The sequence below is a fragment of the Macrotis lagotis genome, chromosome 5, assembly GCF_037893015.1.
Source record: "Macrotis lagotis isolate mMagLag1 chromosome 5, bilby.v1.9.chrom.fasta, whole genome shotgun sequence".
Lineage (NCBI taxonomy): Eukaryota > Metazoa > Chordata > Mammalia > Peramelemorphia > Peramelidae > Macrotis > Macrotis lagotis.
Window position 1 is genome coordinate 107,473,355 of NC_133662.1, and position 72,089 is coordinate 107,545,443.

Sequence of the window (72,089 nt, forward strand, 5' to 3'; positions counted from 1 at the left end):
AATGCGAATTGAATTGATGCCTGTGAAACATTCAACCTTTATTATAAAGCATCCAGCAGATTCCTGTTGTGAACTGCTCCCATTCTCATCAATACATACATAACTCACAGACACTGGGAAAACATCAGACAACCATGAAAACAATTCATTTGTTCTTAGATTTAGAAGGAAACTAAAAAGTTATCTGGTTCAACATCCTTATGTGGGGTTATCTCTTCAATATTGCCATTACTCCTACAGACTCTGTTCCCCACAAATGTTAGAGGGGCAGTAACTATCACCCCAATTCCATTTAGCATCAGGTAACTTTTACAAAGGAATATTTAACTCAAAAAAATTTATCCTTCCCAATTGCAACTTTTCCCATCAAGGTTTTGATATATTGCAAGTTGACATAAGGAATTAATGGGAAATTTGGGGGAGTTTTGCAGAAACTATAGATGATACACAGTGTCAAGATAGAAAAAGTTTAGAAAATCAGAAATGCATAAAATATATATCTAGTACCATATGATATCAACCCAAATTTTACAAAAAAGATATTGTAAACATTTCATAAAAGAAAAGGAAAAATCAGACTTCTCTGATACAAAGGGAAGGCCAAAAATTTTTACACAGATTTTCCAATTGCAGGGAATTTCTGCAATGTGGAAGGGAAAACTGTAGAGTAAAAACAAACAAATAGACATTTCCTTCACTATCCTGACATTTACTCTCCCAGAAGAAGAAATTAGACCCAGAAAGGTAAAGTGACTTGTCACACAGCTGGTGAGAGGTTGAGTCAACATTTGAATCTGGATCCTTTGACTATGAAGCCAATACATCTTCTACTGTACCAAGCACCAAATACCTCCAAGGCTGTTCCAGTAGTTTTTTCTGGGGAAAATGTGCCTCCAAACATGCTCCGTTGGAACCCCTCCAAATCTGTGTTGACTGAACAAGTGTGAGAAGGATTTTGCCCCCGGCTTTGGTAAATGATGACATCACCATTTAGCATTCCAGCTATTGAACTGTGAAACTTGCAAAACCTCCTGCTCTGTATTTTCCACCATCACACCGGGTTAAGGGAAATATCTATACAGATTTTCCAGTGTGAGTTAATTAAAAAATAAAAATCATGGCTGAACCATGAAACCTCAATATTTAGCTAAGAAAGCACAGAGTTCTGTCTCCCTTGGACTGGGTTTAGATTGACTTAAAGGAGATGGGTGGGTATCATTTACAGCCTCTCTTCCTTCATTCTTATTAAGAAGGAGGGAATGACTGCCATTCACACAAAACACTGCAATCCTACCATCCGTTTGGTGTCTGCTTTCTCTGTAGTTGAGGCTTTGCCTCACAACCTGGGAGAACCAGCCAGCTTTTGTCCTCTCAGCTGGAAAGGAGGCAGGCCCTGACATCAGACACCACAGACGGAGCTCGCTCCCCACCCCACCAAAAGGCACTGTTTCTGAATTTAATCCCACTTGTGTTACTTGCTGGGCGTGCAGCCTTGGTTAGCCACAACCTCTCCCGCACAGCTCAGTTTCCTCACCACCAGCAGAATAACAGACAATGCTTCTCCTTTCTTTATAAACTTAAGCCAAACAAGTTCCTGCATTCATACATTCATACATTCTCTCTCTCTCTCTCTCTCTCTCTCTCTCTCTCTCTCTCTCTCTCTCTCTCTCTCTCTCTCCCTGTCTCTCTCTGTCTCTCTCTGTCTCTCTCTCTCTCTCTGTCTCCCTCTCTCCCTCCCTCCCCCCCATGTCTTTTTCTCTTTCTGTCTGCTTTTGTCTGTCTTTGTCTCTGTCTCCCCACCACCACTTTTTGTCTCTGTCTGCTGTCTCTCTGTGTCTGTCTCCATGGTTGTCTCTGTCTGTCTACCTCTGTCTCTGTCTCTCTCTATTTCTTTCTTTCTCTATCTCTTCTTTTGTCTCTGTTTCTCTTTCTCTTTTTATTTATCTGTCTCTCTCTCTACTTCTATTTTTTCTCTAATCTCTATTTATATATATATAATATATGTTTATCACATGTTTATGTGCATATGCTTACTACACACATATATTTATGATTTCAAATAGAACAATTTCTATTTTGCCCTAGAAATAATAAGGTACTGGAGCAATCCTAAAGTTCCCAATGTGAATTGAGTTGATACTTGAAAAATGAAAAGAAGACTGATCAACACAATGACCAACTCCAATTCCAGAGGCATATATATATATATATATGTATATACATTATATATGCATGTATATTTATATTTATAAGCACATATATGTATACATATGCTTCAATCTGCCTTCCACCTCATTACTTTCTATCTAGAGATGGGCAGCATGTTTCATCATGAGTCTTCTGTAATTTGTAGTTCGTCATTGTATTGGTCAGTGTCCTTGCCATGTTTCATAAGCATTATAAGAGAACTTTATGACTTCTCCAACTGCCTAAAATTCAGCTATGCCTAAATCACTCTCCTACTCAAGAAGTGTTGATGCCTTTTTACTTCTAGGACAAAATGTAAACAATTCTGTTTGCCATTTTTAAATTCTTCACAATCTGGCTTCTTTCCCTTTCTCCAGAGTTATTTTACATTTCTCCCTTTAATATACTCTATGTTCTAGCCATTGCAACTAATTTGCTGTTCTTGTAAGTGACACTTTCCATTTCTTTGTTCAGGCTGTCCTGAATGTCTAGAATGTTCTACCTTCTCAAACTTTATTATTACCTTTCATTATTGTTTTTCTTGTTTGGTTGTTTCAGTCATGTTCAACTCTTCATGACCCTATGTGGGAATTTCTTGGAAAAGATATTGGAGTGGTTTTGCCATTTCCTTCTCTAGATCAGTTTACAGATGAGGAACTGAGGCAAACAAGGTTAAGTGACTTTCCAAGGGTCACACAGTTAGTGTCTGAGGCTAGATTTGAACTCAGGTCTTCCTAACTCTAGGCCTGGAGCACTATTCACTGTACCACTAGGTGCCTTATAATATCTACCTCCCTTGATCATTTAATTTATGTGCCAATTCACACAAGTATCCTTCTCTGATTTCCCTCTTTCTTAGAATATTCCTTCCATTTGAAATTATCTCACTTTTATTTTTTTAAATTTACTCATCTGTTTGCATATTGTTTTCCCTCAATATAATGTAGATTTCTTGAGTTCAGATAATCCTGTTTTTATCTTTGTTTTAGTGCCTAACATAGTGCCTGGCATAATAAAATTGGTTGTTGTTCTGCAGTCAATTTTCAATTGTTTCCAACACTTTATGACCCCTTTGGGAGTTTTCTTGGCAAGGATACTGGAGTAGTTTGCCATTTCCTTCTCCAGGTCATTTTACAGATGAAATTAAGGCAAACAGGGTTAAGTGACATGCTCGGAGTTACCTAGTTATTAAACATCTGAGGCTGGATGAACTCAAGTTTTCCTGACTTCAGACCCAGGAGGACTGTACCACCTAGCTGCCCCACATTGGGTGCCTAATAAAAGCTAATGAATTGAACGGTTTCATCTTGATCAAACTTGTTTGGATAGGTGGGGATGGACTTTTTAATGGACTGTGATCATAGTTTTTATATGTACTCCTAGGGGGTACTGTGACCAGTCAATGTCAGAGACAAGATTTGAGTTTGAATATTCCAAGTTTAAGTCCTCCATCAACCATGCTCTTCAAATGGGACAGTAAGGGTAGGGACTGAGGTTGGGGTAAAGAAGAAAGTCTATTCAGTTTCGATCTGTCATGAAACCATGACCTTCCTTCAGGAACAACCCAGGTTGGAGTTTTGCTAGCATAGGTACATGATACCTCTGGAAAGCTATGAATAAATTATAAGCTAGGTCAATTATTAAATTGACCTTGGAATGTGTACAATGTCTAACCAATGCCTTAACTCTTCAAATCTACAAAGCTACTTCCTGGTGCTGGCAAGAGAATGAAGGCAAAAAAAACAAAATTCTTTCACTAGTGAAATGCACCATTAGATACTTTAAAGGGAAAAAAATGCACCTGCTTGCTTAGACTCACATAAGTTAGCCATTGGTCAATGTTTTTTTACTCCTTGGTCTAAATTTCTGTTCCTAAGAGCAAGGGAGCATGACTGCACTTAAAGGATAACATCTGCCTCCCTGACTCATTGATTCAATTCTGAGTTTTGCTTCTGGTTCATTTATAATTAGAGTGGGTTGTCAGGGTTTTGTCCCAGACTCCCATCTCTCCCTCCCTGCTATCCCCCTTGTAATCTGGAGACCAAGACCCATACCCCCATGGAAGTTGGGATGGGGGAGGAAATCAGGTTCCAGGAGAGGGGGAGGAAGTTAAATCATATATTGACAGAGGATGGGAAATAATAATGAGAAGGAGGAAGAGGAGGAGGAGAATGGTGATGATGATTATATACAACTAGGTAGCACAGTAGATAGAGAGACAGAGGTCTAAAATCAGGAAGACTCATGTTGTTGAGTTCAGATCTAGCCTCATATACTTACTGTGTGACCTTGGGCAAATCACTTAACCCTGTTTGCCTCAGTTTCCTCATTTATAAAAATGAACAGAAGAAGGAAATGACAAATCATTCCAGCATCTTTGTCAAAAAAAACAACCAAAAAGGGGCGTTAAAGGGTCATGCATCACTGAAAATAACTGAATAAACAAACAACAATAATAACAACTAATATTTACATAGTACTTACCATCTACCAGATATTGTGCTAAAAAATATTTTCTTATTTGATCCTCACAAAATCCTGGGAAGAAGGTGCTGTTATTATCCCCATTTTACAGTTAAGGAAACAGAACCAAACCACTTAAGAGTAGGAAGAAGGAAATGAACTGACTCCTTTCTAGGCATGATTACATCCATGGTTGAAGTTGCACCAGCCTCTGTTTGGATTTCATTTCTTCCCCCAAAAATGAAATTTTTTTTTACCAGGTGAAAAATCCTTTGGCTATGGCCCTTCATATTCCAGTACTCTTTGGAGAGAAGGAAATGGAAAACTACTCAAGTATCTTTACCAAGAAAACCACTTGACCAGTATGGTCCACAGGATCATAAAGAATCAGATACAACTGAATGATTATGGGACTCATATCCATGTTCTTTCCCAGGTACACCACAGGGGATCAACCCAAAGTACTTCCTCATTCTTTTCCTGACATCACAAGAGATGTCCAATATAACATACAGGAAGAGAGAGAAGATGGGAACACACATTTTTGAAATGTGCCCACCTTGTTTCAGTCACATCTACATCTGCTTAAACCTCTGTCTTGCTGGGTGAGCATGCTTATGCATTTCTCTGATGTGCACACTTCTGTGTGGATCTACCTGATTGCCATTTGGGGATGGGAAATTAGATCATCTTTTGTCTCCATTCCTACTTAGTTGTTAGTCATTGAATGGGCATTGCCTCAGAAAAACTGAGGGCCTAGATTTAGAAACGCCAAAGTTATTTGTTATCCCAGGTCATTGCCAATCATCTTGACTCTTGTCTTGCCACTCAAGTTTGATGACTCTAGAGGAGAGAGCGAGGCTGATAATGTTGCCCAATTGTGTTCATTTAAATCCAATTCACTTGCAAGTCAAGATGTCACCTCATGATGTCATTGGTCCTCTTTGAAAATGAAAGACAAACAACTACTAAGTACTATACACACACACACACACACACATGAAGGATAGCCAGGTGGTGCAATGGATGGGCCACTGGGTTTGTAGTCAGGAAAATCTGAGTTGAAATCTAATCTCAGAACCTTTTGTCTCAGTTCCTCATCTGTAACATAGCTATATACTGGAGAAGGAAGTGGCAAACCACTCCAGTGTCTTTGCCAAGAAAACCCCATGGACAAAATTACCTGGTATCACACAGAGACAGATGTGACTGAATGACTGAACAATAACAATATTTCTCTCTCTCTCTCTCTCTCTCTCTCTCTCTCTCTCTCTCTCTATATATATATATATATATATATATATATATACATATTATACTATACTCTATACAGTTATCTTTTCTACTTCATGACCTTCCCCATGACTTTTTTAGGTTTTTACTAGGCAATGGAGTTAAGTGGCTTGCCCAAGGCCACACAGCTAGGTAATTATTAAGTGTCTGAGGTCAGATTTGAACTCAGGTACTCCTGACTCCAGGGCCAGTGCTCTATCCACTGCACCACCTAGCCGCCCCCCCCATGACATTTTGATAAATCATAGACATAAGAAATTAAATGGGAATTTGGGGGTAGTTATGAGAAACTACAGACAACATTCAAAGGCCAACAGAACTCATGACCAAATACCTATCCCAAATTTTACTATAAGGTACTATAAATACTCCATAAAAGAAAAAGAAAAAATTCAGACTTCTCTGGTGCAAAGAAAAGGCTAAAAATTTCTTATGCAGATTTTCCACATTATGGAGGGACCTCTAATCCCTGCAATGTGGAAGCAATAACTGTATATGTGATATACATGCTATTTGCAATCTATACTATGTATATAAACTAGAGATATACATAGTATATAAATGTGCATAAGTGTATATATATTATATATACAAATGTTATAGGCAGTAAGAAGCAGTAGAATTTATGGCATATAGTGATAGATGAGCTCTTTAAGTTGTCCATATAATTGCATGTCAATCTGGGCATTTGTCCTTTGTTTAGGTTTAACTCTGTTGAAAAGTCAAAGATCTCTTCTAGGAGCTTCTGAAATGTGATGACTGGCATGATGCCATTTGCAAGCAGGAGTAGATATCCCTAAGTCCTTCCCTTCCATAGGAAGAACTCTTCAGTTTGAATTTTGAGTTGGATCTCTTCCATTGTGGCAAAGATCACCCTTGATGAGAATATACCTCCTTGTTTTATGTCTTGCTTGATATTAATGATGAAAAGGTTGTTGAACAAGTTTGTCTCTGTAGTTATATCATTCAAGAGCTAACCTTGGGTGACTTTGACATCTAGATTGAATATGTTTTATTGAATGCGAGCTTGTAGGGCAGTTTTTCTTAGGGAGAAGGACAGAGCCAACTCTTGCTAACTGCCACAGCCTATATTTGCATCACATAGTCTAGAGGGAAGAGGCAGCATAGTTAAAGCTGAGCATTTTAAACCTTTTTTTTTTGGTCACAGACTTCTTTGACAGTGTGGTGAGGTCTATGGGCCTTTCTCAAAATGTTTTTAAATGCATAAAATAGAGTACCTAAGATTGCACATTTTTAAGTATCTTTTTATTTAGTTGGTTATATTAAAATAAACATTATATGACATCCATTATACACTAGCCACTGTGCTAAATATTTTTTATAAATACACACACACACACACATACACACACACACACACACACACACACACACACACACACACACACACACATGATAGCCAGGTGGTAGAATGGATGGGTCACTGGGCTTGTAGTCAGGAAAATCTGAGTTCAAATCTAACCTCAGACCCTTACTAGCCGGGCAAGTCACAATGCCTTTTGTCTCAGTTCCTCATCTGTAACATAGCTACATACTGGAGAAGGAAGTGGCTCACTTCAGTGTCTTTGCCAAGAACCCATGGATATAACCCATGATTATAACATTCATTTTACAGTTGAGGAAACTGAGGTACACAGAGGCTAAGATTCAGGCTTAGGGTCACACAGTCAGAATCTGAAGCCTCATTTGAAGTCAGGACTTCCTGACTCTAAACTGGGGCTGGAAAAGTCCCATCATGTAAGGCTGGCAAAATCATTTAGTCTGGTGCTACCATGGCATCTTCAAGCAGGACTCAAAATTCAATAAATCTTGGAGCTTATTAGGGGTGAATTAACTAAATGTTTGACCAAATATAGAAGACTAATTTTTGAGTTAATTATTTTGTATGACATTGAATAATGTTAAAAATATCCAAAAAGATTTCTCTCCCCCCCGCCCCTCTAGAGCCATTGCTCTAACCATTATACCACAAAAATCTACTACTCCTTTACTGACTACAGCATCATCAAGAGCCATCATGGTTTCTTAAATTGAGCCCTGGCCTAGAAGTCAGTATGATCACTTAATTACATTAAAATATACTTAACAAAAAAATAAGTGTTATAGACCCCTAATTAAGAGCCTGTGGTGTTAGGGATTGGGAGTGTGACCTTGAACAAGTTCCTTAGCTTCTCTGGGTCTCTGTTTCATCATCTGTATAATGTGGGGAATGGATGAAATGATCTTTTAGGTCTTTGTGGTTCTATAGCTCTTATCCTAATTTAGCATCTTGTCTTATTTTGCATTGTCTTCTAATGGATTCATGTGTGTAAGGTTTACTTTGTCACATAGATCATAAGTTCATTGAAGGTAGTTATTGTTGGGTTTTTTTGTCATGATATACCTAGCAAAATATGTTGTACATACTGGGCACTTCTTCACTTTGCAGAACAACCTGGAATTGTGCCCAAAGAGTTATTAAACCATCTCTCCCTTTGACCTAGTAATACCACTTCTTTATTTCCAAAGATAATTAAAGAAAAAGGAAAAGAACCTCTATTTTCTAAAATGTTTATAGCAGCTCTCTTTGTGGTGGCAAAGAACTGGAAATTACAGGGAAGCTCATCAATTGATGAATGACTGAACGTGTTGTGGTACATGAGTGTAAATAGAATACAACTGTGCTATAAAAATGATGAGTTCAGTGATCTTAGAAAAACATCAAAAGACTTGCATAAAATAATGAAGAGGGAAATAAGCAGAATCAAGAGAATGTATGCAGAAAAACAATATTGTTTTAAGAATGACTGAGCAAATAAGATATTTTGGTCATTATAGATATTCAAATTTATAAATATCCAAAAATAAGGGACATATGAAGAAAGATGCTATCTGCATCCAGAGAAGGAAGTGATAAATAGAAGTATACAGCAAATAATTTCACATTTATATGTGTGTGTGTGTGTGTGTGTGTGTGTGTGTATGAAATATGATAGATACCTGGTGGGAGTGGAAGAAAATTTTTTTAATTTAAATGATAATTTTGTTATAATTTGAAAGGAATAGTAAATTGTGCATGAATAGACTTATAGTTTCATGTGCAATCAACTTTTTTATTGTACTTTGTTATAGAAATACTTATTTTATTCCAGAAATTAAAAATAAAATTTAAAAAATAAAAATAAATAAATGCTTTCTAAATTAAATTGAATTGAATAGGCAGAGGGGAGAGAAGAAGCATTTAGTGTTATAACAGAAACATGAGCAATGATGCACAGGTGAGAGAGATATTTGTGTGCGTGTTTAACTGTGTGTGTAAATGTATGTGTGTGAAAAATATTCGTGGACAGGGAGGGCATTCACTGTAGAGAAAAACAAAAAATAAGATGGGAAAGACCAGGTGGGAGGGGGCCTTGAAAACTAGACTAGGATCTCATTATCATGGATTTAGAGCTAAAAAGGACCTCAGACATCATAACAATCTCCTCATTTTACAGATGAGAAAATGAGGTCCAAATAAATATGCTCAGAGTCAATAGCAATTAAGTGGCCTGAGTGAGATTTGAATTCATCACACTGTCTTCTGGGTCAGGACTCAGTCTTACACATCAAGATCCCTCTTGTTGATCTTGTAGGCAGTTAAAGAGCAGTAGGTTTTGTAGCACAGTGGTCATTAAAGCAGTGAACCCTGACTTTGAGATTTCAGACACTGTGTGATCCTAGGTCTATAGCTTCACCTCCATTTGCTTCAGTTTCCTCAACTGTAAAATGGATGCAATAATATCACCTACCACACAGGATTGTTGTGAGGATCAAATGAGATAATATTTATTTTAAAAAGCCACAAAAAAGGCACAAAAACATTTAGCAGAGTGCTTGGCATATAGTAGACTAGTACTATAGAAATGCTTTATACCCTTTTTCCTCCTCCCAAATCCAATTAATAAATCATATTCAAGATAAATTAGTTCAACAGATATCTGTAGATAAAATGGAAGACCTAGATCTAGAAATTCAGGGTGTGAGGTATGGAAAGGGAAAGGGAAAGAGGATGGAAAGGGAAAGAACTATTTACAAAATATATTGAAAAAAGAATGGGGGACAGCTAGGTGGCACAATGGATAGAGCATTGGCCCTGGAGTCAGGGGGACCTGAGTTCAAATCCAGTCTCAGACACTTAATAATTGTCTAGCTTTGTAACCTTGGGCAAGTCACTTAATCTCATTGCCTTAAATAAATAAAAAAAAGAAAAAGAATAGGGACATGGAGATTGAGACTTTAAGAAAATACGTATGTACACAAGTTCATGTGCACACAGACCCACGTGTCTTTATCCGGGACCCACAGCAGCTATATCAATGATTTTGTTGACCTAAAAGAACATGTGGCCAAAATTCTAGGTTAAAGTGGTTGCCATGGTATCTGGCTTTGTGAGGAGGACATAATAACCAAATATGAAACCAGTATCCCAGCTTTCCTTCCTCCATCTCTGCAGTTTGATGCTATTGAGATTAACAAAAATCTCACCCATTAGAAAAATGGATCTAATGAGAGGTTGGCAGATGCAGGTTTGACTGGAATTCTGGAATTAAGGACAAAAAAAGTGCCATCAGGAATATAAACAGCAAGTTCGTACACTCATATAAATCCTGGTTCATGAAAGACAGTGAAGAAATAACCCATATTACCTTCCTTCTCTTAAAGAGGTGGTAGATTTTGGGGACAGAATGAGGTATACACTGCCAGTCATGGACAATGTATTGATTTATTTTACTTCTTTGTTAAAATGGAAAATTCTATGGGAGTATAGATTTATGGGGGGTAATCATTGGAATATGATAGTTATGAAAAAATAAGCATCATTTAAAAAATAATCAACACTCACTAGTCATTCACATTGAAGAGAGAGAGAGGAAAGAGAGAAATATACCCTGTATGTTTGGCTAAGTAACTCAATATTCCCCAAGGTATTCTTGTAATGATAGTAAGAGCTTCCATTTATATGGAACATTATGGTTTATACAGATCTTTATATATTTTTGTGCTCAGTCCTCAAAATAATCCATGATACAAGTATGCAAACAGCATTATCTGTTTTATTTTTTTTTATTTCAGCCATATCAGGAAGTCCTGGTGAGGAATTCCCTTAATTAATAGATCCCTCAAACTTGAGAGCCAGTGTTCTCACACACTACCCTTTTCCCAGCTCTGATAAATGAGTTGGTTTTATTTTGCTTTATCTTACCCCTTCTAACCCTACTTCCTGGCTATCTCCATATCAGGTCTCTACTCAGGCCATCATTTCCCCATAAAAAACCTTAGATTTCACTCTAGATCCCTAGGCTCTGATACGTGATCTTATGTATTGATAGACAGAAGTCATCTCTTGCCCTATAACTGATATTCTCAGAGAATTTCCTGGGGTAACTAAGAAGTTGTCCAGGTCCCACAACCAGCACGTGAGATTTGAACTCAGGTCTTCTGATCTCTAAAGTTCGTTCTCTATCCCACACATATTCTATGTTTTACAGATAAAACTTACAACCATAGAAAGTTAAATAGGATTCTGAAAAGTTGAATGACTTGCCTAAGTCATATGGGCAATAAATGCCAGAGATAATACTTAAACTCAAATCTTCCAGGCTCTGAGGCAAGTTAGCAATTAATTATAGCATATTGCTCATTTAAAATAGCAGGGTTTTGATTCTAATGGGGACAGCATTGGTCAGGAAGCCCTTCAAATCACCTTTGTGACTTAATCACCAGGCATCCCAAGTCATAGTGCTACTACCAACTATATAAGCTATTAAAACTAACTATTAAACTATAAAAGTTTTAATGGCAGTAAGGCTTTTGGAACACCTTGTATATTCAGGCTTTTATCCAGGCAGAAGATAAAACTTTAGGGACAGAGTGAACCAGGAAATTGGTAACTGTAAGCTTTTTAAACCATTGCCTTCCAAGGGAGTTGGTTCCTTGTCAATATAGTTAAGCAATGAAACTACAACCTGTTTATCCACACAGAGTAATGAATTTCTTCTCTCCTACTTCCCTCTACCCTTGCCCTGCCCAACATAGACCCCCCCCCCAAATTTATGTACTTCAACAGAGACAGCACATACATCTGGATATCTCTGGGTATTAATTTAGAGATCATGAGGGACATATATTCAAGAGAACCCATAGTTTGTAACTGAGCTGGCTTGATTTGCCTCAACATCAGCTTCTAGGTGAGGAAGAAAGGAAAGACAAGTTTTCCCAGCTACACCCTCAAGAGAGAAAGGGACAATCAGAAATATATGAGCTATTGAACAATAAAAGATCATGTCGGACACAGAAGCATAGTCACCAACCTGGTGATAATAGAAAAAAGGAACCAATGGAACAGTGCCAAGTATAAATGTGTAGTATAGTAGAGTAAACCTGTGTGACCAGTTTGTCTCCAGACCTATAGCTCAGGGCCAGGACTAGATATTCTGGGTCTTTGGACCCCAGCTATGGGTGTGAATAATAAAGCCCTACTTGCCTAATCAACTTCAGAGGCCTTTGAGATTTTGACCCCAGATCTGCAAGATCTGGCTCCAAAGGAAGCAAGAGTAGATTTGGAAATGTATAGATGCCAGACCCAAGGAGTACTGACGGTGAAGAAATGAACTAGTGTGATAAGAATATAATTTGATTTGTGGAGAGAGAAAGGAGGTGAGAAAGAGAAAAAAAGAACAAAAAATTCAATGGAAGAGATTAAAGGAAAGAGAAGTACAAAGAAGGGAGAAAGAGGGAGCAGAAAGAGTAAGATTGAAGAGGCTAGATGAACATGAACCTGTTGGACAGACTGAAGAGACTTGGGGGGGGGTGACCAGATGGTCATGAACCCTGAGGCTCAATGGTATGGAATCAATAAGATGCATAAAGTGTGGTATATAAAAAAGGAAAACTACATATGAGTTTTTAATATAAAAAGTGAGAAGGGGCAGCTAGGTGGCGCAGTGGATAGAGTACCAGCCATGAAGTCAGGAGTACCTGAATTCAAATCCAGCCCCAGATACTTAATAATTGCCTAGTTGTGTGAACTTGGGAAAGTCAGTTAAGCCCATTGACTTAAACAAAAAAAAATTTTTAATATAAAAAAGGAGAGGGTAAGATAATGAGGAGCAAAAGACCCAGAAGGATGAGGACTAGGAAATAGAAGTGTAAAGACTGGGAAAGGATATCAGTAAAGACCTCAAGAGAAAGGAGAAGAATGGAGGAATAGAAAAAGTAAAGATGAATAGAGAGAAACTCGGGGGTTAGTAATATAAAAGAGGAAATTAGAATCAAAAAGAAAGTAACAAGAGAGAAATTAACGATGAAAAAGGAAGAAATGAGAGTTAAAGAAAGAAGTCTGAAAAACATCTAAAAGAGAGAGAGCTGAGATGGATGGATAGATATAGATAAATAAGAGAAAGAAGGAAAATGAAGGAGAGGGGAATAAGTGTTTATTATGTGCTATTATTTATCTCCAATTTACAGTTGAGGAAACTGAAATGGAGAGTGTCTTGTCCAGGGTTACTTAGCTAGTAAGTGTTTGAGACCAATGTGAATAATACAGGTCTTCCTAGGTAGAGTAGATAGGACAATAATTTATGTTGAGGTCTGGGGATAGATAGAATTAACATAAGCTCCCATAGTAGAGTCAGGGGACCCAGGGGAAATCCAAGATGTTTAAGAGAAAATGATAACCTGAATGGAGATGGCTAAGAAGTAGATTTGGGAATTACAAAATAATGCCAACCCCCCCCCCCCAAACACCCATTTATTAGAGCTGAGCAAAAAAAGCAGTGTGTGAGAATACTGGTTTCTCACATTTGGGGGAGGGGGTTCTGGGTTTAAATACCACTTTTGATACTTATTATTTGTATATGCAATTTAATTAATTGAATTAAATAATTATTTAATTAAGTAATTTAACCTTCCAGGGCTTCCGTTGCTCATCTGTAAAAATGAAAGTTTTGGACTAGGTGGCACTTCCAGATCTCTTCTAGCTCTAAATCTCTGGTTTCTATAATGTTGAAAAGGAAAAGAGAGTGGGAAGTGGTGGGGGAGGGGAGTGCAACATTAAACAGACCCAGACAAGACTTTTCTGGGTTGGTCTTCAAGATCTACAATCAGGGGGTTGGAACAATGACTTGTATCACTGACAGAATAGTTCCTGATTAGACAGAAATGTGTTATGACAGATAGTTTTGGATTGGCAAGTGGATCCCTGATGTCTGTTAGAAAAAGGTAAATGGAGAGGAGTTTCCTCCACTATTATGTTGAGAAGCCTTCAATCCTGTAATGATGTAAATGATTCCGATGGTGCCATACCAGTTTTCTTCTTTTCCCCTTTTTCCTCATCTCTTCAGGGTATAGACCCAGTAGTGGTATTGCTGGGTCAAAGGGTATGCACATTTTTGTTGCCCTTTGGGCATAGTTCCAAATAGCTCTCCAGAAGGGTTGGATGAGTTCACAGCTCCATCAACAGTGTAATAGTGTCCCAGATTTCCCACATCCCTTCCAACAATGATCATTATCCTTCCTGGTCATACTGGCCAATCTGAGAGGTGTGAGGTGGTACCTCAGTGAAGCTTTTATTTGCATTGCTCTAATAATTAATGATTTAGAGCATTTTTTCATATGGCTATGGATTGCTTTGATCTCCTCATCTGTAAATTGCCTTTGCATATCCTTTGACCATCTGTCAATTGGGGAATGGCCTTTTGTTTTAAAAATATGACTCAATTCTCTGTACATTTTAGAAATGAGTCCTTTGTCAGAATCATTAGTTGTAAAGATTGTTTCCCAATTTACTACTTTTCTTTTGATCTTGATTACATCGGTTTTATCTGTGCAAAAACTTTTTAATTTAATGTAATCGAAATCATCTAATTGGTTTTTAGTGATGTTCTCCAACTCTTCCTTAGTCATAAACTATTCCCCTTTCCATAGATCTGACAGGTAGACTAGTCCTTGATCTTCTAATTTGCTTATAGTATTGTTTTTTATGTCTATGTCCTGTAACCATTTGGATCTTATCTTGGTAAAGGGTGTGAGGTGTTGGTCTAATCTAAGTTTCTTCCATACTAACTTCCAATTATTCCAGCAGTTTTTTCCAATTATCCCAGCAGTTTTTTTTTCTTCTTTTCCAAGAATCCCAAACCACTTCCTCTACTTGATTTTTCCCTGCTAATGTCCTATGTTTCAGAAGTCCTGAAGCACAGGCCAGAACTCACTAACAGAAGGAACCACTCTTCTCCAGTTCCATACTTTCTTAGAAGGATCTCAAATAGCCAAAGGGCCATACTATCACTCAAGGGACACACTGGGAAGAGGAAATTATATAAGGATATATATTTTACTCTGTTGTCAAATGCATATGAGTGTTGAAATGTTTATACAATTTCAGTGAATGAAAACAACTGTATCTTTATTATATTTACACTTAGCAAATACCAGTGAAATGCTTTGTTCACTTGCTAAATATGTCTTGTGGATTGGGTTCAATGTGAGTTTAAGCCTAAGCAGTCTAAGGCAAGAAATCAGAAGTATTACACCTATCTGCTATATCTAGTATCATTCCCATCAAAATGAGCATCTGGCTCTAGTGGTAGAGAAGGCCCTCTTGAAGCCAAGACCACTACTATATTTGTGAATATTAGATTTCAAAAATCCCCCAAATTTTGTTCAGCTATACAAGGTTGAGTAAGTTTGTAAGAGTGATCCTAGTGGTTCTACATGGCCAACAGAAAAGAGAGCTGTGTAATGGAAGGACCTACAACATAAAATGTAGATTGAGAAACTCCTGTTTCTCCAGGGATTTTGAAGGGCCAGTGTCCCAAAGTCCTTCCTTAGAATCTGAACAGCATCACTAGTGATCCACTCCCTGGACAATTCATAGTTCATCACGACCAGCCAACTGCTGGTCAATGTATTTTATCATATGCTATAGCTTATCTTGATCATTCCCACAAATTTATTCTACCCTTATGATCTTCATGGAGAATCTAAAAGATAAGGATATAGTCTGGGCCAAATGGAATGGGACTGATTGGATCACATGGGAACCCTGGTGGTGCCTGCAGAAGAACAAGAATTGGTTCTGCTGCCACTGGGATTCCAAACCATTCCTGAAGCTTCAGTCAGCTAAACTGGAGCCTCTGCCAGACAGTTTTTTAATTTATAAACAATGGGAAGCCTTTACTCCTTGAATCATCATTTTGTTATTGATTACTGTGCTTGTGGTGCTGTGCTGTTTGTTCATAAAAAAGTATCGCCAGAGGAAGATAGAATTACAGAGCAGGTTGGATTTCTAAACCATTCTTTCTGTCCTAAAGATGATGGTAGGAGGGCAAAAACAGGGTGAGATTGTTTAGCCCTGGATTTGATCTGCTTTAGTAATATGGATTAAATGGGACTGGGGAACTGATTAGCCAGTTGAAAAAAATATTTAATAGATAGAATGTTGATTGGAGCAGGAAAGGAGCTTTTGCGGGGAGGGAGATCTAGACAAAAAAGGAAAGGAGACTAACCTGCTCAGTAACCATAGCAACTTCTATAAGGGTAAGGTAGACAAGCACCCTCAGCACTTTGTTGATTAGAGCAGTCAATCACCAGCCCAAATCATTGATGACAGAAATAAAACCATTGGGGATTTGGGAATTTGTGTTTCTCTGAGTAGTAGCAAAGGCAGACAGACTCTTGTCTCTGAGGTATCTCCCGAGAATAGGTTGGAAGTGGAGCCTGAGCAGGAGGGAAACACACCTATCCCAGAATGCCTCTGCCCAGAATAGAGCATATTAACAAATAAATCTATACTCTGAAATTCCCACAGCCTTTGGACATTTCCAACCCAAGGGAACTACTCAGGTCCAGAGAAAATGATCCTAAAGAGAAAGTCTGTCTAAATAAAACAGATCAAAACTCTGGACTCCTTCTTTGAATGTCTTTTGTTAAATCATTTTTTGTCATCCTAAAGAGTCAGAATTGTTCATTGTATCAAGGAAACTGTCCCAGATTACACAAAAGCAGCATTGTGTAACTGGATTTGGAATTGGAAAATCTGAATTCAAATTCTGATTGCTATTTTCTAGCAGCCTCTAAAAGTTTTTGTGGTAAAGTGTTACTTTCAATGAATTCCTTTTGTTGACTCTAAGTACTTATTGATTTCCCCCCCTCTGTGCAATGTGGGGAGCCAAATTTTCTCTTGACAAAGGGAAAGAGTGAAGCATTAATATGCTAAGTGCTTATGTAAACCTTAGGCAAGTAGCAAAGTCTTGTCACCTGTGTCAAACACTCATCACTGGGTCACACAGGTAGAACTGGCAACCTGTGCCAAAGGAGCTGCTCAGAGTCAACAAGGTAGGCTGGGTTGGATCCTCAGCTCTCATTTTTTTCCTCTGCCTTCTCTTGAGGAATGCAGTTATTGTTTAAGGAGGCTGCTCTCATCTCAATTAATTATCTTGAAATTTAGAAGATACTAGGAAGTATGGTGTTCTCAGACTGTTTAACCTCTGTTGAACTCTCTAAAAACCAGTTTTGAGAGAAAGCTGTTTCTACTTAAATCAAGGAAATCTTGTCTTTCTAATGGCAGTTTCTGTTTCACCACAATTAAGAGTAAACCTGTTTGAGTCTGGGAATAGGTGGGTGCCAGCAGGTAAGTGAGTTAGAAGCTTAGTTTCATTTCCAGAAAAGTAAAGACCTAACAAGTTCCTTCTGCATTTTGGAATGGATACTCCTACTGCTTTAGAAATTAGATTTAGAGTTGGAAGGGACTTAGAAGATATCTGTAGTTCAGCTGCCTCAAATTAGGGAACAGAAGGCACAGAAGGTGCCTCTAATTCTTAATTGTGTGACCACAGGCAAGTCACTTAATTTCCCAGATCCTCAGGAAACTTTTAAAAATTATCATTTTTGTCATTTGAAAAATTAAATTTCATTTTATTTTCAAATCCTCATTTTCTCCCACCATCTACCACACCTTCCACTGAAAAAGTAAGAAAAAGAAAACCTCTATAGGAAACTTGTATAATCAAACAAAACAAATTCCTATATTAGTCACATTATTTCAATCTATAAATTTCTATTTCTATTCATTGAAACAATTGGGGAATGGCTCTTATTCTTAAAAAGTTGTTCAAGGTTTTACATCTAGTATTTGCAGCTGCATTTGAACTCAGAACTTCCTGACTCCAGGTTCAGTATTCTATCCATAGCACCATCAAGCTACCTAGAATTTGCTCCATATTCTTCTAATTTGTTTATGATGTCACTGTCTCTAAGATATGTGTGTATTTGGAGTTTATCTTAACATATGGTGTGAGAAGTTGGTCTATACCTAGTTTCCACCAGACTACTCTCCAATTTTCCAAGTAGTTTTTGTCAAATAGTAAAAGTAGTTTTACCCCAATCTGGAATCTTTGGGTTTATCAAATACTAGACTATAATACTCCTTTACTTTTTAATTGGCTGCCTAATCTGTTTAACTGATCAACCTCTATTTCTCACCCTGTTCCAATATGTTTTGCTACTTGCTGTTCTGTAGTAGAGTTAGAGATCTGGTACTTCTAGGCCTTCTTTCTTCCCATTTTTTTCATTAATTCCTTTGATATTCTTGATCTCTTGTTCCTACAGTTGAACTTTAATATTTTTTCTAGTTCTATAAAATAATCCTTTGACAGTTTGATTGGTGTGGCACTGAATAAGCAAATTAGTCTAAATAACTATTGTCATTTTCATTTTATTGGCATGGTTTATCCATGTAATAATTAATTCTTCATTTATTTAGATCTATATTTATTTGTATAAAGATTACTTTGCAATTGTGTTTATATAATTTCATTATGTGTCTTGGCAAATAAGCTCCCAAATAGTTTATACTTTTGTAATTTTAGTGTGTACAATGTTCTTCTGGTTCTGCTTTCTTCACTCAGCATCAGTTCATGCAAGTCTTTTAGTCTACTCTGAAGTCCCATCCCCCATGATTTCTTATAGAACAATAAGGTTCCATCACATTCATATACCACAATTTGTTCAACTATTTCCCCAATTGATGGGCATCCCCTCAATTTCCAATTAATGCCACTACAAAAAGAGCTACTATAAATATTTTTCTATATGTGAGGTTTTTATCCTTTTTTAGTGATCTCTTTGGAATACAGATCTAATAATGATATTGTTGGCTCAAAGAGTATATGCAGTTTTATTGCCCTTTGGGAGTAATTCCAAAATGCATTCTAGAAAAGTTGGGTCAGTTCACAACTCCACAGCAAAGCAATAGTGTCCCAGTTTTCCTACATCCCCTTCATCATTAATCATTTTCCTTTTTAGTCATATTGGCCAATCTGAAAGGTATGAGGTGGTCCCACCGAGGTTTTTTTAAATTTGTATTTCTCTAATCAATGATGATTTAGAGCAATTTTAATATGGTTCTAGATAGCTTTAATGTCTTCATCTGAAAATTGATTTTACTTTTGTAATTTTAAATGGATTTTTTTGTCTATATGTTCCTGTTTGATTTTGTTGGTAACATACAGAAATGCCGATTATTTATTTGGATTTATTTACATCCTGCAATGTTTTAAAACTTGTTGTTTTAATTATTTTTTCATTGATTCTCTAAAATTTTCTTTTAAAAAATCATAACATCTGCAAAATGTGATAATTTTGTTTCCTCATAGGTACATTTATTTCTTCATATTCTTTATCTGATCATATTACTATAGCTAGTACATCTAGGATTATACTGAACACCCTTGCTTTACCCTGGATTCTATTATAGAGACCTGTAGCCTATCTCTAAACAAGATGATGCTGATTCTTGGTTTAGCTAAATAGTTACTATATTAAGGAAAATTGTTTATTCCTAATGTTTTAAACTGGAATAGCTGTTATTTGCTAAATGTTTGTTTTGCTTGACTAATCCCACTCAATCTATCTTTTCTCTGCCCTTTCTCTTCAATTTTCTATTAAGTGAAATTTATGTGTATGAATATGAGTATATTCTTTTCTTTGACCAATTCAGATGAGAATAAGATTAAAGTGATTCCCACTCCCTTCACATGCCCTCCTCTTTGTATATACTTCTACTGGAACCCAATTATCTGAGATAATTTCTTCCCATCCTTCCTTTCTCATTCTCTCTCTGGTGTATTAATCTTTCCCTCTCTTTCCAGTCTTCTTAAATATACATTAAAATAACAGAACATAAAAGAATCACTCCCAAGTCTCCATCTAATTAGACTCCTCCCCCTCAATTACCCCTGATGAAACAGAGTTCTTAGGGGATATATATATATATATAAAATCGCCCCATATTACAAGATAAATTGTATCTTTTTTAATCCCTTACAATTGTTCACTCAGGTTTACAGTTTTATGTTTCTTCTTGACTCTTGTGGTTATATTTCAAAATTTTTTCTGAGCTCTGTTCTTTTCATCAGGAAGGTTTACAAGACCTCTATTTCATTAAAGATCCATTTATTTCCCTGTAGGATTTTGCTAAATTTCATTGAGTAAATTACTATTGGTTATAAGCCTAGATGTTTTATCCCTGGTAATATTATGCTCCAAACTCTCCTCTTTTTTTATAGTGGTGATCCTTATGATCCTATATGATCCTTAGTGTGACTCTTTAGTAGATGAATGCTTTCTTTCTGCCTGCTTAAAGTATGCTTTCATTTGCCTGGAAGTTCTGGATTTGGACTATATTATTCCTTTAAATTTTGGGTTGAGGGCTTCTATCACAAAGTGATCTAAGGATTCTTTTTATTTATATCATACTTTCTGGTTCTAAGAAATTGAGGCATTTGTCTTTTATGATTTCCTGAAGTGGAATGTTAGGTTCTTTTTTTTTTTTTTTGGTTATAATTTTCAGGTGATGTCTCTAATTGTTAAAGGAAATCTCTTCAATCATGTTTTCCAGATCAGCTGTTTTTGTTATGAGATGTGTCACATTTTCTTCTCTGTTTTTACTATTTTTTTATTTTGCTTTATAATATTTCTTGTTGTATGGTGGAGTCATTAGCTTTTATTTTGTCCATTCTAATTTTCAGGGAGCTTTTTCCTAAGTAATGTTGTATTGCTCTTATGCCAAGCTATTAATTCACTTTCCAAATCTTTCTTCCATAATTTTTCCCACATTTTTTTCTCTAACACACTCTTATTTGGTTTTCAAACAATTCATTAGCTTTTAGAATTTTAATTCTTGTTTCATTTCTTGAAAGAATTCTGGTTGGATTGTGCTTAAGTTGTTTTTCTTTGAGGCTTTCTCTTTTTCTAGACTTGTATAATTTTCTTTTTGTTTGCTCATTTTTACAACCTACCTTTTTATTTTGGTCTTTACATTATGATGGAATGGATTCTAGGTGCTTCTAGGAGGAGTGTCAGGGCTGAGCTTTTGTGCCCTTTGTCCTTCTGCTACTTACTGGAGGTATTGAATGCTATGTTATTCCAGTATTTCAGAGATAGCTAGGGCTAGGGACCTATGAGCTTTCAGTCCTCCAAAAGTGATGTGATCCAGAGTTTTATCTCTGACTTCTACAGTGAGACTTCTGCAAGTTCTTGCATTTAGATCTGAGCAACATTTCTATGAACTTGTCCATGGTTGGAAGTTTCAGTAGATTATGGCAGGGCACAGTCACTATCAGTCAGCTGGGAAGCTCAGCATGTTCAAAGTGACAGAATTTTATGTACCCCTTTCAGCTGAGCTTCCTACCCTGGTTATTTCCTTGAAGGCTTTAGACTAGATTGAAGGGTAAAATTAAGACTTCACTCACCTCCTGGGGTAAGAGGTACATAAAGTTTTGCTTCTGACTTTTTCCTAACTCAGCAAAAAGCTCAGATTCTTTGACCTCTCCTTACCTCAGAATGATATCCCTTAGCACAGGCACCCTCCCCAGTTCACCTTTCATCTGTGACGTGTGTAGTGAGTGACAAATTTGTTAGTTGGCACTTGTTCCTGAATCTTGTATTAAGATGTGATCTGGGACCTCCTCTTGTTCTTAGGCACAGTCTCTGAATATTTTGCAAAGCATGTCCCTGACCAGACCTTATTTTCAGGGTCCACAGAGCTCTCTGATTCCCTGTGCCAACCTGAACTAGAGAGAAAAAAATGACTTGCTGTGATTTGTTTTTTGGATTTCCTGATATGGACTTGATTGGTTCATTTTCTAGATCTTAGGAAAGTGGTTTCATTAGAGGATCTAGATTATACCTCTTTCTGCTCCTCTACCATCTTGGCTCTGTGTCCTGCCCCTTCCCCAGCCCCAGTAGCTTTCTTGGATTAGAAATTATATATAGGTTGATAAAGAAAGTTCAACTGCCTGACCTCTCACAACTTGGTTTCCCTTGTTGGATCTTTATCCATGTTATTTTCTCCAACTGTAGCTATCCCTCAAAATCCCTCCTGGGACCTCTTCAGTTTTCTCTCTGTACTTTTTCTCTCAGTGACCCTATCAGTTGAATTGTTTAAATTATCATCCATTTGCAGAAAACTCGGTTTTATATATATACATCCAATCCTAGTCTCTCTCTCCTTAATTCAAGTACTGCATCTCCATCTACCCTTTAGACATCTTAAATTGCATATCCTGTAGATATTTCAAGCTCAAAATATCTAAAACAAAGCTTAACTTCTCCACAAAAACCCAACCCTTTCCCCATGACTGTCAATAACACCATCCTTGTAATTACCCAAGTTCACTACCTCAGTATCAACCTCAACACTTCAATGTCTCTCAACTCAGATATCCAATCAATTTCTAATTTTTATTGTTCTTTTCTACAATATCTCTCAAATTGTTCCTCTTCTCTCTAATAGCATAGTCATCACCCTAGTTCAGGTCCTCATCACTTCATCCCTCACCTGGACTATTGCAATTGTCTTCTAATTGCTCTTCCTGCCTTAAGCACTCCTTACTTCCCAATCTAACCACCACCACACAGATATCAAAGTGATTTTCCTAAAGTACAATTCTACCCCCTCTTCAAATAAACTCCAAAGGACTGGAGTACTCTGGAATCAGATAGAAACTTTTCTGCTTGACAGTTAAAGCTCTCCATAACCTGGTCTCTTCTTTAGTCTTCTTATTCCCCTCTACCAACCATTTGCTTGTGCCAATGCCTATTTGGTATTCTTCCCATAGGAGGATCTATCTCCTTTCTCCATGTTTTGAACTGGCTGTTGCTCATATTTAGAATGTTCCCCCTTCTGACTTCTCACTCTTAGCATCTCTGGCTTGCTTTAATGCCACCTTTAGCAGGAAGCCTCATCCAGAACTCACTAGAGCCTTCCCTGTGGAAACAGTGGAATTGAGGTCACTGAAACTTAGTATGAATCCTGCCTCAGACATTTACTACCTATGCAGTGAGCTAATTACTTTACTTCCTAAGTCCTTAATTTGTTCATCTGTGAAATGACAAAGTTAGACTTAATGGCTTCTAAGGTCCCTTCCAGTTCTAACTCTATGTTCCCATAATTCATAATACCCATTTGTAGGTATTGTTAGAATGGGAGCACCTCAAGGCCAAAACTACTTTTTTCTTTTTTTGTGTATATCAATTATTAGCACAGTTCATTTATAAAGAAATTCCTACTTTAAAACATTATGTTAGGGATACAAACACATGAACCTCAGACAGTACTTACCCTCAAAGATCTTTTTTCTAGACAAGTATACAATCCATAAAGGGGAGCAAGAAATTTGTGGCATGGAAACCAGTCCAACATTTCATATGACATAACAATATTCCTTCACAATCCTATAACAAAATTTATCTACTCATTGGGTCTCACTTTGTTTCTAATATTTTCCTATACCCAAAAAAGTATTTATGAAAATTTTGTTATATATAGAACTTTTCTTTCCGCACTTAACTTTCTTGGAGTTGTTGACATATTAGAAATCACTTTGACTCCTGCTAGCAACTCATACTATAAAACTGCTAAAATCAGATTACTGCTTTTATTTTTACTTAGAAATTTTTATTTGCAACATCTGGTTTAATGAATATCTGTCATAATAGGACTACTCATATATTTGTTTTCACTATGTTATCTTAGGAAGGAATCGAAGATCTTCTTGTGGCATATATTGCCTCATTTGTGGTTTAATTCAATGTTCCCTTTGGGTAGATTGATCATGGTTTCCCCTTCTTTTTTCACTAATCTATGTGGAACCCTTCCAAATAAAGCTGGGTGCTCAGCTCAGAATGACCTGTTCTGGTAAAACATATGGTATGGGATTCTGGGGAAGCTCTTTTGACATAATCCTGGCCTGGATTTTGCATAGAGTCTTTGTATCTTTCCACCTTTGCTTTTTGGAATTTTTGAAAGACAAGCAAACCCCATAAGATTCACATATATCATTTCCTCGGATAAAATATTAAGCCTTTTGGCAAACCACTGACATGTACATCTAGTGTACTATGTAAGGGGATTTAAGACTGAAAACATTGGACATCAAACATTACTCTTCTAACTAACAGTCTGGATTGGACCAGGTCTTGAGGGAGGGTGGTAGATCTGTTTAGGGGTACCTCAGGACTTCTGGTGCTAAATTTGTTCTTGGTGTGATATGCATGCTCTCTTTGCATTCCAGCTTCTGACTTCATCATTCAATCGAAATTACTCTAAGTTAATAATGATCTCTTAATGTCCAACTCTAATGGCCCTTTCTCCATCCTCAGATTATTCCTTAATATTTTTTTTTCATTTGGATGGAGTATGGATTAGAGAATGTAGAAATTGGAAGTAGGAAGAGCAATTAGGGCCCGAGTTAGTGTATAGGTACAGTGGATAAAAATTAAGGGAAAGATTAATGAGCTATTGTGGAGTAGAATCAATAGGATGGCAACAGATTGGATATTGGGACTGAGAAAGAGGTAAGAGTCATGAATAACTTAGCCTAATTCATTGGGAAATAATATGCCCAACAAAGGAAAAGAAATATTAAAGAGGTGCAGGTCTAAGGGGAAAAATACATTTTATTTTGGATATGTTGAGTTTATGGGCCAAATAAACATCTAGGCAGAAATGCTCCCTTTTTGCAAGGCAACAGAATTAAGTGAGTTGCCCAGGGTCACACAGCTAAGGCTGGATTTGAGCTCAGGTCCTCCTGATTCCTTGACTGGCGCTCTATCTACTGTAATACCTAGCTGCCCCTCAGTAGACATGCTCTATAGACAATGGTAAAGTGAGACTTAGAGTTCCAGAGAGAGATTAGGTTTAGCTATACAGTCCCCTAGTAGAAATGATACTTGAACTCATAAGAGAATATTTAGAAGATCATTAGAAAATCATTAAGGGAGAAATATAGAGCAAGAAAAAAGACCAGATCCTAAGGCGAGAGTCTTGAGAGAATTGTAAATGCAGATGAAGATGAAGACGCAGATGAAGATGCAGATGCAGATGCAGATGCAGATGCAGATGCAGATGCAGATACTTGGGGATTAAGAGAAGATAGAGATCAAGATAGAGATGTAGATACTTGGGAAGTAGGAGAAAAGTGTTAATTCTATCAAATGAATATCTATGTCATTCAAACAGGTTCTCTTCCCTGACTACATTTAGTGATTAGAAAAAAGAGGCATGGAAGCCAAGGGAGGGGAGACAAAGTAAGAGGAAAAGGTGGTTAAGTGAATTACAAACTGCAGAAAAGTTGAGAAGGATGAGGATTGAGAAGAGGCCATCTAGCAATTAACAGATCATAGTTAACTTTTGAAAGAATGACTTTCATAAACAGGTGGCAATATTAGTCAATTGAGAAGTAATTGAATGGTGAAGAAATAGAGGTAGCAAATATAGAGGATACTTTCTAAGAGATCAGCAGTAAATGAGAAGAGAGGTAGAAGATGATAGCTTAAGGGAATGAAAAGATCAAGTGCTTTTTTTAAGAATGAAAAGAACAGAGCATGTTTGTAGATAACAGAAAAGCAGTTACAAAAAGGAAGATATTAAAAATTTCAGGGAAGGCAATAATGATTAATGGGGCAAGCTCCTAGAAAGAAAGAGAGAGACTGGAATCAAGAGCACAAGTAGAGGGAATAGCCTTGGCAAAATATGTGACCTTTTCCTCAGAGACTGAAGCAAAGGGAAAGAAAATAAATGAATGAATGAAGCTCAGGAAGGATTTTGATATATGGACTAGGGGAGTTGAAAGAGGATGCAATAATTTGTTTGATTTTCTTAATAAAAAGGGAGACCAAGTCATCTGCTAGGGTGGAGTTGGGAATGTTGAAGAAAAAATATTAGCATTGTAATCTGAGTTTTAGGCTCCCAGAAACATATTAAATGTAACATTATTTTAAATTCAAGCATTTCTAGTTTAATGAAAGAAGTTCCCAAACCAGTATAATCTCCATACTCTTATGTATAGCTCTCTTCTCCAAGAAAAATTTAAGGTAACATAGAAATTTTTTCTTTTATCTTAATATTTTTTCAAATTATATGTAAACCTAGGTTTCAACATTAATTTTTGTAAAATTTTCTCACTCATCTCTTTCCTCCAAACACAAGTAATCTTATATAAGTTATATGTGTATAATCATGTTAAACATATTTTCATAGTAGTTTGAAGAAGAAATAAAACAAAAGGGAAAAACCACAAAAAATGAATTTTTAAAAAGGTGAAGATAATGTGCTTTGACCTACATTCAGACTCCATAGTTCTTTCTTTGGATATGGATGGCATTTTTTCATCACAAAAGAATTATCTTTGATCATGGTGTGACTGAGAAGAGCCAAGTCTATCACAGTTGATCATCAAACAATATTGCTGTTACTGTATACAATGTTCTCCTGGTTCTGCTCACTTCACCCATGTAAGTCATGTCCATACAAGTCTTTATAGAAATCTTTAATAAGAAAAAATGATCATATAATATGTTTTGGGGTTAACTTCTAAAAATCACTCCTCTATTCTTGCCTTAACTATTCCCCTTCATAATAGAAAGGGTTTGGACAGCTAGGTGGTGCGGTAGGGCAGCTAGGTGGCGCAGTGGATAAAGCACCGGCCCTGGAGTCAGGAGTACCTGGGTTCAAATCTGGTTTCAGACACTTAATAATTACCTGGCTGTGTGGCCTTGGGCAAGCCACTTAACCCCATTGCCTTGCAAAAACCTAAAAAAAAATAGAAAGGGATTGTTAGGGTCTGAGAAAAGTCCCCAATTATGGAACAGAGGCACTCGACACGATGGAGATGCAATAGCAAGGGTTTATTAAACTAGCTTGAGCTAGGGTTCCATCCTAAGACAGGGCTAGGATCCTGGAACCCCGAGTAAAATGGTTCAGTAGGGGATTTCCAAGCATCTGCTGGTTGTCTTGAGATAGTGTGGCGTGTTATCATTGAACGCAGGTCCTCGGGGAGGTTCCCCCGTTGCATGGTCCAATAGATGACCAGGCAGAGACTTAGGAGCAGAATTTAGGCAAAAGTTCATAGGTTTCGAAACTCAGGGTCTTAAAGATCTTCCTTTATCAAAAATCCTTTCTGAAAGAAGAGAGCTCTGCCATATGTATATATATATATATATATATATATATATATATATATATATATATATATACATACACACACACACACACACACATATATATGCCAATTGCTTCAAGAATTAGGGAAGGCAAGAAAGGAGTCTTGATAAATTTCCATTTCTACCTTTAATCCATTCCCTTAAGAAAGACTTGGCTCTTAGACCAACAATATTGTGAGAAATGGGGATCAGTCAATTCCCCCCTGATTTAAGAAATGAAACTTAAATCAAAGTGCAATGAGGGAAGTGTTTATTGTGGCTCTCTTGAGAAAAGGTGGGGAAACTCCAGAGTTCTCTGCACCTTTACAGAAGCCAGACAAGCTTATACACTATTAGTTCAACCCTACTCCTCCTATCAGTTAGGATTGGTCCATACTTCTCCAAGTTATAACCCTTCTTAACCTCCCCTCCCCTTACATGTGTTCTCTTGATATGTTCCCCCACCTAGTCATGCCTCCTCATACATCATATGTTATTATAATGAAACTTAAGCTCCTCCTTGGGTAGAGAATTTAATATGTATGAAGTTAATTGTGTGCAGTAGCTTAGAGCACCAGGACTGGGCTGTGAAGTGTAGAGTTCAAACCGATCTGACCTGGTTCTGGCCTGGTTCTGGCCTGGTTCTGGCCTTCCAGCCTAAAAGCTGGGGCCTCCAACCATTAATCTTATAGAACAAGGCAGTCTTATCTGTCTCTATAGAATTCCTTCTGGTCAACTCCTTATTTGGTACTATATGTAGAAACAGAATTTCTTCTATGGGGCTCAATACCTTACAATATGTAATCTCTTAATGTTTCTAGAAAATTGAAAAGGAAGCTTTTTAAATAAGTTTCCTCAATAAGTTAGGGTAAAGTTAAAAGTCCTGAGGGATTTGTAAAGAAGGAGGAGAGAACTAGTCAGAGAAGCCAATTAAAGAAAAAGCAAATGATTGATCAACAAGAATAAAATTTCAATTGAGATAAGATAATCAAAAAGCATTTACATAAGTACAATGTGTCTGGCACTCTGCTAGACACCAAGGAGATCCTTATGTCTCAAGACTTTCCTTTTTTTCCTGCATCTCTCTTCTCTCTCCCTTCTCTCCTGTGCCTCTCTGTCTCTGTCTGTCCCTGCCTCTATGTCTCTTTCTGGAGAGAGTCACAAAATCATGCTCACTGGATCCATGACAGATTTATTTTATATAAATCCCAGTAGGGATTATGGCCCAACTGGGACCTCATTGTAGTAAGGCAATCTTTTTATACCTCTCTTAACTATCTCAATCACCACAGTGGCTTTTCTAAACCTTTTCATGCTTCAGCAAACCATTTCACTCTCTCCTTATGCTCTCAGCTGACATTGCCTCATATTTTACCAGGAAAAAAAGAGTCTATCCTCTCCTCTTCCATGTCTTCTGCCACTATCTTCACCTTTAACTCTGTCTGTCATGAAAAGGTGGGCCTTTTTCTTTTTCTTTGATCCCTTTCCTGGATAACCCCTCTACCAGCAAAAGTGATCCCATGCTATCTTCTAGATTTCACCCTCGAGCATTTCTTTGTTCTCACTTATCTTCAATCTTTCTCTCTACTGACTGCTTCCCTACTGACTACACATTCATGTCTATCTTATCCTCAAAAAAACCCTCACTTGATCCGTCTATTTCCAGTAACCATGTTTCCCTTCCCTTTTGTGGCTAACCTCCTTGAGAAAACCCTACATTGGGTTCCTTCCTTTCCTTTTACTCTCTAATTGATTTTCTGCAAGTGTGTTTTTGATCTCATCATTCAACTAAAACTGCTCTCCCCAAAAGAACCAATAATGTCTTAAATATCAAATTTAATCATCCTTTCTCAATCCTCATGCTTCTTGACCTATGGATATTTTTCCATATGGGAAACTTTTTTTTCTGTTTTTTTTTTTACTTTCTTGGGGTATATGCCAAGCAGCAGAATCTCTGTGACTTTTCTTGAATGACTATAAATTGTTTTCCAAAATGATTAGATCAATTCCCAGCTCTGCCAACATTGCATTAGTGGTATGCAGGTCTTTCCTGGCTGGCCCAGCAGGCAGCTGTTTTCACAGCTACCCTGATAAAGCAACAACAATTTAGTCCTGTTCTGGAAGGGACCACTTTTGTTAACAGCTCTGGGTGATTTTCTTAGCCACCTCCCTTCCCCCTCTGATGGTTTCAAAATGGAACACCTCAAAAGTCTCCCAGCCGTTTTCCAAAAGCCTCAGTTAACAAGTCAATTAAGATCTTTGTTGAGTTTCTCATTAATCCTGACAGCATTCCTTCGAGGTAGGGAGCAAATGCTGCTTGAGGGCCTGCCTTTAACTTCCCAAGTGTCCTGCAACTCCAGGGACGCCTCCTAAACCAGCAGATTATGTTCTGGGTTAGGTCACATTCCAAGATTCCAGCTCACACTCAATAACAAAGCCTGCAGGGTAGTGTTGGGGGATGGGAAGGGTGTAGGTGCCACTGCTGCCTGTGGGGCCACCGGTTTGTTCTTTGTTTTTAAAAGGCGAGGGGACAGGAAAAAGAAGCCCAATACCTGGAATTAGAAAGGCTAGGCACTAGCCTGGCAATGTGAAAATCTGGTTCTGGGTTGTAGGTAGTCAGACATTAAGGCAAAACACACACATACACACACACACACACACACCCCTTTCCTATCTTCTTATAGTTTACTAAGGCCACATGATGATGTTTGTCCTTTGTTCTTGAAAAAGACCATGACATCAGGGAGATGAAGCCATGACAAGCAAGTGAACTTGGATATGAGTGAGGGAGAGCTGTGCTAAGTCATTTTCTCCTCTGGAGCCAACTGAGTCCAGTAGCCATGTATCAGGATAACTGAAGATGATCCTGGAAGTGAAGTAGTCAGGGTTAAGTGACTTGTCCAGGGTCACTAGTGAGTATTTGAGATCAAATTTGAACTCAGGTCCTCCTGACTCCAGGGTTGGTCTTCTATCCACTGCACAGCCTAGTTACCCTACTTTTACATCCAGTGACTCTCCATCTTTCTCAGCTCAGGTCATTTTCTCCAATGGTCCTTCATGCCTGAAATGTTCTTCCTCCTCATCTTCACCTCCTGGCATCTCCTAACCTCCCTTAATGCTAATGCCTTCTCTCTGTTCATTATTTTCTAGTCATCCTATAGATAAATTGTACATATTGGTTCGTATGTTGTCTATCCTTTTAGACTGTACTTCTTGAAAGCAGAGACTGTCCTTTGACTTTCTTTTTATTCCCATCCATTGAGCTATGCATGGCACTTAATGTTTATTGACTAATTGGGAATACACACACGCCTACACATACACATACACATACACACACACAAATCAACTGCCTTCAAGTCCCTGCCTTCAAAGAGTTCACATTTTAATTCTCAGTAATAAGCTGCTCTATTCTTTTCTCATTTTTCAAATGAAGAAATAGGACCAGATAATCCTTAAAAATTCCTTTCAATGCTGTTATTTTATGATCTTGTGAACCAAGTTGAAGGTTGCTCAGTTACTTGGCACTTTCCTTCCATCTCCCCATCCTCATTACGCTGAACAGCTGGAAATGGAGCAGACATACCTGGCTGTCTCTACCATTAGAATGCTGTCACATCTTGCAGTTATAATTCCCCTTCTTCTATATTTGCCCCCTTTCTCATTTCCCACTATCTTATCATTGACTCCAAGAAGTCTTGTTTTCCAGAAATACATCTCCCTGGCCAAAGAAGGATTGCCCCATACCAAACCCTTTTAGTGGCCCTTAATGGCATGGCAATCTAAAGAAGCAAACGTTGGGGTAGAGGTAGGAAACCCAATTCATGGAATAGTGAAATGCAGGTAGATCAGCAAGATCCCTCTGTGTGAAGTAGTGAAAAAAACTTCAAGGTATGGAGTTCTAAGGTCTAGATGCAAGTCCCAGGTCTTCTCATAATTATCTCTGTGATAGTGAATGCAAAATCTCTCCCCTTTTCTATAAAATGAGCAACTTGGACTGGATGATGCTTCAGGTCTGTACTAGCTCTAAAGCCCATGACTGTATAGGAAGATAGGATATATTGGGAAGGGGTTGAGGATGGAGCTGAGAATTTGTTCACAATTCTGAAATATTCTGAAATATAAAATTACTTTTTGCTGTTAAGATCAATCCCTCTGCTCAATTCAACAAATATATAAAGCACCTGTTGTTGGGTTGTTTCAGTCATGTCTGACCTCATTTGGGATTTTCTTGGCAGAGATCCTGGAATTGCTTACCATTTCCTTCTCCAGCTCATTTTACAGATGAGGAAACTGAGGCAAAAGGGTTAAGCATCTTGCCCAGGGTCACAAAGCTAGTACATGTTTGAGGTCATATTTGAACTCAGGTCCTCCCAACTCCAGAGACCAAACAGGTAAGGAAGAGATGAATTCAAGGAAAACTGATCTTAGAGTATCTTACAAATATAAAATCCCTCTAATACTGGATTATCATGAGTCTATGGAATAGGAAGCTCAAAAATTAGGTCTTGGTGCACTAGAAAGATTATTAGACTTAAAAGTTTACAATTCTTAGTTCTTCGACTAATCAATATCTACACGATAGGAAAGTCACCTAATCTGTTTGGCTAAAGTATAGAAGATTCGGAGACAAATAATGTGATTATCAGGCTAAAAAAAATAAAGTGGTACCATACTGTAGAGGGCCTTGAATACCAAAGAAAGGAGTTTGAACACAATATCCAAGGAAAATGGAGTACCCATTCTGGAACTGCTGACCACAGTTCAAGTGAACTAGCACTAGGTGAAGTTCTTAATCATTTGGTGAGAGTCCACTGTGTAGGATTTTCTTTCAGAAAAAAAAATCCTAACTAAAACAAGTGTAAATATTAATAATTTCAATTCTATAAAAATGATATGAACCATGAAATATTTATTTAAAGCAATCATGTAAAGAAAAAGAAATGTAAGTATTTTCAGTATTATAATCTACCATTTCCTCTGAATTCCAGAAGGCATGGGATCACAAAACTAAAACAGGAAGGAATTTATGAGGTCATTCAGTCTAATCCCTTTATATTACAGGTAAAGAAAATAAATGATTTACCCAAGATCACTGAGGTAGGAAGTATTGGAGGCAAGCTTAAAACCCAGTTCTTCCATCTCCAACATGAGCATTCATTCCCCCTCCATAACACTCTCAGGTGAGTCCTTGCATCTGGTAAAACAGTTTATCTGTCTGGAACCCTGCTTTTGTGTTGCCAACACAAGTTTGGCTTTCTCTTAAAACTGGATGAGTTTCTTGATTTTGGAAATTAAGACTTTTATACATCCATGGGCAACTTAGAAAACCAGATGGAATTCAAGGGATACAGATTCAAAAACTTAACTCTACTGCTTTGTGATCTTGGGCAAGCACACAGACTTCTGGGTCTTTATTTCCTTATCTGCAAAATAAGTATCAAGGAAGACAATAAACATTTATATTGGCTTACTATGTGCCAGTTTTAACAAATATTATCTCATTTGAAAAGAGGTAGGATTAGGTCACCTATAAAATCCCCTTAGATTCCAAATTTTATGACTATATAAATCACTTTTCTTTGGGTCTCAATTGTCCATGTCTGCAAAATGGGATTAATAATACTTGTACTACCTACCTTCTGGGTTGTTGTGAGAAGCATATAATAGGAAATACTTTGTAAGTCTTATAGTATTCTATAAATCTCAGCTTTCTGTAACCCTTCATTAGTCTAAAAGTTCTATGAAGGTAAATAGTGGACCTTGGTTTACAAATTTAATTCATTCTGAGATTTTGTCATGTTATCGTTCATATTGCAAAGTAAATTTTCCCAGAGGAAATAATGTAAAGTCGAATGATCGCTACTACATCCTCAAAAATATTCATATAAAAATAATTATTTATAATTCTAAGTTTTTTTGTCCCTAATGCCCCTGAAATACAATTTGCAATGATTAGTACACAGTATAAACCAAAAATAAAACAAATTAACCTGCACTTTATCTTTGAGAAGAAGTGTGGCTGGCAAGAGGGAGAAGAGAAGAGTAGAAAGATTTATTGCTTGGAAGAAGAATCTCCTTCCATGAGAACATCTGAGATTTCAACATCGATTTCAACATGCTACTTTCACTAAAAGTAAGACTAATACCTAATACCTTCATTTATTTTCCATTTTTTAGAATCATTTTCATGTTTTGACTCACTGATTTTTTTTCTTTGTTAACTTCTGACTAGTAATCTATGTAACAACAGTTGTTTTCAATGTTTTTCAGAATGTCACAGAAATGTGACATTTTCATTCAAAGTATCTGTGGTTCTCATTATTACAACCTAATTTGGGTGATGTTTTTCAACAAAATTTTGCACTTTTCCCCATATCTGATAAACCTCTTAATCTCACTTGATGTGAGGGATTCCTCTGTCCTCTCAACCTCATAAGATGAGATATCCTCTGCAATCTGTTGCTCTCATGCAGATTGAGAGCACTGTTGCTCCTCATGCAGATCCATCAGTTTGTCTCCTGACTGTTGTCAGCTCCTGGTAATGATCCTCTACCAGCTCTTGAATGTCTCCAGTCCCAATGTCTTGCTCAAAGATATGAATTCATCAATGACTGGTTCCTTTTCAGGAACGAACCCCTCAAGATCATGTTTGAGAATAGTCAGGTCACAGTTTTTGCCAAGAAGAAATGAGTGTATGCTTGGTGATTCCCTCCCAGGCTTTGTCAATGATCTTGAGGCAGCCAATGATGTTGAAATGGTCCTTCCAAAACTATAGGAGGGTAAAGTTAGTACTTTCTATCACACCAAAGCATCACTGAAATAAAGCTTTTGTTTGACATTTGAAAGCAAAAACAACAAAAATTGCCCGAGATGAGCATCATCCCTTTGCAAGCTGTTCAAATCTAAACATAATGTTTGTATTGCAAATTTTTGTTCATCCTGCAAGACAAATTTTGTGAAAATTTTTCCTCCTCCAGCTAAGCAGACATAAACCAAGTTACTCAAGGTTCTATTGAACCCTGCATAAACGTTGTGCCTCTCCAAGACAAGCACAAAGGTTTCTATGTGTTTTTGTGGTTCAGTCATATCCAACTCTTCATGACTCCATGGACCGTTGCACACCATTCCAATGTCATATCTTTTAGTATTTGTACATGGAGTGTTCTTGACAAAGATACGGAAATAGTTTTTTCTCTCCAGTGGATCATCTTTTGTCAGAACTGTCTACTATGACCTGTCCATTATGACCTGTCTTGGGTAACTCTGTATAGCATAGCCCATAGTTTCTTTGTGATCCAGGAAGACTCTCTACTTAGTAGATACGTTGAACTGAGGAAGATCTGACCAACTATGAACAGGAATTCTCTTTTATCTCAAGGCCTCTGCTCTTGTTAGATCTCCAAGAAACTTAAAAGTCTCCTTCTGATTTTGTATTTGCTTTAACATTTGTTGGAGGAAATATTGAGCAATTTTATTGATAACTCATCAAATTTCATGAGACATTCTCTGAATGGCATAGATGATGGTAGTGGGTGATGAAACTGAATGATCCAGAATATTGGAAACCCACTTTCGGAGGGCAACTCAGGGTCCTTTCTGTAATACTTTAATCAACTGTCAAACTAATCCCTTTTTAAAAAAATACTATTAGATATATGTCTTGTTTTAACATTACCTCCCTTTCCCAATAAATTACCCTTTTCCAATTAGAGAACCATCTCTCAACCACAAAAAGAAGAAAGAAAAAGAAAGGAAAACTAGTCAATTCAGCAATCAAAGTTGGCAATATTTCATATACATGGCCTTTCCCCCATGCCTTCTAAGTAAGGATGGAGAGTGCCTTCTCTTGTCTTTGAGGACAGGTAGTCATTAATTTCACCATTTACAGTTTCCATAGTTTTGTTATTATTTCTGCAGGAAGCCTACAGGAAAATCTATACCCTTTTAAAAAAACATTACAATTACTTCTGAATGACTTCCTTTCTTCCTCCTCCATAATAGCTCCCCTTCCACATAACAAAGTACAGCCTAGGAAAACTAATAAATAGGTTGCTCAGCTGACTTTGGATTGCTCCTTTCTATCTGTTTAACAGGAAATATAGCTCTCCAATAGAAGGGGTTCAAGGGACTTAGGAATCTAGGGTTGTGAGAGATTCCTCTGTCCTCTCAATCTCCTCATCAGATGAGATCTCTGCATTCTCTCACTGTTGCTCCTCATGCAGATCCATCAGTTCATCTCCTGACTGTTGTCAGCTCCTGGTAATGATCATCCACCAGCTCTTGAATGTCTCATCCCTATGTCTTGCTCAAAGATATGAATTCATCAATGACTGGCAAGTCACTCTATCTACCCCATCTGTAAAATGGGGATAGCAATAGTATCTTCCTCTACTGTGTTGTTATGATGTAAAATGTTCTGTATATTACTTAGATAATACATTTGTTGCATGCTAAGACCTGAAACATAGATACAAATAAGTAACACAGTCAGTGATCTTAAGATATTTCCATTTTAACAGAAGAAGGCAACATAAAAACTGGATCCAAACCAAATGGTGCAAGTTCAACTCTGGGGGGTTCTTTTTTTTATGTTTTTTTTTTTGCAAGGCAAATGGGGTTGAGTGGTTTGCCCAAGGCCACACAGCTAGGTCATTATTAAGTGTCTGAGGCCGGATTTGAACCCAGGTACTCCTGACTCTAGGGCCAGTGCTTTATCCACTGCACCACCTAGCTGCCCCTAACTCTGGGTGGTTCTACAGATGAAGTCCATATTTCTGGTGAGAGGAGTGGTCATGGCCTAGTGGGAAAAATAATTTTTTCTCTCATGTTAAGAATAAGTTATTAATAGAAGATTAGGGTTTTTTCTGTTTCCTCATTCCAAGGCCATTCTCCCAAGGACAATTCTGAGCTTGCCAAAAATTTACCTCACCTAGACTTATCTAAGGTGTTGAATAAATTGCTCTAAGAGGGAGTGGCTTGACTTAAGGTGAGTCTCTCTTTGTCCATGAGTGACATAATCAAAGTTACATCTTCAGCTCCTCAATAGAATAAGTCTTCTCATTATATTATTCATCATTTCACTAATTATTGGCCTCTCAGAGTTAATTTTGGTCTTTTGGGATTACCCACTTTTCCAAGAGCATATAAGGGCTGATTGACCTCCATGATTAATCTTTGGTTTACAAGAGAAAGTCAATGACCATTTTATTACCTGCTAGTCATAATTAATAAAATTAATAATTACCCAGAAACTACATCTCCTAAACTTTTCTTATGTTACCCTAGTTAATATCACATTTCCTTTAGCTAATCTCTCAGCTGTGAGACATACTGATAATGAGGTTCTAAATCTCCTCCATTACCCAAAACTCCAAACCACAAGTCAGGAGGTAAACATGGCACTCATTCAAATAACAGTAAGTCTGCAGTAGATCAATCTATTCTCCTTGATGATAGGGACTGTCTGCCTATTTTTGAAGTCCTAGCACCACCAAGAACATAGTAGGTGCTTAATAAATGTTCACTGACTGTGACACCAGAAATGCCACTGGAATTTCTGCCTGGGCCTCAGGGTCGCTAATATATTCACCACTAGGACATGGCTCATATTTTTATTATCTTCTTTCAGAAACAAAAGAAATCAATGCTCACATCAGCTCCAAAAATTTGTTAGATCTTATTTTTTGGAAACATGCAGAATGAACCATAAAATCTTAAACACTGGAAGAGCCCTCAGAAGCTAGTCCAATTCCCTTGTTTTAAAGTTGGGGAAAATGAAAGAAAGGAAGGTTCATTGACTTGCCCAAAGGATTTCTCTTTTCTAAGCCAGAGCTTTCCTTTGAATACAGTGTTCAAGTCACAGAAGAACCTTCTAATAAATTTCCATTGTAGTTTGAGGTCAGTAAAATCTTTCTCGCTAGCTCAGATTTCTTTTCTTGACCCAAATATCAAAAGTAATTGTGTAGGGGCGGCTAGGGTACCAACCCTGAAGTCAGGAGTACCTGAGTTCAAATCTGACCTCAGACACTTAATAATTACCTAGCCGTGTGACCTTGAGCAAGCCACTTAACCTCATTTGCCTTGCAAAAACCTAAAAAAAAAAAGAGAGTAATTGTGTAATACCTTCATGGCAAATAAGCAAAATGTATGGGGAAGTACCCAGTGCTTACCAGTTCCATGTTGTAGTCCACCATTACATAGCTCCACCTTTGGCTGTTATCTTGACAGTGACCAACATTCTCACCTTTTGGTTTGTATTTACTCGTATAGTTCTTCATCACAATCTACTCATGATGCCATATATTCAAAGACAACTGAGGCAAAGGGATTGTTTCAGTGAAACAAAAAATCACATGTATTGATGGCACACTCTCTGGTGGAAGTCCACATTTTTAGCTATACTTCCATTTGATGTTGGCCAAGATCCCTGGTTAATACAAATAATCTTCACCACTTCTGTGGTTATCAATATAATTTGCATGCATGTAATGACAAAATATAGCTTGAATAAATATTGTTCATTCTTTGTTCTCAAAAGGGAGCAATGATATCAGGAGCGTGATGTCTTAACTTGTGAGTGAATTGGATTTGAGTGAACTGGAATTGTGCAAAGTCATCAACCTCACTCTATCCACCAGAATGATTGGAGTCCATTGGCAAGACATAGATCAGGACAACTGGCAAGGCCCTGCTTGAACAAATATAGGCATTATATAGGTAGTAAGTAAATGAGCAAGTCAGGTTTTGTACTCAGATCCTCTTAACTACAAAAGTCATTGCCCTTTCAACTATACTACACTGCCTTCTAAATCCTCAAAGACTCTCTGTATGTGCCCAGCTGATAAATGTACATATAGACTAAAGAATTGCTTAACATATTGTGGTACCTGCATGTAGTAGAATAATCTTATGGGATCTTTACTGTAAGAAACAATGAATATGATAACTACAGAGAACAATGGGAATAATTATAGGAATTGACGCAAAATGAAGTAGGCATACCCAGGAATACAATATCGACAATAATTTTTATTTGTGGTTGTTTAATCATTTTTCAGGCATATCAGAGTCCTTCTTGACTTCATTTGAGGTTTTCTTAGCAAAGATAGTAAAGTGGTTTGCCATTTCCAGTTCATCTGGAACTGCCATACCAGTTCATCTACAATAACTATAACAATGCAAATAATTACAACAAAGCAATTGACTAAAAATTGAAATTGTTGTGACCAAGTTTGTTTCCAAAGAGAACTAAGATGCCTTCACATCTTCTTTGCAGTAGTGGAGACTGATAGATGTGAAATATTTTGTAGATAATGTCAGATTTTTTTAATTTGTTAGATGACTGTTAAATTTTTATTCTCTTTTATTCTTGGTTATAAGGAATGACAAAAGAGATGGGATGGGATAAACTGGAAAATGTAAATTATATACAAACTGAGAAAAAATAAATTTTTGTTCTAAATAAATTTTTGTTCTAAAAAACTAATTTTATTTTTTTTTAAAAAACAAACACATTAGTCACTTAGGATCCACTGTCCACTTTGACAGCATCCAGCAAGGTGCTGCCTCTTCATTCTTTATAATAATTTCTTCATAAGGTCATAAGTTTATAAGCCAAGTACTTCAAAGGGTCCTGGAGGTCCAACTCCTTCATTTTAAAAATAAGGAAACTGAGATTTAGGGACGTTAAATGACTACTCCAAGATGACAAGGTGTCAAACATCAGAGATAGGATTGGAAGCCGGAGAGTTGGTGTTCTTAACACTATATCATTTTGCCTCCTGTGAATCTAAATGAAATATACTCAAGAACTACTGATAATGAGATCCAGGTCCAGGGTAACCTTTGCCACACTCTCTGGTGGAAGTCTCCCCATCCCTTTTTTTTACCATCTCTAAGGACAGCATCATCTACTTAACTAAGTTTGACCCTCAGGTACATCTAACATGTGTGTGTCCAATGACTTCATCTATACTTGCCCTTTCAACTGCTTTCTATTAAGACTTCTGATTCCTTCTCCAAGTGGAACCATTCTGCCCACTGTTTTATGACCCCTAGGGAAGAGCCACTTGAAATCTGAATTGATTAATATGCAATCAATGTCCTGCAGACTTGGCAAGTAGCAGATATAGAAAAAAATGTATTTATATATTTCTTAAAACTTCTTGCTTCTATATTAGGGTAACCAGAGATGGGCTATTATGCTGCTTCTGTAGCCCTTGCATAATAATATGGTCCAAGGCCAATCAAAGTCAAAATAACACAAAATATAGAGCCTGACTCTGAGGTCAGAAAGATCTGAGTTAAAATCTAGTCAAATGTGACCCTAAATAGATTACTTAACACCTATTTGCCTCAGTTTTCTCATTTGTAAGATGGGAATAATAATAATCACATCTGCCTCCCAAGATGGTTATGGGGATCAGATGACATAATAATTATAAAGGACTTCCTTTGCACAGTGTCTGGCACCATAATAAGAACTCTAGAAATGTGAGTTATTATTAGTATTGATATTATTTCATGAGTTAAGCCATTCTTTGCAATCTGACATTCTTATATTTTCTTGCTTTGTCTAATTCAACCTCCCTCATTTTTACAAATGATGAAACTGAGTCCCAGAAAGAATAAAGGACTTGTCTGAGGACATACAGGCATTAAGTATCAGAGTCAGGATTCAAACTTAGGTCTCTTGACCAAGACTCTTTCCACTGTACCAAACTATGACCACATATTACAAATGAGAAGGCACAGAATGATAAGTCTGAGGTCATACATTCTCTTCCCTCTGGATACAGAGGGAAGCTGCCTTCCCTTTTATTCAGTCAAAAAACATTTAAGTGTCCACTATGTTCCAAAGACTGTATTCAGTGCAGAGATGAATGGTCACCTTTTTCTAATCTACCAATTGTCCCTCAATTCAATTCAGTAAACATTGATTAATTTCCTGCTATGTGCCTATCATACACATCATACTTCTGCTCACTTGGTCCAAATTAACTTTGCTTTTTTGAGCTTCAACACTCTTTTCCCCCCTCCCCTCTATTAGCACCTTTATTAGATGTTCCACCCTTGGGGTGGCTAGGTGGTGCAGTGGATAGAACACCTGCCCTAGAGTCAGGAATACCTGAGTTCAAATCCGGCCTCAGACACTTAATAATTGCCTAGCTGTGTGGCCTTGGGCAAGCCACTTAACCCCATTGCCTTATAAAAAAAAAAAACCAAATCAAAACCCTAAAAAAATAGATGTTCCTCCCACATGATAAAGATAGATGGTTTCTTACCTTTGTGATTAGTGGCACTGAAAAATTTAGACATTCAAGGGGTAGACCCACCTCTCAAATTATTCCTCTAGTATTTGCAAGCATTCCAGCTATATGACTTCTTGGTCTTCAGATTCAGATTACACAAACACATAAGGGCTCTCCAAGGCACTATATCAGCAAGTTCAATTTTTTCTATACCAGCTGCTTGCCAGTGCTGCAAGACTTTGGATGTATGTATCAGTCAATTGAGATTTAAGTGGTTCTTCCCAGGGGCATGGATATGCTTTCTGAGTTGCTTGGGATTTTACAATTCCATTAGCATCTTTAGCTGCTCCTTATCCTGTGGATGTCTTTTTTCTCTATGATTAGTCTAAACCCTTTGACTTTGGATATTCCCTTTTTTGCTTGAGTTTTGTCTCTGGGCAGTAAGCTCTGATTCTTTGTAAAAAAAAAAACCTCATGATATGTTTTCAACTCAAATGCTAATGATATCAGGGATTTTAAGATAGTGACTAGTATACTGAAAACAGAAAGGGTAATGAGCAATTGTTCTTATCATTTAGTATTTTGGTTCCCAAACTATAAGCCATAGTCCTTAGGAGTACTATGGATATTCTAAATTTTTGAGGGAAACACAATACTCACAACATTGTGCAAGATATTAATTCAAGGTAGTTCATAGTTTCAGCACTGATTGCATTACATTCCTTTTGATGACATTTTTGAATGTTTGAGATGCCTTTTTTATTTATACTTTCTGTTATTCCAGCAACTGCTTACTTTCTTGTTTGCAAAGCTGAATTTTCAGTAGTTGCTATGATAAAAAGCAAGTACTGCAAGAAAATCAACATGGTATAAGACATGGAGTGGCAGCACCCAGTTTTAGTTCAAAGACTGAAAAGTTGTGTAGTGTCCAAAAGGCACACGTATTCCCTTACTAAGTAGGTATTGTTATATAAGGATTAAATTAAATTATCATTTTTATTTCAGTTTATGTACATTTTAAAATAGTTACAAAATTATTAGGATATAAATATTAAGTTTTTTGGACCTAAAATGGAATTATTCATTATTTCTTTTGGTCTGAGGGTTTTTTTGAAAAAACATTACTAAGACACAAAAGTTTGAGACTCTCTGATTTCAAATTTCCCCAAGATATATCTGTTGGGAGCCAAGGTCTCTAAGCTGTTTGTATACCCATATTTATAGGTTTATTATTGATTGCAAAACTTACTCATCCTAATAGTGGAATATATAAAGTGGAACTATAAAGGAAGGATTTCAGAGAAATTCCTTGAATAAAACAGATTGTGAACTCTGTCCAAATTTAACAGGACTGCCTCTCCCTGACACATACAAAAGGCTTCAACATCATGAAATCTTTGGAAGATACAGCACTGGGAGTTCCAGGGAGATGTCAGAATATATACAGGGAAACCAGATACAAGATGGGTGAGATAGAATTCCAGGGAAATGAACAGTTTTGCCCCCCCTTATCATACACAGGAATATATGATAAAGATGGTGAGAGAATAGTTAGTACAGGTAACCAATATGTGAACTCTTAACAGCCTTAGTTTATTGGCAAAGAATAAAAAGTCATAGAAACCGTAGCGTCTACCAACAAGGGCTGAAAGGAAAATTGGTTACTGAAGGAGTCAACGGACAGGTGGACAAACATAACTACCCTCACTATAGGTTGTCAAGGGAGCATATTGAAAAACATTACATATGCAGCACAAAAACATAGAAGCATTCCATTAAACAAATATCAAAGATTATTATAAGGAAAGTTCTGTTTAATTAATAACTTTACTATGCAGCAACAAACTAGGCAACAGGCAGGTTGAGGTCATTACAGTCTGATAATCACACTTGTAACCACTACATGATCAAACTTGTAACTAAATAAACTATATGATTAATGATGAAAATTGTACACTTTTGTAACCAAGGAAATGATTTTAGTTTGCTTGTTTGATATGATTCTGAGACTATAAAAATAAATCTAAGCAGCTGGCAGTCAGTCGACCTGCTCCTGCCTTTACCCACTTGTTGACTCAACTCATTTCACCAACTCTATCCCTCCTGTCAGGTTCCAAGGACCCTGTGGAGGCTGGACCCCTGCATATATCTAATCTTGTAGAAATCTCACCAGTTTTAAGTATTCACACTGCTAATGTTAGCTTCTCTATTTATTACAGTTATACAACAAATAACAGTATTTTATCACAGTGTTTAGGATGGTAATCCTGGATAAGTCCCCAAAAATACCTTAGAAAATCCCACCCTAACTCACTGAATGAAGCCCTCCAAGAAAGCTACCCTAGATTCAGGTATTCCATGGTCTTTCATCACCTCCAAAAATAATATCTCATGAGCTCCTGCAATGGATTTATTCTAAACAGTCAGCCAGCAGTTACAATTAATTCAAAGTAAATTCATCTAAATAGATGGTAAAGTTTGTTCATTGTTATCCTTCATTCTTAAAGAACACCAAAAACAATATCACTATATTAGAATCTTCTGGTATGTCCAACTGTGGCTGATCAGACAAATTTGAGCTCAGAATGCTCTACCACAGGTCAGGCACAAATGGTCCATATGAGCACATGGTAGATTCTCTAAACTTGAGCATCTCACATTTCCTTTGAGAAGTGGCACAAGAAGGAAAATAGTAACAGAACATTTTCAATGTAAATTTGCCACACAGCATCCCAGAAGAAGATCATTAGGAAGAATGGATGCACATAGGAAACATGTGGAGAGGCTCACATTTATTTAACATATATGATTAAGGTATAAGTCTTGAAGGGTAAGCACATAGGAAACATTTGTGATGCTGTAGGGTTACTGATGTCTTCTAATGATATCATTGTTGTGCTCCTACCTGGTCTGCTCCTTGTTTATCTCAGTTGAATACTGTTCATTCCACATGTAGTCTCTATTGTCCACTGTGAGCCAAGGACCAACAGGCCTATAACAATGGATCTCCATATTTCAAGGTTCTGACCTCAACTGAGTCCTTGACTTATAGGGCTTTTAAGTCCTTTTTGAAAAGCAGCCAAGGTTACCTTAGTTATAAGATTAGTAATAGATTCCCATAATTGGAGGGAGGAGTTTCTTCGTTTTATTTTCCTTTACTTAATGGTCTATTTTGTTCCTTATCAGAATGTTGTCTAAAAGACTATTTTTTTAACTCTACAAAAGAATAGATCTAACAACAAACACTAGATACTTTAGAATGTCAAGGTACAATCCAGCTAACGAATATCCTCAGGCTTAATCTTTTCTTCAGATTGAATTTCTTGGTCATTAGGTTTGTTTTTTCTAGACAACCTCATTCTAATGCGAACATTTAATGTAAACATTCTTCCTAATTTTAATCTCTGAAGACTAAACTATATATAGTTATTATGAGGCTACTTGCCCAATAACTGTTCTTTTGTTGTTGTTGTTGTTTGTTTGTTTGCAAGGCAAAGGGGTTAAGTGGTTTGCCCAAGGCCACACAGCTAGGGAATTATTAAGTGTCTGAGACCAGATTTGAACCCATGTTCTCTTGACTCCAGGGCTGGTGCTTTATCCGCTACGCTACCTAGCCGCCCCAACTATTCTGTTTTTAATTCCAAAAACATTTTTCATTTTTTAATATTTATAAATTAATGGGGGGGAATGAGGGGAAAGAGACACGCAGAATTACAAATAAATAGCCTCATTTTTTCCTATACCCCTAACCATATTCTTGATCTTTTGTGTGTGTGTGTGTGTGTGTGTGTGTGTGTGTGTGTGTGTGTGTGTGTATATATATATATATATATATATATCCAGCTACAACATAAAGGGACTTTAAGATCACCATTTCATATTAAAAATAAATACAAGTTTGGGGGCAGGAGGGGGAATGCAGTACTAACAACTGGGAGAATCCAGAAAGACCTACTGTAGAAGGGAGTATTTGAATTAAGCCACATAGATAATCCCTTTCTTTTTCACCATCTTCCTTTAGGATTCCCCTTCCTTTGCTATGCTGTTCCCATTCGCAGGCTATTATGGATCCCTTCTCTGCTGTCAACAAAACCCTCAAATCTGATTATCAAATTTGCAATCCTCAAGTGCTTAAATTGTATTGCAACTAGGGCCCAAATTCTCCCATGGCTGTTTTGATAATTGTTAAAATCAATTCATTATGTATAACTCTCAAAGTCCCAACTGTAAATGTATAAATGCATTGTCTTGACACCCTGTGGGCTGCCATAATGACCAAGGACTGTGACAAGCCCAGCTGCAGCCTGAATTTGATAGCCGTGTGTCAGTAAATGTGACTGTAAAAATTACAGGATAGACTACCATTCCTTTTCTTTGTGACTACAGAACTCCCCTGCTGAACATAAGTAATCTTTGATGTAACTTCTTCCAGAGTTCACCAATCACCTGTCTTAAAAAGGAGAGAAACCTAGTGGTTAGATTGGTATCGCCCATCCTACATTAATTTCCATCTTAGTCCCACATTAGTGCAGGAAGTGCAGTGAATGTAAAATATGTAGACTTCAAAAGAGAAATACAACTTTTCCATGGCTGAAATTATTTGCCTGCATCAAACATAGATAATCACACATTGACTGCTTTTCCCTCCTATCTTTCTAGGGATCTAGCTTCAGTTCTGCCCTATCCAGCTGCCTGGCCCACTGTCTATCTCTGGCAACAAGTGGACTCTGAGTTTTGTAGGAATTGAGCTGACTGCTGAAACAGATGACAGTGACCATAGTCATTTGTAAAAGAGAAGGGTCACAGGATCTGATCCACTAGAAGGCCTCCAGATCTAGAATCCTGAATATCATTTATCTGGGTGACCAACTATCCGCATGACAACCTAACTAACCCCCTTGACTAAATTCAAAAAATCCATGAATTTGTAAATCTAGTGCTGAAGGGACCTTAGAAATCATCCTATAAAATCCCTCATTATATGGTTGAAAAAATTTCAAGGATGAAGATCAACCAGGAAAGACCCCCAAAGCACACTGATTAGATTTAATATGGAAAACATTAGCTCTATCTTTTTTTTCAATACCATGGGAAGAAATCTAGAGTTCAGAGAAATCCAGTGTTTTGTTTATGGTCATATAGATGCAAATACAGTACTTGAATTCAGGTCTTTTGACTCCAGGGCAGCTGGGGGATAAAATCCCAGGCCCGGAAGTCTCATCTTCAAATCAAATCTCACCTCAGACACTTAGTAACCATATGACCCTAGCCAAGTCAATAAACCCTGTTTGCCTCAGTTTCCTCATCTGTAAAAAATGAGTTGGAGAAGGAATTGACAAACCATTCTAGCATCTTTGTCAAGAAAACACTAAACAGGGGTGGCTAGGTGGCGTAGTGGATAAAGCACTGGCCTTGGAGTCAGGAGTACCTGAGTTCAAATCCGGTCTCAGACACTTAATAATTACCTAGCTGTGTGGCCTTGGGCAAGCCACTTAACCCCATTTGCCTTGCAAAAACCTAACCCCCCCCCCAAAAAAAAGAAAACACTAAATAGGGTCACAAAATACTGAACCTACTGAAATGACTAAGCAACAAAAAATTCTGACTCCAGATTGAATATGCTTCCTATTATCTTTCCCATGGATAGTAAAGAATGCTGGTTTATTTTATTTGACTTCCCACAAGTTTTTCCTGAGTAGAAGGTGAACTACTTTATTTTTGTTTGTTTGGGTTTTTTTTAATAGATACTGATAAATATATTTGATTTTAATTTAAATTAGAGGTAAAATATCCATGAAATAATCCGTGGCATAAAAGATATGGAGGAAATTCAAGAGGAATTTTGCTTGGACACTTCCTCATCATTTCATGGCATGGTTTTCACATCAGATATTGAACAGCTCATCCATCTGATTATGGTGCAATTAGCCCCTCTTCTAAATCTGATTAGTACTCCAGTCTCATTTCTTATAAAGATTAATTTAGAAATTTATGATTAAATGTCAACAAAAATGTAGTACATGAAAAGTATCATTAGCATGATCATCATGACAACTTGTGGTTTTCTACTTCAGTGCAGGGGAAGGGAAAAGGAAAGGGGAAAAAGGCAAGGGGAAGAAAAAGGAGAAGGAGAGGAAGGAGAGAGAGGAGGGGGAAGGAGAGAAGGGAAGGAGAGAAGGGAAAGGGGAGGGAAAGAGAAGGGGAGAGGGGAAGGAAAGGGAAGGGAAAGGGAAGGGGAAGAGGGGAAGAAGGGGGGAAGGGGAAAAGGGGAAAGGGAAGAAGGGGAAGAAATAAGTAATTATTTGGCACATTTATAAGCCTGGCACTATACTAAGCACCATACAAATATCTCATTTGATCTTCAACTACTTTGTGAGGTAGATGCTATTATTATCCTCATTTTACAGTTGAGAAAATTGAGGCAAAGAGGTGAAATGACTTGTCCAGAGTCACAGAGCTAGTAAGTATCTGAATTAGATTTAAACTCAGCTCTTCCTGGCTCCAGACCCACATTACATCCATTGCAACTTCTAGCTGCTTCATATGATTGGAGAACACAATGTGTTCTCTGGTCCCTTGGGAAGCTACAGCTTTGGAATCAACCTTGTGATTTTTCTGCTACTCGAGTTTGGGAAAAAAATAAAAGCTAGTGCCCTTTATGAATTAGCAATGAGAATTTGACAGAACTGATTTTCCTTGGGAATCATGTGAAATGTTCTATTTTTCACCTGCAGCTAGAAAAGTGTGATGAGATCGATGCTTTAAATTAAGTCTGAATAAGACTGAGAGAGAATGTTTTCATCCAAGAAGTAGCTGAAATTGCAAAGATGAAGGAAAGAGCCCAGCAAAAGAACACAGGCTAGAATTAATGATGAAAATCAGTTGCCCCATTCTTCAATGCCATAAAAAAAAGTCTGATGTCAGTTATATTGGCTTAGGAAAAGAAAAAGAAAGGAAGATGAGCAGCCTCAGCAAGACAGTATAGGAAATCCCTTGTCACTGGTGCTAGAGTGATTCTCAACACTGACACACTGAAGCAGCTCTAAGGATAGAATGTCAACGGCAAAGACAGTGGTATTATCTGAAGTGTAAAATTAATTAGAAACATCTCCAATTTAACTTTTATATAAATACCATCCAGACACATGATGTAGGTTAGAAAATCACTGTTATCTTCTGCTCTAAAACTGATTAATTCTCTCACTGAGACCATGGGTCTAGAGAATTGCATCTTCCATTCTCCCTCCAGGGAACAGAGGCTAAGGGGAGGAGGCAGGGATGCATGCAGGGGTTATTGTCACAGTTGAGGTGAAAATTCAAGATGCCTTCCAACCCACAACTACAAGAACTCAAGGACTACCTTCTACTCTTATTTGCAAAATCAACAGATTTCATATGGACAAATAAATCCTTGATCCAAGGAAGAGTTAAAATCATCACAGGGTGATAGAGCTAGGAGGGACTGTAGTCAAGTAATAAATATTTATATGTGGCAAGTTCTGTAGTAAGTATGGAAGATACAAAGAAAGGTAAGAGACAGTTCTTGTTCCTAAGGAATGTCATAGACTATTGTGGGAGAGAAGATACAAAAATTTTTGCAAAAGCAAACTATATACAGGATAAATTGCAGATAATCAATAGAGGTAGGCATTAGAATAAAGGGGGAATCAGAAAAAGTGAGATTTGAACTAAAACTTGAAGTCAGAAAAACCAGAAGGAAGAGATGAAGAGGGAAAGCATTTCAGACACCCAGGATAGGTAGTGAAAGATATGGAGACAAAAGATAGAGTCTTGTTTATGGGACAGTAAGGGGGGCAAGTGTGACTATGTTTCAGACTACAAGGGAAGTTGTAAGAAGATTGGAAGGGGAGGAGGGCAGATTATGAAGGGCTTTGAATGTCAAAAAAGAGGATTTTATATTTTAACTTGGAGGTGATAGGGAGCCAATGGAGTTTATTGGATAGAGGAGAAAGATTTATTTCAAGAAGAGCTCAACTCCCTCTATCATGTGTAAAACATTAGCTCTCCCAATGACCTTCTTGACACCCTCCCATTCCAGTGACCCCTCCGTAAGAACATCTTATGTGACAGCATCTGATCAGAGAGACTTCAAAGGTTCCCAAATTTCAGGAATCCTCTAAGGCATTCAATCAGCTCTCATGACATCCCCTTTCGATTCCCATTTGTTTGAAGCCTTCCCCCTCTTTTCTGGTTTAAGCATACACAAACCCCATGTAAATTCACTCTAGACATCTAGTTGGTTCAATGGCTAGAGTATCAGGTCTGAAACCAGAAAGACTCATCTTCTTGCATTCAAATGTGGCCTCAGACATTTAGTAGTTGTGTGACCCTGGGCAAGTCATTTTACCTTCTTTGCCTCAGTTTCCTCATCTGCAAAATGATATAGAGAAGAAAATGGCAAATCACTCTGGTATCTTTGCCAAGAAAACTCAACATGGGACCATGAAGAGTTGGACTCAGCTAAAAATGACCGAATAACAAAAATCTCACTCTAGGAATATGTTACAAGTGGGGTTCCCTTGCTGAAAATGCAATAAATCTCAAGTTTTATACTCTGGGGTCTTATTATTCCTATATCACCCATTCCAATATTGGAATCACTGAATCAAAGGATATGAACAGAATAGTAACTTAATTAGAATGTTAGCTCAGCACAAGTGAAAATTAATTCATTCTTTATATTTGTAACCCTAATAAATACATGATTAATAATTCCAAATCATTTTCCAGAAGAAGTGGATCAATTCACAACTCCATTGTAGTGCTTTGGTGTACTTGTTTTGGTTGGGTTTTTCCCCTGAATTTTTCTTTTGCTTCTTTGACCAATTTAATGTGTATGTGTGGCAATTTGGTTTTCTCTTCTTGTTAGTGATTTTGAACACTTTTTATGAAGTTGTTAATGGCTCTCTGTAAAAATCTTAGGCCATGGGAAGTTAATTACTTTTACCCTGAACTCCTCCCATGCACTTCCCAAAAACCTAGGTTCTTGTGGAGTTTCCCATTCTATCTGTCTTGAACTCTATGACCAATTCCTTCCATTGTTCTTGTCATATTCTAGGTTAACAAAATTCCTTATTAATCGAAATCAGTTGCAGAATAACAGTTCTCTTGGTTCCTTCTTCCACTATCTAGAGTAAGGGTTCTTAACTCTGAGAACATGAACTTTAAATTTTTTGAAAAAAATTTAATGATTATATTTCAATTCTATGTAAACTGTACATTTAAAAATATTATTGTGAAGATAATTCAATAGGCTACAATTGAATGTTGATGGGGTCCAGGTCATTAAAAAAAAATTTTTAGACCCTTGGAATTATACAAAATAAGAGCAGCAACAGATAAGTGGTTAGTTGAAGTCTCTCTGCATCTCTGTGTCATTTCCATGTTAGTTTAATAATTTGCTCCTGAAAATCATTACCCTCTTTCCTCCTTTGGACTGGATGATCTATAGTCTACTCTGATCACAATTTTGTTTCCATTTCCTTCTTCAGAATTTCTTCAGAAATTTCCATCCATGTGCTTTCTACTATATATCTTCTCTCCAGTTTGTAAATTTCCTCACCAAGTATACCTTCTGTATAATATGTATGTGCTCTTTCACCTAATAGAATAGAAGCTTCTTGAGTATAAGGGCTGTTTTGGTTCCACTCACACACATATATCTAAATACAATGCCTGGCCCTTAATAAGGCCCTTAATAAATGTTTGCTGATTGTTTCATCAATTCTTGAATATATAATAATACTACTCTACTATCATTTCCATCAAATCTATTCCTTTTAATTTTAGTACACTGTTCCAAAACCATATTACAGTTGTAAATCCTATTCTCCCAAGTTCTAGTGACAGTTGTGAGACTGAACATACTTCCCATCAAAATCTCCCATCGTTTGGTTTATTACTAAACTTAGCACATTTGTATATAGACATCTAAGACAATGAGTATTAATATGCCCCTCTTGAACATTGCCTCCTATGAATTACTCAGTCTCTCCATTGTTCTTCCTTTATATGCTTAAAACTTTCTGTGGTATCTGGCTTAGCAGATGTATGTGGGCAGTTTTTGTCCTACTTCATTTGCAGATTAAAGCATTCTCCATCAGATTTACAAGTCTCTAGGCAAATATATTTTTACCAGACCTCATTAGGCATTCTCCATCACTGGCCAAGAGCCCATCATTCCTGAATCTTAAGCTCTGGTGCATAAATTTGAATTCCATTCTGCAATGCCATCTTTTTAACCAGCTGTTCACTTCCCAAAACTACCTTTCTCTTCTGGAGTCCCTTCCTTCGATCAGCAGCAGTAATGAAAACATCATCTGCACCCCTAAGATCTTCAATTCCTGCCCAACGTTTCATTTCAAAAAACATTCTTAACCCTAGACATTGTCTCTTTTTAACCATTTATTCTTAATCATTTATCCTTGCCTCAAACAAGTTTATTTTTATTTCCAACATGCCAAATTTGGTGAAATGCTGACCCCACCAAAAAAAGTCTTTCTAATTTTACCTCTGTACTCCTTGGAGTACAGTACTCTATAGATCTTATTTCTAGGGCTGCCTCCTCCCTTTTCCCTTCAAGAAAACATTAAAGAACTATGAGAAAAAAACTGAAACAAAGTAACTAATTCTCATTGAAGATTAGTGTATGCAGACACACAGAAATTCCTAAGTGCCTGTCTACTGGAGACCCTTTAGGCTAGGAGATGATGCCCAATGAGATGGACCTCTCATGGTCCTCTGGGAGTATGGAAATTGGGGCATAGGGGGGAGGGGGAAATATAAGAAGTCGAAAGTGTGTAAACTCTTGAGCTCCTGGTGACCACCCTCCAGCACACTTGAGAACTTTCCATTTCTCACAAGATTTTGGTCCACCTAGATCAAGAGCTGGAAGGGACTTCAGAGGCCACTGAGTTCAACCTCTTTAGTTTTCAAATAGGAAATGAGATCCAGGGAGGTTACATAATTTGTCCAAGGTCCTCTTACTGTAACCATTGCTTTTTCTATTGTGCCAGGACTAGGAAAGGATCATATCAGTCTCACAGTTCCCAGGGGCCCAAGTAGACAGAGATTGAGGAATTTTTCTCTACTAACAGACACAGATCTCCAATGACCTACTGAGTTCCCAGTTGTCAGAATGAAGCATGTCAAGTGGATAGGAAGTTGACCTTGGAGTCAGAAAGATATGGGTCCAAGTCCCACCTCTGAATAAGTATCCCTCTGACAATAGGCAAATCATCTAATTTTCTTAGGGATATACTCTAACTATCCTAAAACTTTAGTTAAAAAATAAGTAGTAGTATGTACTGGGAGATGGAATTTCCATACTAAGAGTCTTGGCAGATAGTTTAATCCAGTTTGAGGGTAACTGATAGACCTCAAATCCATTGATGAGTTAGGGGGATGTCTACCCAAAGCATGTGAAGACTTTTCGCAGGTGAAATGGAGGATGAAAACAACCTGTTCCAAATGCCCTGAAGGCAGCTGTCATAGATACTGTGGAGTCCTTAGAGCTTGGTTAGGAATTGAAGACACCAAGGTTATCTACTGTATCCTGGACCATCACAGACCATCTTGACTTTTTTCCTGCCACTGGACTTTGATAAATCTGGAAGAGAGAGTGAGGTTAAAGATTCTGTGCAACTCTACCAGTTTATACTCAAGTCAGGACATTACCCCATGATGTCATTGGTCCTTTTCAAAAATGAAGGACAAAAACAGTCAAGTGTAATAAATGGAAACCTGGCAAGCTGGAAAGAGCTGTAGACTATGAGGGAAGAAAGTGCAAGGTCATCTTTCATGAAAACAAACTGGATGACTTCTGAGCCTCAGTCTTATCACCCAGTTTCCTCTATAATGAGACAGGGCTAATTGCTCCCTAAGATCCATAGAATGAGTTATGCTCCTTGAATTTTATGAATTTTAGGTGTCTAGACAAATCAGTTGGTGGGTTATTAAAATGCCCTTTAAGCTATTCCTGGCTCATTTCTTGCTACATAATGTCTCTATTAAACCAGGTCTCTTCATTTAAAAAGCAGAGGCTGAGATGAAAAATAGACTGGAAAACATGAAAGAGCTAAGTGTGGATGGAGCAATGGATGGAACAAGAACTGAATAGCTGCAATATTAGTAAAATAAAGCTAATACTGTTCAACTCTCAAAAAACTTTGAAAGTAGCTTCAAAATATGTTAATTTTTTCAAAATAGCTTTTAAATCCTTTTGGCACCTTCTATTGTTATTTTTTTTTTAGAAAGACCTCTGGAAGTCAAAGATATTCCAGCTACCTTTGGTGCTGAACACTGCATCTAACATCTGACTTTTTCAATAGATTGATTAGCATTGCTGAAATGTTTCCCCTTCATTTTTTGCCAAAAAGGATGGTTCTCTGAGAAAAGGGAGATATACTTTGAGAACTCTGGGAAGGAAAAGTGTTGTTTGGTGTTATTTTTATTTACAAGAAGGGGCTTGGAAGCCCTTGCAAACAACTTAAAATGAAGTATTTAGAAAGGATTGAGAGTTAAGTCTTGAGCAAAGAGTCTGAAAGTTATTTGCTAACAAAAACCCACAGTTTCTTCTTTTTGAGAACTATTACCATCTCTGATAGCACTGTCATGGAAACTTCTGTCTTCCTCCCTAGGACTGTCCCCATTTTGGTCCTTTATTCCCTAAATTAGACTAAGACCCTGGTCTGACCTCCAAAGGTTATGGAGGATGAGATGGAGGAAGGGGATGTGAACAAACTGGTTCATCACTTTCTGTTAAACAGAGGACATCTCTTCATTGTATAGAGCTGAGGTAGAGACATGGCCTATTTGTTATCCTTCATATAGGAGATTCTATCTTTCATCTCTGCCTCCCTTCTTGGAATGCTTTTTTTCCTCAGCTATCCACCTTTTTGGAATATTTAGGTATATTTGAGACAGCTCCAAATAAAGCCTTTCTGAATTTCTTCCCCTCCCTCTAACAATGTAATGCTATAGAATGAGACTTGGAGTTGGAACCAGAGAACCTGAGCTCAAATCTGAACTCTACCAAGAACTACTTCCAAGATCTTGGGAAAATGATATAACTTCCTGGGACTCAGTTTCCTTATCTGTAAAATGGTGGTGGGGGAAGCAAGAAAGGATTGGACTAGTTGACCTTTGAGGTCTTTTCTAGCTCCATATCTATAATCCTAATTCTTAGCACTTTCAACTCAATGAATTTACTTTGTACTAATTCTATACCTATTTTATATTTATTTCTCTTCAAACAGGAGAGGCATCTAGGGAGTCAACAGTTAAACTTGGAGTGAGGAAGATCTTGATTCAGATCCTGCTTCTACCTGGATAAATCACAAGGATCCTCTTCAGTCTATGAGGACAATAAATTGGAGAGAAGGGAAATTTCTTCTACCTAATATATTACAGATATTTTCCTTGTCCCTTCAATGATAATAGGTCAATTCACATTTTTTGAGTACTGGCTGTATGACCCTGGGTAAGTCACTTAACCCTGATTGCCTTGCATCCAGGGCCATCTCCAGTCATCCTGAATTACATCTGGTCTCTGGTCCCAGATAATTCTGGAGGAGAAAATGAGACTGGTGACTTAGCATAGCACCCCACCCCAAATCCAATTCAAGTGCATGTTGTAGCATCACTTCCCTACTGTCATGGTCTTCCTCAAGACCGAAGGATAATCATCATCATCACTGTGTACTAGGAGTTATGCTAAGCTAAAAATATGAATACATGTTGCTTCTTTGTATCCTCAGAGTCTGACACTTAGTGGTCATTTAGGTCATTTAGATTCATTTAGGGCCAAGTATCTGCAGGAATCCTTGTAGAAAAACCAATGAGCTAAGAAATGTGTTCCCTAGGGTTCTGGGGGGGTCATAGGTGAAAGAAATCTTTAAGATTATTCAGGGAAGGGGCAGCTAGGTGGCGCAGTGGATAGCACACCAGCCCTGGAGCCAAGAGTACCTGAGTTCAAATCCAACCTCAGACACTTCATAATTACCTAGCTGTGTGGCCTTGGGCAAGCCACTTAACTCCATTTGCCTTGCAAAAACCTAAAAAAAAAATTATTCAGGGAAAAGATATAATTGTTTCATCATAAGCATGATACCACAATTCATTTATACATTGTACTTTTGTGGTTGTTATTATTCAATTGTATCCAATTTTCTAGAACCCCATTTTGGGATTTTCTGGGAAAAAATAGAGGAGTGATTTGTCATTTCCTTCTTCAGATCATTTGATAGATAAGGAACCTGAAACAAAGAGACTTGAGTGACTTTCCCAAAGTCACGCAGCTAGTAAGTGTCTGAGGCTGGATTTGAATTTGGGTCTTCCTGACCCCAAGTCTGGCTCTTAGTCATTGTGCCACCTAGATCCCTACACTGCACTTTATGATATTCAAAGTATTTTCCTTTACATCCTTCTCCAGGGCTGGCTACCCTTGTCATTCTCATTCAACAAAAGTTCCTCACAACTCTCCCCACCAGAGAAGCCACTTCCTCTCCTCCCCCCTCCAGCCCTTGGGGCTCATAAAAACCTACCACCCTACATATGAAGCAATTGTATAGGAAATGGGTGTGAAATGAGAAGTGACTCTTCATATTCTTCCCTACCCATCACTCCAACATTGATATTTGATATACAGGTGATTAAAGACTTAGATTTGCTACAATTCAGTTTTGTTTCTCCAAAGAAATCCTATGCAGTAATTTAAAGATCCTTTGTTACTGAAGCTAGTATGCATTGAGTACAAGCTTTATAAGCATGAGTAAATTCTAATTAGTAGGTATTTAATAGGGAATTAGGTTTAACTGAAATTGCTATTGATGTCATTGATTTTTCCCCCTTCTTGACTTTGAACAACCCATCACCAAAATACTCTAACCCCTGGCAATGACTCAAGGTACTAAGAAATCATTCTCAGAACATCTATTTGAATTTGATTCCTCTCATATATCATCCCTGTGTTGCCTCCTCAACCTATTGATAGGAGGGTGGAATGATCACTGATTTAGAGTTTCAGGGACATGTATGCAAATCCCAACTCTGCCATTTACTACCTCTGGCCGACATTGGAATAAGTCACTTGTCCTCTAGCCCAGCTCACAGTAAGTGCTTAATAAATACTTATTGATTAATTGAAACTGTTTCCATGTCCAAAACAATGAGAGAAGATGGATTATTTGATCCATGATGTTGTATACAAACTAAGCCAAAGTAAAGATAACAGAACCAAGGGGCAGCTAGGTGGCGCAGTGGATAGAATACCAGCCCTGGAGTCAAGAGTACCTGAGTTCAAATCCGACCTCAGACACTTAATAATTACCTAGCTGTGTGGCCTTAGACAAGCCACTTAACCCCACTGCCTTGCAAAAAAAAAAACCCCCAAACTAAAAAAAAAAAAAAAGCAGAACCAGGAGAACAATTTATATGATGTCCATGATAACATAAAGGAAAACAATACTGAAAGACTTCAAAATGTTGAATGAGGCAAAATGAGAATTTAGACTGTAAGTATGCCTCTTCATATGACTGTTTTCATTTGTTAAAAAGAGAGTTCTAAGGGTGGAAGAAATCATTGGGAAGTGACAGTAATACAACAAAAGTGGGGAAAGAATCACTAATATACTTTAAAAGTTTCACCTCCCAAAAAGGTGATTTTTCCAAAAAAAAAAAAAAGGCTTCAACATTGGACTTATGTGAACTAAGTTCAGTCTTGACCCCAATATAAGCAAGGTAATATCATGTTTTTATTATATTCTCTGGTTTATTGCTCTGGGTAAAATCTCTGAAACAAAGATAAGGCATGTATCTTTTATCTAGTATCTCTCCTAAAAAAGATTAAGAAATTATCTTCTGGCATGGTATTCAGAGATGAGAGATAGTTACTTTTTCTCTACTACAAAAATTATTTAAAACATAAAAGATTCATATACATGAATAAATCCTTAAATGTGAAACTATATCCATCATCAACATTATATCTTCCCAGGAAGCAAAGACTCCTGGAAAATCTCCATGATTGATGAATAAATATTTCATGCTCACCTCTTGTCTCAATCTTCTGTCAAACCAGATATGACTTTGTACTTTCTTGGACCTTTCAGCTATATAGAATTCCCCATGGAGTGGTTCTCTCATCCAGGAAGGATATAACTACAGTAAGTGCTTCCCAGTGGGCAACCAACCTCCAACTCAGAAACTCTGTACCTTTCAAGATTAAAAGGTAACTGCCAAGGCTAGAAACATCTGTCTCTTAGGATATCTGTTTGGTGACTAGTATACTGAAAGAAATACAAGGCAGAAGAAGCAGTCAGAGATTTGAGGTTCTCTTTCAGGCTTGCATAGGTCAGAATATATTGGTTATCACTTCTAAATTTATTGGTTATCACGTCCTCACAGTGGGTCTATAGGATAGCTGATGGAAAGGGGAAAGAAGGGAAATCTTCTCCCACCCTTGTTGGTGAATGTCTAGGACAGAATTGATCTAGATATTTCTCAAAAGAGCATACTACAATGGGGGCAACTGCTTCTGATTCAATTGCCAATCGTCTTTAGTTCAGCCCCTAGTCCCTAGTCTCCAGTCATGCATAAGAGGAATGTGATAAGACTAGGTTTTCCTGACTGCTTCCTGGACTTTCTTGACATCCTTCCCCACTTCACTTCCATCTCCCAAGCAACCTGATTGGATGCAGTTTCCTGGTCTAAGTATTCTTAGTGGGTACCTAAGACCATTCAAGATGTCACACCCTAATGAGGTACTAATAGGACAAGTTTTCAGATGGAAACAATAGGGACGTCATTCACAGAATCTAAATGTCACTATATCTTTATTATATATCTTTGCTATATTAGGGCAAAGTAAATCTCCTCTATTCAGTGACTCATCAATGCCTCATTTTGTCCCAACATCCAACCTGAAATTAGGGGGTGTTAGAGTTGTACCAACAACATATAACATTGTCTTGACTGGTTGTGACAAGAGGAGATGGCCTCCTTGCTCAGGTTATGATTAAGTCAAAGGTAGATTGTGCCAAACAAGGAAGTGGGTCATTTAATCTGATGGTAGAACACTGCTTTGCTCCCTGTTTCCCACACTTCTGATCTTGTGTCAGTGGGACCTCAGCAATTTCCTAATCAGGCAGATGCAATAGCTTGATGAGTACTGGAGCAAGCTTCCTAGTAGTATAATGAAACACCAAGGTCAGCATTTCCCAGACATTGTTGACTTTCCTGCCAACTGAGAATTGCCAACAGTCAGACTGAAAGTATACTGGACAGGTGTATTAAAAGTAGAAGGATGGAGTCGGTGGCTGTGCAAGTGAAGAGATATCTTCTAATAAGGATGGCGATTGAGAATCCCCAACCAGTAATTTACCCTGTAATCTCTGGCCCAGAGATTGTTCCTTCAACTATTACATCAGGTAATGTATGGATGATTTTAGAACTTCAGAAAACATAGTTTTTGCCCTCAAAAGTATCAGATGGGGCACCTAGATGGCATAGTGGATAGAGCTCTGTAGTCAGGAGGACCTGAGTTCAAATTTGACCTCAAACAATAATTTTTTAGCTGTGTGATCTTAGGCAAGTCACTTAATTCCATTGCCTTGCAAAAAAAATTAAATAAAAATAAAAAGTATCAGATGCAAATGAGTATTAGTCATCCTCTCCATTTGGAACCTCATTTGTATAATGATGAGTAATCAGTTATTGTGGTCCTTAGTACTCAAAGAGGACCAAAGTCAGATTATAATTTTGGTCTTAAGATACAGTATGTCCAACTGGCTGATCAGACCAATATGAGTTCAGAAGATTCTACCACAGGTCAGACCCAAGGAGTTTATATGAACATTTGGGTTGGAGATGTCTCTAGATTTACACATTTTATGTTTCTTTCGAACTCTAATAAAATAATAGGAAGCTAGGAAGCTTCCAAAACTTTTCCTGAAACAACTTTAAAATTAAGCCTCTAAACAGAACCTAAAGCAACAGAACCCACAAAAAGGGGGGGAACAAGTTCTCAATTCAAGATATCATGGAGGAACTTCAGTAAAGATCTGTCTCATGTAGAATAAAAGGGGAGTATAGCCCAGATATATATATGTATGTATATTTGTGTTTGTGTGTGTATGTATCTGGCATCAGAACAACAATGAAGGTGCCAATGCAGCTTAGCAAATAAAGTTTGAACCACAGGACCACTGGGGCAATGGACAGGACTGGGTTGGGCTACCCTAACATGTAATAAACAGCTAACACCTGAAATATTATAGACAACATCATGGGCAAACAGTAAGTCAGGGACCACATCTCTTGTCTCAGCACAAAAAACTTGAGACTACCCTCTTTGCCCCAGGAACAAAGTACAACTATCAAAATAACAAAAAAGAACAAACCATAAAAAGTTGCTCTTCTGATAGGGATGATAAAAATGCCATTTCAGAGGAGGAAAGCAATGCAAAATGTCTTCATGTGAAGTCTTTTTTTTTTAATTTTTTAATTTAATTTTTTTTTTAGGTTTTTTGCAAGGCAAACGGGGTTAAGTGGCTTGCCCAAGGCCACACAGCTAGGCCATTATTAAGTGTCTGAGACCGGATTTGAACCTAGGTACTCCTGACTCCAGGGCTGGTGCTTTATCTACTACACCACCTAGCCGCCCCCATGTGAAGTCTTAAAGGTGTTTTTGAATTGATCTCAAATCCAAAATGACCTCTTGAAAGAACTAAAAAAGGATTATTAAAAACCAAAGAAGAGAGAAGAAGAAAAATGGAGAAAAGAAATGAGTCATGCAGGAGAATTATGAAAAATGGACTAAAGAAAGTAGTACCTTTAAAAGTAAAATTGGCCAAAAGAATCAACTCCTTTAAAAATAAAAATGGTCAAAATTTTGGGCTGAATGTGATGGAGAATACCATCTATATCCAGAGAAAGAATTGTGGAGTTTAAACAAAGACCAAAGACTATCAGCTTTAATTTATAAAAAAAAAAAAACCTTTATGTAATTTTGAAATCTCTTATTCTTTGTTTTTCTTCCTTAAGGATATGATTTCTCTCTCATCACATTCAACTTAGATCAATGTATACCGTGGAAATAATGCAAAGATTTAACAGACTGCCTTCTGTGGGGAGTGGGGGGAGGGAAACAAAATTAGGGGGAAAATTGTAAAACTCAAAACAAATAAAATCTTTAAAAATAAATAAATAAAAATGGTTAACTGGAAAAGGAATGAACTCATCAAAAATAAAATTAACTAGAAAAGGAAACACAAAAACTAATTTGAAAAGTGAAACTTTAAAAATTAGAATTGGATAAATGGAAATTTATGATTATAGGAGATACTAAGATTCCATCAAACAAAATCAAAAGGCTGAAAAAATTAGAAGAGAATATAAAGTACCTCTTAGGAAAAATAACAGACCTGAAAAATAGATCCAGAAGAGATAATTTATGAATTATTGATCTAAATGAAAGCCACCATCAGAAAAAGAACTTGGACAATATCATGCAGAAACTTATCATGGAAAACTTTCCTAATATTCCAAGAAAACAAAATAGTTCTTGAAATAATCCACCGGGGCGGAGCCAAGATGGTGCCATGAAGGCAGCATTTTCCAGCAACTCCTTCCCCCCAAAACTCCAAAAGCCAACAAATTATGACTAGCCAAAATTTAGAAGGGGAGAACATACAGAAAGACTGAGTGATACATTTTCCCAGTCCAAGATAACTTGGAGGTTCCATGGGAAAGGTGTGTTTTACCAAGACCAGGGGTTGGAAAAAGCCCCGGTTGCAGCACAGGCCTGGAACAGCTTGAAGGGGCAGGGAGAGAATTCTGTTACACCAGAATGAGTGTGGAGTGAGGAGCACCGGCAGTGAGAATCGAGAAACCAGCCTGCACCCTCAGAGCACAGCCCGCAGATGGTAAGGGGGTCAGGGAAGACTGCAGAGATTTCTCTGCTCTCCCTCAGGCTAGGACTCTACTGCTAGCCCACACTCAGATCCAGGTTGCAGTTTGGGCTTCCATACTAAGTAGCCAAGCAGGACTCCTCCTTACAGCTCCAGGGCAGAGGGGAGTGGGGGGGGTTATCTACATATGAAAGCACAGGCAAGAGAGCATAAGACTTTAGAGGAGTGAAGGTCCCAGTGGGGTGTTTCCCCCCCACCCAAAAAAACCCCAAAAGCCTTGGAAGTGTTGCAAACTGGTCTTGGACTGAGGAAATGAGTAAACAACAGAAAAAGAAGAATCTGACATAGAGAATTACTTTAGTCCTATGGAAGATCAAAACACATACTCAGATGACAAGAAAGTCGAAGCTTCCATATCCAAAACCTCCAAGAGAAACAGAAAAATAGGTTCAGACTATGGATGAACTCAAAAAAGACTTTGAAAAGCAATTAAGGGAGGTGGGGGGGGGGGGAGAAATGAGAGCAATGCAGATAAATCATGAAAACCAAATCAATAGCTTGGTGAAAGAAACATCAAAATATACTGAAGAAAATAATATGATAAAAATCAGTTTAGGCCTAATGGAAAAAGTAAAACAAAAGGCAAATGAGGAGAAGAATGCCTTAAAAAGCAAAATTGGCCAGCTGGAAAAGGAGATAAAAAAGCTCTCTGAAGAAAATAATTCCTTCAAATGCAAAATGGAACTAAAGGAAGCTGATGACTTTGCAAGAAATCAGGAAGAAATAAAACTCTTCCAAAAAAAGTCAAAAATTAGCAGAAAATGTGAAATATCTCATTGGAAAAACAACGAACCTGGAAAACAGATCCAGAAGAAATAATTTTAAATTACTGGGCTATCAAAAAGCCTCGATCAGGAGAAGAGCCTAGACCTCATAGTTCAAGAAATAATATAGCAAAATTGCCCTGAGATCCTAGAAGCAGAGGGTAAAATAGAAATTGAGGGAATTCACCAGGTCACCTCCTGAAAGAGATCCCAAAAGAAAAACTTCCAGGAATATTATAGCCAAATTCGAAAACTCCCAAACCAAAGAGAAAATTCTAAAAGCTTCCAGAAACAAACAATTCAACTACCAAGGCTCCATAGTCAGGATTACACAGGATCTGGCAGTATCTAGGGATTGGAATACAATATTCCAGAAGGCAAAAGATTTTGGTTTACCAAGAATCAACTACCCAGCAAAACTGAACATCCTCTTTCAGGGGAAAAGATGGACTTTCAATGAAACAGGGGACTTTCAAACTTTCATACTGAAACAACCAGAGCTGAATAGAAAGTTTGATCTCCAAGTACAGGACTCTGGTGAACCATAGAGGAGGTGGACTAACTATGAGGAACTTAATGATATTGAACTGTTTGTATTCCTGCATGGAAAGAAGATTTTGATAACTCATATGATAGTTCTCATTTATAAGAGCTGTTAGAAGGAACATATATAGACAGGAAACAGGAAGGAGCATGATACAATGGTTTAATATAGTAAAAAGATGGAGTCAATGGGTGATAAAGGAAAGTACTGGGAGGAAGTGAAAGGAGATGAAAAAGCAGCTAAGAAATTTCACGTTAGAGTCAAGAAAATGCTTTTTTTCAGTGGAGTGGGAAGGGGGAAGATAAGGGAGAATGAGTGAGCCTTTATTCTCATCAGAAATGTCTCAGAGAAGAAATAACATACACACTTAATAGGGTGAGGAAATCTATCTGACTCTAGAGAAAAATGAGAAGAAAGGGATGGGATAAGGGAGAATGGAGGGAGGGAAGGGGGGAATAGATGGTAGAAGAGAGGGAAGATTGAGGGAGAGGGTACTCAGCTACAACATACTTTTGGACAGGGCCAGGATGAAAGGAGAGAGAGAGAATAGAATAAATGAGAGTGGGGAGGAATAGAGTGGAGGTACAGTTAGCAATAGCAGCTGTGGGAAAAATATTGAAGCAATTTCTCTGGTAGACTTATGATAAAGAAAGCAGCTCACCCCAGAGACAGAGCCATTGGAATCTAAAGACAGACTGAAGTACATTTTTCTCTCTCTCTCTCACTATTCTTGAGATTTCTCATTTTTCTTGGGGGTGGGGTGGGGGGAAGGGTGTTTATGTTTACTCTTATAACAAAATTATTGTAATAATAGTTCACTTGAAAAAAAAAAAAGAAACCAGGAGGGATGGGAATTCAGGGAAGCCTGGAAGGATTTGCATGAACTGATGCTGAGCGAGATGAGCAGAACCAGAAAAACATTGTACACCCTGACAGCAACATGGGGATGATGACCAACCTTGATGGACTTGTTCATTCCATCAGTGCAACAATCAGGGACAATTTGGGGGTATTTGCAATGGAGAATACCATCTGGATCCAGAGAAAGAATCGGGGGTTTGGGAAAAAAGACCAAAGACCTTTAATTTAGGGGGAAAAGAACCCCATTATCTTACTGTGGAATTCTGCTATCTCTTGCACTTTATTTTTCTTCTTTAAGGATATGATTTCTCTCTCAGTGTATACCATGGAAACATTGTGAAGACTAACAAACTACCTTCTGTGGTGGTGGGAGGAGAGGGAAGGAAGATTAGGGGAAGAATTGTAAAAATAAAAAAAAAATATGCATGTAAAATGCTAACTTGGGGGCAGCTAGATGGTGCAGTGGATAAAGCACCGGCCCTGGAGTCAGGAATACCTGGGTTCAAATCAGGTCTCAGACTTTTAGTAATTACCTAGCTGTGTGGCCTTGGGCAAGCCACTTAACCCCCTTTGCCTTGCAAAAACCTAAAAAAAAATGCTAACTTGAATGTTCCTTACTGAGAAGAGGGGAGTGGGAAGGAAGGATGGAGGGAAATTTTGTAACTTGGAAATATGCATGTACAAATGGATGAAAATTTTAAAAAATGAATTAAAAAATTTAAAAAAATAATCCACCAATCATCCACAGAAAGAGATCACAAAATTAAAAACTCCAAGGAATAATGTAGCCAAATTTCAGAATTCTCAGCTAAAAGAAACATAATAAAATGGTAAAGTAGTAGAATAATAAAATAATGAAATAGTAAAATGGAATAGATGATGTCTTTGACTTGAATGTAAATAGGATTTAAGTGTGGCAGAGTTCTGTGAAGTTGTCAGTCAAACTCTCTCTTCTGGAATCATCAAAGTTCAGTGACAAGACAAAAGCTAAGTCAACCAGGAATGGTTCTGGATGCAGTGGATGAGCATCCTCACCCATCTTAAAAGATGGGTTTGATTCCCCAGTGGGGAAGGTTCTTCTCTTAAGGGCAGCTAAGTATATGAAAAGGGTAGAACTCTGGTCCTGGAGTCAGAAAAACTTGAAATCAAATTAGTCTCAGACACTTGCTTGTGTGATCCTGGGCATGCAAATGTAAAATGAGGTTAGTAACAGAACCTGTTTCACAGAGTTGTGTCAATTATGATAATATTTGAAAAGCATTTAGCACATTGTTGGGGCTTTCCAAATGCTTCTTCCATTCCATTTCTAGAAGTAGATTCAGGCTCAAATAGAGAGTCAACAGCACTGGATTTGGAATCAAAGGACCTATTGTCATATTACTTGAAACCCTTCACTATTCAGTGCTCTGCTAGGACTCTCATTCTCCAATAGACTCCAAGGAAAAATATAGAAGTTCAAAATACAAAAAGATCATATAAGGCAGAATCTGTATGTATAATACTTCATCCAAGACCATTTTATACTAGAGATATGAACAACCAGGACATAGCCAGACTCCCATGCAAGCTCTATACATTCCAATTCACTCAATAGCTACTCCCACCTTTTTGATACCAAGTCCCCAAAACACTGCTGCAGGCTCTTTGTACTAATTTACCCTCCAATTTCATCCTATACTCACTCTGTCACTTTCTAAACTCACATTAGAGAACCACTTCTTGGAACATACTACAATTTTCCTCTAATCTCTCTCAAAACCAACACCCAGAATGCAATTTCATCACAATTGCTACCTTTCTTCCACATTATTTTATTCATAGTGAAAATACTGAAAAGTGAATCTTTAATGAATCTGATCTGTGTTCCCTCCCCACCCATCCCCCATCCCCAACACCTACTTCCCACCTCATAGTATCCCAAACTCCTGACAATTGGTATTTAATTAGGTTTGGGATTTCAAAGAACAGTGACACAAACATAGCCTAATCCATAGCTAACTCAAAGTTGATTAAATAACATAAAAATCACCAGAAGAAATACACATAAAGGATACAAGGAGACATGCATTTTAATCTACTTCATTGTCTCCCACTGGGTCCCTGTTTTTGTCTAGCCCAGGGAAATGAAGCTACATATTAATTGCTCCGGAAAGAAAGGCTCTCTCTCTCTCTAGACAATAATAATCACACTTTTCACTGGCCATATAATTATAAACTGAGATAGGCAAAGCAAATTAGATGATACAATCTAGGATAAATGAAGCCTAGAAATTTTTAAATGTAGTAATCCTAGAATTTTCATATTTCCCTTTCCTCCTCTGGATAAAGGTCCTGATCTCTTCAGCCCATGTCTTCTTGGTTTGACCTCTGGCTCTGCTCTTTGTTACCTCTGTGACCTTGGACAAGTTGCTTCACTTGGAAGTCTTCAAGAAGAAACTGGATGTTGCAGAGCGATTTTCTATTCAATTTCAGACTAGACTAGATGATCTGTCAGGTCCCTTTCAACTCCAAGAGTCTGTGATTTTGTACGACAGGGAAGTGTGGTGAGGGGGCAGCAGGTGTGGCAGAGCAGAGCAGAGCCTCTGATTGCAAAAAGCTGAGCATAAAAACAAGGAACATACACTGAACCCAAGGCAGATATGAGTGTTCAACCCTTTTGCAATCAGAAGTGAGGCTCAGCTCTGTCTCATTTACTGCCCCCCTCACACACACACACACACAGAAGTCCCTGTTATGATAACCTCAATGTCCTCATCCATAAAAATGAGGGGTTGGCCTTGATTTTTATGAGTACTTCTAGCTCTAAATCCTGTGAGCTAAGAACTAAAGCAGAAAAGCTAAATAAACACCAGTGAACCATATTTTCAACTTAATGACTTTTTATTTCTCTATAAATATCATCCTGTTACAAGGAGAACAAAATGTATCACTTAAAGAGTCAAAGATGAGTAATAGTAATAATAATAAAAATAAAGGAAAGTTTTTGGATGTATTCATGAGAGAGGTGGAGATTTCCATTTTGAAAATACTTTACCTTTATTTAAAAAAAGGTGGGGGGAAAGTGATGATGGGAGAAATGTAGGAAGTACTCAAAGAAAAGAGATCTATTGAGTTTAATGGAATGTCCTGCTTGTTTCCTGAAATCTAGGCAGATATGTAGATAGATGATTGATGGATAGATAAATAGATAGATAGATAGACAGATGAATGACCATTCTATTTATACTTAGTCATTTGTGGGGTTAGAATAAGGTTGATAAATTATGACCCAGAAGGGAAAATAGCCCAGACTTATTTTTATATGATCCTCAAGAATAGTTTTATATGTGTTTTACATGACTATACAGGTAACATCTCAGGGAAGAGGGATGGGAGGGAAGGAGGGAAAGAATTTGGAACTCAAAACTTAAAAAAAATTAAAATTATTTTTAATTGTATTTGATGGGAAAAGAAATATTTTTTAAAAATGATTTTTTCCATTTTAAATGAATGAAAATCAAAAGGACTAATATTTCATATCACATGAAAATTATATAAAAAATTAAGTTTTATTGAAACGGAATCACTCCCATAATGCCTTTGGCAACTATTACATTACAATAGCAATTGACTAGTTGAGGCAGAGATCATAGGTGGTATTCTAGTCATTTTATATTTCTGCTCCATACTACAAATCTCAGAGACATGATTTTGAGTACATTTTATTTTATTTTATTGCCAGTGTATATCCATCATGTCAAAATAATATAAGAAGGAAGAATGTTTTGTTTGTTTTTTTAGCTCAGCACTGAGATTATATGTTTTCTCAATGAAAATTTCTTTAATCACTGAATACTGAATGGATCTTGAAATTAGCATTTGCTACAAACTTGATAATGTTTTTTAATGAAATCGATTTTAAAATACAATACAAGGGGCAGCTAGGTGGTGCAGTGGATAGAGCACTGGCCCTGGAGTCAGGAGTACCTGAGTTCAAATCCGACCTCAGATACTTAATAATTACCTAGCTGTGTGGCCTTGGGCAAGCCACTTAACCACATTGCCTGCAAAAACCTAAAAAATAATAACAATAATAATAATAATAATGTCAACTGCTTCACCACACTCTCAAAAATTAAAATGAGAAATCTCCATTGCCATATTAATTTGCCAGATATATTTTCTGCAGCATTTTTTGGATCTTGATGCAAATGCAGAAGAACATATCTCAAAATCCATTTAACTTTGTAATTGAGGCACTTCAATTGGAAATGATTAATCTGTATTACAATACATGACATGCTAAAAGGCAAGTATCACAAGAAGAATCTACAAAAATTCCATAAGAAATCTATCACTTACAAGTGATGAATACTCTAATTCATATTAGTATTTGGCAGTACCTATTTATGTGAAATATGTAATTTTCATATAAGAAATCTGTAAATCTCATTACAGATCAACATTAACAGATGCACATTTGCAATTGAATTTAATAAGAAACACTAAAGTTGATTCCCCAATTAAATGACATTTTATCCTCACAGAAAAGAGAATTCTTCTCCTATGTACACCTATATTGCAAAAAATCCTCTTTAATTATTGTTATGATTATTCTTGTTGCATGTTTTTTTTGAATTTCATTAATAAGTTTACTTTCATGTTATATAGGTATCTGATTAATATCTTCATTTTGCCTCTTAACTAATAAAGTCTAAAATATTTATACTTTGGGTTTTTATAGAAAAATTTACAAATCCAACAATGAGAGGAAATGAGAAATGCAGATAGTAAAAACCCAGTCCAATGGCAATGTTCTTTTGGTCTGAAGTTGCCAAATATAGAACAGTCCTCTGACATCAGTACCATGCACTTTGCTGCTGACTCTAGTCAGTGTTTCCTACCATTCCATTCTCAAAGATTATAAATGTTTATTATCCTGTGTATGTTCCAAAAACTAGAGATTATTTTAATTTAGGGTTCTTCAAATTCTAGAATATTTGAACAAATAAGCCTATAGAATTTAGAATTAAATGTAATTGTGAAGGACACCTAATTCATTCATTCAACATTTAACAAATATTTATTAAGCACTTACTATATACTGGGCAGCTAGGTGGTACAGTGAATAGAGCACGGACCTTGGAATCAGGAGGATCTGAGTTCAAATCTTGACTCTTTCTGGCAGTACAACCGGGGGCAAGTCACTTAACCCTGATTGTATCCAAGGCTATCTACAGTCATCCTGATTCATATCTGGCCACTGGACCCAGATAATTTTAGAGCAGAAAGTGAGGCTGGTAACATAGCAAAACATCCCTTCACTCCAATCCAATTCACTTGTCCTGATGTCATGATGGTCTTCTTCAAAAATGAAGGATAAATATCATCATCATCACTACATACTAGCCTAGTGATAGCTGTGGGAAGACAAAGGCAAAAAACAAGACAATCCTTGACCTAGAGTAACTCCTGTTCACTTAGGGAAGGGGGTCTTATCTTGTGAATCCATGAATAACCAAGGGAATATAATTTGATACCCATACCTCAATATAATTGCTTTCCTTTGAAATCTATATATTTGAAATCTATATATATGAAACCATTATTCTAAGAAGGAACCCATAAGCTTAATTCACTTCCAACTTCATTGAAATCTAAAGGTTATATTCTTGCACTAAATATAAATCAGTAGCAGCAGCACATATAAACAGATGCTTAGCAACAATATGTAAACAAATATGCAACAAGGATAAACACACCAGTTCTTAGACCTCCAGGTACTTAGATATAACCAGGTCAGTAACAACCATGACCCATTTAGAGATAATAACTTCATCAAATTCAGATCTTGATACAGATGATATGATTCCCTCCAACTGGTACACTCTTGGTACATTGACTGTATCCTCATTCATATCTCTGTATGTTAAAGTCAAAGATGAACTTTTAAATCATTAAGGCCATGAAGTCTAATCAGCCTTTCAGGACCCAAGCCCCCCTTAGGCTAAGTAAGATATCCTATCTTAATAAGAATGACTCCACAATGGAAACCTTTGAGATGACATAGTCAGATTTGTGTTGGTGAAATTTTCCCTAAGGTAACTTTGAGCAAGTCACACTACTTTCTGAGTTTATGTAAATGAAAGGGTTGGACTAAATCGTCTGATACCATGTAAATCTTCTGGACATTCTTTCCCAAGTCCTTTTCATATTAGTACAAATTGTAGAACCCAAATACCTCTCCAGTTGTTATAAAACTTAAGAAAGAAAAGTTTCCTCCACCTTTCTGGTTTCCCCAAGAAGATCCATGGCAGACAGACTCAGTGTTATAGTAATTATTCATTAAATTCCACAAGTATTCAGTGAATGTCTATTTAGTACCTTATATTGTTCTAGATAATGGGAGAATATGAGAACACAATAAGACATGGACTCAAAGATCTTATTGCAGAGTCAAGACTAATGCACATTACATGGAGACCAAAAAGATGATGTAAACAGATTTTAAATTTTCATAAAATACTATGGAATTACTGGATGAGCTCATAAAAACTCTCAATGACAGGTTAATGCACCTACTGGTTAGTATCAGGTCATACATGTGTCTTGCAAAGAGAATTAAGAAACCATCTCAAAATGAATTAAAAGGGATTATGATTATTCCTTGAAAATGAAGTTAATTATTTTCCATGTTGAGTCAGCTCTGGATTATATCATATAAATTGATAGTGATGTCTAAAGCAGTCCAGAGTTTAGAAATGGTGTGTTCTAGGAAACTCATACTACATGCACCTCATATACATATATGTGTGTATTTATGTGTATACTCATAAGAGAAAGAGGGTCTTGGAGAGACAGATATCTACATGGGGCCATTTGAGGTCATTAACCCAGAAAGGGACATGTGAATCCCACATGAAAGCTTCTCTCCTTTCTACAATTACTTTCATCTTTATATAGCTCATTAACAATTCCTCAGGTTTCCCTATTACAGAATCACAGGTTTAGAAAGGACCTCAGAAGTTAACTAATTCCAAATGATACCTTAACAATAGGAATCCAAATTATAAAATTCCTGACTAGTCATTTTTCATGATCTCCAAACCTAAGTCATTCCCTACCTATTCAAACTGGATGAACCTTAGGTATCTCAAACTAGCATATCCAAACCAGGACTCATTATCATCCCCATTCCACTCTCAAAACTTCCTACTCTTCTGAACTTTACTATTTCTGTTGAGGGCACAACCAAACTCCCAGAGATCAACCTACTCTTCTGATGGAGAGAGAGAGGCATACAGAGAGAGACAGAGAGAGTCAGAATTCACATAGCTTCAAGGACCAGTATTTCTGATGGTTTAAAAAGAGTAACATCTATGGACTCAAAAAAAGCTCATCACAACAATCAAAAGTCAAGTTGCAAAGGTTAGAAGCCCAGTTGAACAACCCAATCAGAAATGGGATGCCCTTTGGAGAATTTTTAAAGAGTTCCATGAGGGAAGGACAAGGGGGGGGGGTGATGCCATGGCAAGCATGAGAACTGAATTTGAGTGAGGGGGACTGTGCTAAGTCACCAGCCTCACTTTCTCCTCCAGAGTCATCTGGGTCCAGTGACCAGATATGAACCAGGACAACTGGAGACGACCCTGGATTCTAGGCAAGCAGAGTTAAGTGACTTGCCCAAGGTCACACAGTAAGTGTATTGGGGCTGGGGCTGGATTTGAACTTCCATTCTCCTGACTTCAAGTTTATGCTCTATCCATTGCACCACCTAGCTACCTAACTCTGAGTCAAACATCTGCTAAGCTTTGAGAATACAACGAAAAGCAAAAACACTTTCATCAGGAAAAGTTAAAGACAATTTTAAAGCAAAGGTATTAGGTTTAAGGGGAAGGGGGAAAATCTTGTTACAGAAGATGGGATTTGAGCTAGAATTTGAAGAAAGCCATAGAAGCCAGAAGGTAGAGACTAATAGGGATAACATTATAAATATGGAGGAATATTCCAAGCCAAATGGAAATGGTGTCATTCCAGGACCAGCACAGGAGTCAATATTACTGGATCAAAGAAAGTGGAATGGTATAAATATAGGAAGAATGGAAAGTTAGGAAGGGACCAAGTGGTAAAGTGTTTCTAACTTGATCTTTGGAGGCAGTAGGGAATCACTGACATTTAAAGAATATGGAGGATGTTATGATCTGATCTGCCCACTAAACAATATTTTAGGGATGAGATAGGGTAATGGCAGTGTCAGACAGAAGTAGGGTGCATAAAAGGGATATTAAAAAACTAGAATCAACAACTGAAATTGGAAATTGTTGACTTGTTGAAAGTGAGGAAACTTGTGCTGCTAACCTGGGTAACTGGGAGGATGATTGTACCTTCAACAGTAATAGAGAAGTTGGGAAGAGGGGAGGATTTTTGGTTGGATATTTGCTAAAATAACCCACACAGGCCAAAATTCCTCTAAGCACTCTCTTATCCTGTTTGAATCTGGTGCTTTCTGATCTATAAACATTTAGTTATATTATAGCCATAGTTAGAGCTGGGGGTGGGGAGAGGGAAAGGATGTAAGAGCATTTTCTTGAATAACCATGATAGTTTTTGAGCCTGATACTTTCCATGTTTTGTGACTTTCAAATCTGTGGGTGTGTATATTTATGTGTGTGTATTTAAGTGGGAATTTTTGGAGAGTTTTGTAGAAGCCACAAAAGACATGAGAAGGCTAATAGATGATAAGGAAAAAATTTAGAAACTTAGAAATGCACAGAATACATAATATATATATATATAATATTTTATCTTTTAATATTTTATATGCCTATATATACATACATATATGTGTATGTATATGTGTAGTATATTTAACATACTACATATAAATTTGTGTAATACTGACAATTCATTATTATTTGTTACCACTGAAATTTCTGGGATGTTGCATTGAGAAAATAGTACAGAATATTTGAAATCAAAATAGGCTGGACAGTCACTGAATACTGACCTGGCATGTTCTCATCTTGCTTCCCCCAAATTTTTCATTAAAAAATTAAATAAAAATCATTTTTAGGAATTCTAATTCCCCATTCAGTTTCTTCTCTTCTCTACAAGTTTTAATTTTCTCCTTCTGGCAGGATTTAACATTTTAAATCAGTCTTTGAATAGATTTGGCTTTCCTATGTTCTCCATCTCTGTCTGATTCAAAACTCTCCCAGAATGCATTTGTATTTTC

The 72,089-nt window shown here is 37.3% G+C and overlaps 1 long non-coding RNA gene across 2 annotated transcripts; it reads left to right on the plus strand.

Annotated features, from left to right (window-relative positions):
* Nucleotides 1-17,252: 17,252 nt before the first annotated feature.
* LOC141489832 (uncharacterized) lies at nucleotides 17,253-54,457 on the plus strand. 2 transcript variants are annotated; one of them, XR_012469000.1, is made up of 4 exons: nucleotides 17,253-17,319; nucleotides 32,530-32,648; nucleotides 33,480-33,601; nucleotides 53,996-54,457. It is a non-coding gene; the product is annotated as an uncharacterized LOC141489832 (long non-coding RNA). The 2 variants fall into 2 exon arrangements; XR_012468999.1 differs by lacking the exon at nucleotides 17,253-17,319 and adding an exon at nucleotides 17,428-17,614.
* The last annotated feature ends 17,632 nt before the right edge of the window (nucleotides 54,458-72,089 follow it).